At 47.0% G+C, this 71,832-nt stretch overlaps 2 protein-coding genes and 1 long non-coding RNA gene across 4 annotated transcripts in view; all 3 read left to right on the top strand.

The window, feature by feature from the left end:
* LOC129856819 (uncharacterized) overlaps positions 1-14,104 on the top strand; it is a 42,702-nt gene extending 28,598 nt beyond the window's left edge. Inside the window, exons 17-20 of the mRNA XM_055924527.1 lie at positions 1-105; positions 10,894-11,105; positions 11,370-11,587; positions 13,610-14,104. The exon at positions 1-105 is cut by the window's left edge and continues 257 nt beyond it. Coding sequence (XP_055780502.1) covers positions 1-105; positions 10,894-11,105; positions 11,370-11,587; positions 13,610-13,964 — 890 coding nt within the window. The 3' untranslated portion in view covers positions 13,965-14,104. The remainder of the gene's footprint in view (positions 106-10,893; positions 11,106-11,369; positions 11,588-13,609) is intronic.
* Positions 14,105-35,028: 20,924 nt separating this feature from the next.
* LOC129857219 (complement C1r-A subcomponent-like) lies at positions 35,029-54,053 on the top strand. 2 transcript variants are annotated; one of them, XM_055925256.1, is made up of 13 exons: positions 35,029-35,210; positions 35,674-35,887; positions 35,975-36,158; positions 48,050-48,190; positions 48,308-48,513; positions 51,137-51,284; positions 51,474-51,592; positions 51,938-52,016; positions 52,146-52,280; positions 52,366-52,440; positions 52,538-52,743; positions 52,991-53,208; positions 53,577-54,053. In XM_055925256.1, exons 1-13 carry the CDS (start codon positions 35,185-35,187, stop codon positions 53,947-53,949), a joined length of 2,124 nt encoding a protein of 707 aa, XP_055781231.1. In that variant the 5' UTR covers positions 35,029-35,184; the 3' UTR covers positions 53,950-54,053. The 2 variants fall into 2 exon arrangements, with proteins under 2 accessions (XP_055781231.1, XP_055781230.1); XM_055925255.1 differs by lacking the exons at positions 35,029-35,210; positions 35,674-35,887; positions 35,975-36,158 and having other exon boundaries at positions 42,835-48,190.
* A 6,203-nt stretch (positions 54,054-60,256) lies between these two features.
* On the top strand, positions 60,257-68,325 carry LOC129857218 (uncharacterized). Its single transcript, XR_008759883.1, has 2 exons — positions 60,257-66,143; positions 67,503-68,325. It is a non-coding gene; the product is annotated as an uncharacterized LOC129857218 (long non-coding RNA).
* The last annotated feature ends 3,507 nt before the right edge of the window (positions 68,326-71,832 follow it).

Raw genomic sequence — 71,832 nt, 5'->3', positions numbered from 1 at the left:
GGGGGATTAAATGTGGAGAGCCTGGTAAATATGGGGTCTACACCCGTGTGGCTAACTACGTAGACTGGATCAAGAAGACCATAGAGGAGGAAGAGCAAAAAACAAGTGAGAAACATTCTAAAATATAACTATTATGGATGTGTTTGTGTGTTTTGTTGTTTTGTGCATGTGCATGTGCTCAACCCAAGATGGCGTAGCAGTGCAGACGTGGTTTGTCGTCCTCTCGTTTACTTTTTGTATTTTTCGTCTTTTTTGTATATATTTCAATTTATTTTTCAATCTCTTTTCCATTTTTTTAATTAAATATACCTTCCGGTGACCCGCCTCACTCAATGTGACACGGATCCGCAATAAAAAAAACAACAACCTTATAGCCAAAACTTTCATCAGAAGCTAACTAGCTATTTAATCATTGTTAGCCACTGCTAGCGGCCTTTACCCTCTGCACAGGCACCAGACGTTTTTTAGCCTGGATAAAACCTGCCAGCCTTGGACTGTTTTTCTCCAACGCCGGATTCCTGCCGTAAACCCTGGACCATTTCTCCTGGTCATCACAGCTAGCTAGCTGCCACCGAGTGACCCAGCCCCAAAGCTAGCCCTGAGCCAGGCACATCTCCCGGCTAGAAAACGAAATAACTACAACTACAATACCTCTTTCGCCATCTGGCCCGATCCCTTCGTCGACACGGCGCCCCGCCGTACCACCACGACTGGTCCGCAGACATAATTCCATCCGCTGTACCCTCAATCGGTCTTTGCCGGACTACTTACCCCGGCCTGCTAACTTTAAAGGCCGTGTCTCCCACGTACCAGCGTAGTAACGACTACGAATTCCCTGCTCCATCTATTGCAGTTCACTGGACCCTATGATCACTTGGCTACATAGCTGATGCCAGTTGGACCGTTCATTTGTCACGGTACTCCATTTTGTATATTTTTTGTTTGTTTATCTGTCGGCCCTAGCCCCGAATTCAGGCCTTGTGTGTAGTTAACCGACCCTCTGCCCATTCATCGCCATTTTACCTTTTGTTGTTGTCTTAGCTGATTAGCTGTTGTTGTCTTACCCGTTGTTGTCTTAGCTAGCTCTCCCAATCAACACATGTGATTGCTTTATGCCTCGCTTTATGTCTCTTTCAAATGTCAATATGCCTTGTATATTGTTGTTTAGGATAGTTATCATTGTTTTAGTTCACAGTGGAGCCACTAGCCCCAATCTACATGCCTCAGATTCTGCCTCCTTTGTCCCACCTCCCACACATGCGGTAAACTCACCCAGTATAACCAGCACGTCCAAAGATGTAACCTCTCTTATCACCACTCAGTGCCTGGGATTACCTCCACTGTACCCGCACCCCACCATAGCCCTGTCTGCACATTATGCCCTGAATCTATCTACCACGCCCAGAAATCTGCTCCTTTTATTCTCTGTCCCCAACGCACTAGACGACCAGTTTTGATAGCCTTTAGCCGTACCCTCATCCTACTCCTCCTCTGTTCCTCTGGTGATGTGGAGGTTAACCCAGGGCCTTCGTGTCCCCAGGCACTCTCATTTGTTCTCTTCTGTAATTGAAAAAGCCTTGGTTTCATGCATGTTAACATCAGAAGCCTCCTCCCTAAGTTTGTTTTACTCACTGCTTTAGCACACTCCGCCAACCCTGATGTCCTTGCCGTGTCTGAATCCTGGCTTAGGAAGGCCACCAAAAATGCTGAAATTTCCATACCCAGCTACAACATTTTCCATCAAGATAGAACTGCCATAGGGGAGGAGTTTCAATCTACTGCAGAGATAGCCTGCAAAGTTCTGTCATACTTTCCAGGTCTATGCCCAAACAGTTCGAACTTCTAATTTTAAAAATTAATCTCTCCAGAAACAAGTCTCTCACTGTTGCCGCCTGTTATAGACCCCCCTCAGCTCCCAGCTGTGCCCTGGACACCATATGTGAAGTGATTGCCCCTCATCTATCTTCAGAGTTCGTTTTGTAGGCGACCTAAACTGGGATATGCTTAACACCCCAGCAATCCTACAATCTAAGCTAGATGCCCTCAATCTCACACAAATCATAAAGGAACCCACCAGGTACAACCCTAAATCCGTAAACATGGGCACCCTCATAGATATTATCCTGACCAACTTGCCCTCCAAATACACCTCTGCTGTTTTCAATCAGGATCTCAGCGATCACTGCCTCCTTGCCTGCATCCGCCATGGGTCCGCGGTCAAACGACCACCCCTCATCACTGTCAAACGCTCCCTAAAACACTTCTGTGAGCAGGCCTTTCTAATCAACCTGGCCCGGGTATCCTTGAAGGATATTGACCTCATTCCGTAGAACTAAGAACAGATATAGCCCTTGGTTCACTCCAGACCTGACTGCCCTTGACCAGCACAAAAACATCCTGTGGCGGACTACAATAGCATCGAATAGTCCCCACGACCTGCAACTGTTCAGGGAAGTCAGGAACCAATACACGCAGTCAGTCAGGAAGGCAAAGGCTAGCTTTTTCTAACAGAAATTTGCATCCTGTAGCTCTAACTCCAAAAAGTTTAGGGACACTGTAAAGTCCATGGAGAACAAGAGCACCTCCTCCCAGCTGCCCACTGCACTGAGGCTAGGAAACACTGTCACCACCGATAAGTCCATGATAATCGAAAATGTCAATAAGCATTTCTCTACGGCTGGCCATGCTTTCCTCCTGGCTACCACAACCCCGGCCAACAGCTCTGCCCCGCCCCCCCCCTCCACGCAAGTACTTGCCCGAGCCTCCCCAGCTTCTCCTTCACCCAAATCCAGATAGCAGATGTTCTGAAAGAGCTGCAAAACCTGGACCCGTACAAATCAGCTGGGCTAGACAATTGTGGACTCTCTCTTTCTAAAACTATCCGCCGCCATTGTTGCAACCCCTATTACCAGTCTGTTCAACCTCTCTTACGTATCGTCCGAGATCCTTAAAGATTGGAAAGCTTCCGCGGTCATCCAAATCTTCAAAGGAGGTGACACTCTAGACTCAAACTGTTATAGACCTATATCCATCCTGCCCTGCCATTCTAAAGTCTTCGAAAGCCAAGTTAATGTTAGTGATCCCTTTAGCGGGATCGATTTGACAACATCCGGTGAAATTGCAGAGCACCAAATTCAAACTAGAGAAATATCATTATTCAAGATTCACAAAAATATAAGTGTAATACATCAAAATGAAGCTTAAACTTCTTTGGAATAGGGGGGCGCTGTTTTCACTTTGTAAAAAATCGTTCCCAAATTAAACTGCCTCGTACTCAATTCTTGCTCGTACAATATGCATATTATTATTACTATTGGATAGAAAACACTCTCAAGTTTCTAAAACCGTTTGACTGATATCTGTGAGTAAAACAGAACTCATTTTGCAGCAAACTTCCTGTCAGGAAGTGAAAAATCTGAAATCGAGGCTCTGTTCTAGGGCCTTCCTATTCATTTGCTTGAAATCTATGGATATACATGCACTTCATATGCCTTCCACTAGATATCAACAGGCAGTGAGAGGTGAAATGGGGTGTATAGCTTGATCTGAGGTCAAACGAGAGCTCTTGGAATGACATGACCCCAAATTTCCTTTGTTCAGCAAGGCGTGGGAAGGACATCAGCATTGGCTTCTGAAAAGCTTTCGTTATAGACGGCTAATATCTCCAGCTTTGATTTTATTTGATAAATGTGATAATATCATCGTAAAGTATGTTTTTTCAATACAGTTTTATCAGATTATTGAAAGTTTATCGGGAGTTTGGGCTTTTTCCGTTCTCTGCGTTTGGTGACGATGGACAGCTTCGCGCCACTTGGCTAGCTTTGGTTGCTAAATCGACAGGATAAGAGGACATTCTAAAACCAAACAACGATTGTTCTGGACAAAGGACCCCTTGTACAAGATTCTGATGGAAGCTCAGCAAAAGTAGGAACCATTTATGACGTTATTTCGTATTTCTGTTGAAAATGTTTAGTAATATTTTCCGCCCTGAATTTGGGCGCTCTTTTGGGCGCTATAACGTAAGCTGTATGTCGTACTAAAGTTATTTTAAAAAATCTAACACAGCGGTTGCATTAACTTCTTGCGACTATAGGGGGTGCTGTTTCGCATTAGCATAATTTGCTCTACAGATTAAACTGCCTAGTACTCAATTCTTGCTCGTACAATATGCATATTATTATAATTATTGGATAGAAAACACTCTCTAGTTTCTATAGCCGTTGGAATTTTGTCTCTGAGTGAAACAGAACTCATTCTACAGCACTTTTCATGACAGGGAGTCAGATTTCAGACATCTTGGCACCTGATCTGGAGTCAGTTTAAAGGTCCGTGTAAATGCTATGGAGAAACAGACACTTCTTACGTCTTCCCCTGGTGTCAGTACGTGATGACGCTTTGAATGGAGTCGATTGCGCAATCAGTGCCTCTATAAGACACCAAATAGCGGAAGTAGGTTCCTTTCCATGTCTGCGCCTGGCGCACGAAGGATGTCGGACTCGCCTCCTTCCAAGCTTTGGTTTAGCCAGTAATATTTCCCCGGTCATATTTTTACTCGTTCTAGGTGTTAAAAACATCATAAGGTAGTTAATTTGAACCGTTTTATAGCAATTTATATCCGTTTAGTGCGATTTTGAGGCATTTCTTTCTGAGACACTTTGAACCGCTGGGCACGTTTCCAGTTCATGCCGAACGTTAGTGGGCATTTTCACATGGCAAGAGGACAGCTTTCGACCAAAAGACGATTAGACCCAAGAAAGGATTCATTGCCCAAGATTCTGATGGAAGAACAGCTCAAAGTAGGAACAATTTATTATGATAAATCGTGTTTCTGTCGAAAAATGTGAAACGCTTATGCCGCCATTTTGTTTGCTATAGCTTCGCTTGGCGCAACCTGTATTGAAAAGTAAGGATAATTAAAAAAATGTAATTCCGCGATTGTATTAAGAATTAAATTGTCTATCAATCGCTGTCCACCCTATATTTTTTAGTCAAGTTTATGAGTATTTATGTATAAGACTAGATCACTGTCTAATATGGTGCACGACATTTTCTGACCAGCTGGGCTACTTTTGTCATTGTCTAACCATGATTTTGGTGGCTAAATATGCACATTTTCGAACAAACTCTATATGTATGTTGTAATATGATGTTACAGGAGTGTCATCTGAAGAATTCTGAGAAGGTTAGTGAAAAAATTAATATATTTTGGCGATGATAACGATATCGCTCTCTTTGGCTTGAATCAGTGCTCGGGTAACGTTTGCATATGTGGTATGCTAATATAACGATTTATTGTGTTTTCGCCGTAAAACACTTAGAAAATCTGAAATGTTGTCTGAATTCACAAGATCTGTGTCTTTCCATTGCTATGTGCTGTGTATTTTTAAGAAATGTTTTATGATGAGTAAATTGGTAATACAAGTTGCTCTCTGTAGTAATTCTAGTTGCTTGGTGAGATTTGTGATTTTTTTCGCTTTTTTCGCTATCGCTACCTTTGCGTTGAATGCGGTTGTATGGTTGGCTATTGTAGTAAGCTAATATAATGCTATATTGTGTTTTCGCTGTAAAACACTTAAAAAATCGGAAATATTGTCTGGATTCACAAGATGTTTGTCTCATTTGCTGTACACCATGTATTTTTCATAAATGTTTTATGATGAGTATTTAGGTATTTCACGTTGGTCTCTGTAATTGTTCTAGCTGCTTCGGTGCTATTTGTGATTGTAGCTGCAATGTAAAACTATGATTTATACCTGAAATATGCACATTTTCTGAACAAAACATAGATTTATTGTATAACATGTTATAAGACTGTCATCTGATGAAGTTGTGTCTTGGTTAGTGACTAACTCGATCTCTATTTGGTCGGTTTTGTGCAAGCTACCTGTGCTGTGAAAGAAATGTCTGTGGTTTTTGTATTTGGTGGTGAGCTAACATAAATATACGTGGTGTTTTCGCTGTAAAACATTTAAAAAATCGGACATGTTGGCTGGATTCACAAGATGTTTATCTTTCATTTGCTGTATTGGACTTGTTAATGTGTGAAAGTTAAATATATATATTTATTTTTTTTATTGAATTTCGCGCGCTGCCTTTTCAGTGGAATGTGGGGGGGGTTCTGCTAGGGGCTAGACAGGTTAACTTCTTGTTATTCCAGCCGCAGTGTCATATTTCAAAAAGTCTTTACGGCGAAAGCAGACCATGTGATTATCTGAGGACAGCGCCACGCATACAAACACGTGAAAATCGTTTTCAACCAGGCAGGTGGTAACACAAAAGTCAGAAATAACGATATAATAAATGCCTTACCTTTGAAGATCTTCTTCTGTTGGCACTCCAAAATGTCCCAGAAACATCACAAATGGTCCTGTTGTTCTATAATGTCCTTCTTTATATCCCCAAAATGTTCATTTATTTGGCGCGTTTGGTTCAGAAATACACCGGTTCCAACTCGCCCAACATGACTAGAAAGTATCTAATAAGTTACCTGTAAACTTGGTCCAAACATTTCAAACAACGTGTCACGTTCTGACTTTTATTTCCTTTGTTTTGCCTTTATTTAGTATGGTCAGGGCGTGAGTTGGGGTGGGCAGTCTATGTGTGTTTTTCTATGTTGGGGTTTTGTGTTCTGCCTGGTATGATTCTCAATCAGAGGCAGCTGTCAATCGTTGTCCCTGATTGAGAATCATACTTAGGCAGCCTGAGTTTCACTGTTGGTTTGTGGGTGTTTGTTTCCTGTGTCTTTGTGTATGTCACCAGACAGGACTGTTTCGTTTCGGTTTATTCTCGTTTATCATTGTTTTGTTCGAGTATTTCGGTTTTCATTAAAAGGAATATGAATACTCACCACGCTGCAGTTTGGTCCCCCTCTCTTTCTCCTAACGACGAGCGTTACAGAAACACCCACCACAAAAGGACCAAGCACCGTGGTAGCAAGCAGCAGCAGCGATGTCAGGACTCCTGGGCATGGGAAGACGTTTTGGACGGCAAGGGTTGCTACACATGGGAGGAGATCCTGGCTGGAAGGGATCGCCTCCCATGGAAACAGGTGGAGGCAGCTAGGAGAGCAGAAGCAGCCGGAGAGAGGAGCCAGCGATATGAGGAGGAAGCACGGCAGTGCGACAGGTACGAGGGGCACACGGGGAGTGTGGCTAAGCCAGGTAGCAGACCTGAGCTCACTCCTCGTGCTTATTATAAGTAGCGTGTTACTGGTCAGGCACCGTGTTATGCGGTTAAGCGCACGGTGTCGCCAGTACGTGCCCATAGCCTGGTGCGCTATAGGGCAGCCCCCCGAAAGTGTCATGCGAGTGTGAGCATCCAGCCAGGGCGTATTGTGCCTGCTCAGCGTGTCTGGTCTCCGGTACGCCGTTTCGGTCCAGGGTATCCTGCGCCGGCTCTGCGTGCTGTGTCTCCGGGACACTGGGAGGGTGCAGTGCGTCCTATGTCTGCGCTCCGCTCGTACCAGGCAAATGTGGGAGTGGAGCCTAAGGGAGAGGTGCGCGTAGTAGGCACTAGATCTCCAGTGCTTACCCACAGCCTGGTTCAACCTGTGCCTGCACTCTGGAGGGTCCGGGCTAGAGTAGTTATCCAGCCTGGGGGAGTGGTGCCAAGGCTGCGCACCAGAGCTCCAGTGCTCCCCCACAGCCCGGTCCTTCAGGTGCCTCCTCCTAACACCAAGCCTCCTGTAGGTCTCCCCAGCCTGGTGGTTCCTGTGGCAGCCCCACGCACCAGGCTGTCTCTCCGTCTCCTCCCTACAGAGCTACCCGTCTGTCCAGCGCCGCCTGAACTGCCCGTCTGTCCAGCGCCGCCTGAGCTGCCAAAAACTATGGTGAAGTGGGGTCCACGTCACGCGCCAGAGCCGCCACCGCGGACAGGCGCCCTCCCAGACCCTCCTCTATAGGTTCAGGTTTTGCGGCCGGAGTCCGCACCTTTGTGGGGGGGGGGGGGGGGGGGGGGGTACTGTGACGTTCTGACCTTTATTTCCTTTGTTTTGCCTTTATTTAGTATGGTCAGGGTGTGAGTTGGGGTGGGCAGTCTATGTGTGTTTTTCTATGTTGGGGTTTTGTGTTCGGCCTGGTATGATTCTCAATCAGAGGCAGCTGTCAATCGTTGTCCCTGATTGAGAATCATACTTAGGTAGCCTGAGTTTCACTGTTGGTTTGTGGGTGTTTGTTTCCTGTGTCTTTGTGTATGTCACCAGACAGGACTGTTTCGGATTATTCTCGCTTATCGTTGTTTTGTTAGAGTATTTCGGTTTTCATTAAAAGGAATATGAATACTCACCACGCTGCAGTTTGGTCCCCCTCTCTTTCTCCTAACAATGAGTGTTACACAATGTTCCTAATCCAACCTCAGATATCCTAAAATGTAAATAATCGATAAAAGTTAAGACAGGATAAACTGTTTCCAATACCGGATAAAAACAACGTGAAGCGCGTTCCAGTTCACGCGCACCAAACAGTAAAATCCATCTGGAGTGACACTTACAAAGAACAGCCGTACTTCTTCATTTCTCAAAAGAAAAACATCAACCAATTTCTAAGACTGTTGACATCTAGTGGAAGCCATAGGAACTGCAACCAGGTTCCTATTAAATAGGGCTTTCAATAGAAACTAATGGGAAATACTATGACCTAATTTCCCCCCCGTGGATGGTTTGTCCTTGGGGTTTCGCCTGCCAAATCAGTTTTGTTATACTCACAGACATTATTTTAACAGTTTTAGAAGAGTGTTTTCTATCCAAGTCTATTATATGCATATCCTGGCTTCTGGGCCTGAGTAACAGGCAGTTTACTTTGGGCACACTTTTCATCCGGACGTGAAAATACCGCCCCCTATCCCTAAGAAGTTAATTACATTTACATGATTAGCTCAATCAGGTAATATTAATTACAGAGAAAGGATTTTATAGAATAGCATGTCATATCGCTTAATCCGGCATAGCCAAAGACACGACAATACAGTGTGCAAATGGCGTGAGGAGGTAGGCAATAAATAGGCCATAGTAGCGAAGTAATTACAGTTTAGCAGATTAACACTGGAGTGATAAATGAGCAGATGATGATGTGCAAGTAGAGATACTGGTGTGCAAAAGAGCAGAAAAGTAAATAAAAACAATATGGCGATGAGGTAGGTAGATTGGGTGGGCTATTTACAGATAGACTATGTACAGCTGCAGCGATCGGTTAGCTGCTCAGATAGCTGATGTTTAAATTTACTGAGGGAAATAAGAGTCTCCTGCTTCAGCGATTTTTGCAATTCGTTCCGGTCACTGGCAGCAGAGAACTGGAAGGAAAGGCGGCCAAAGCAGGTGTTGGCTTTGGGGCTGGCCAGTGAGATATACCTGTTGGAGCGCGTGCTACGGGTGGGTGTTGTTATCGTGACCAGTGAGCTGAGATAAGGTGGAGCTTTACCTAGCTTAGGTTTATAGATGACCTGGAGCCAGTGGGTCTGGCGACGAATATGTAGCGAGGGCCAGCCAACGACAGCCTACAGGTCGCAGTTGTGGGTGGTATAAGGCGCTTTGGTAACAAAACGGATGGCACTGTGATAGACTGCATCCAGTTTTCTGAGTAGAGTGTTGGAAGCTATTTGGTAGATGACATCGCCGAAGTCGAGGATCGGTAGGATAGTCAGTTTTACTAGGGTAAGTTTGGCGGCGTGAGTGAAGGAGGCTTTGTTGCGAATTAGAAAGCCGATTCTAGATGTAATTTTGGATTGGAGATGTTTAATATGAGTCTGGAAGGAGAGTTTACAGTCTAGCCAGACACCTAGGTATTTGTAGTTGTCCACATATTCTAGGTCAGAACCGTCCAAGGTAGTGATGCTAGTCGGGAGGGCGTGTGCCGGCAGCGAAATGTTGAAAAGCATACATTTGGTTTAATTAACGTTTAAGAGCAGTTGGAGGCCACGGAAGGAGTGTTGTATGGCATTGACGCTCGTTTGGAGGTTAGTTAACTAGAAAGTCGGGGCACCACGAAAGAGTGTTTATAGAGCTGTTATCTTCCGAATAAACTCTTAAAAACCTAGTAATATTTTACATCAATAGCAGTCAATATTAATCGTCACCTTGTTTCAGTCTCATCTGAAAGTGGATACGTCGTCCGTTCTTTCCTAGCCCACGTTTACAGCGGCCGCTGCTAACTCAACGGCTAGGAGGTATCACTTCTGTAGTGAATAAGAGTTCAAAGTTCATACCATTCGCAACCAGGTTGGATTAGTTCTGTAGTTATTATCTGAATCCTTCTGACATCGGACCGTCACCCTAATTTCATATTTAAACATTTAAATTGCACAATTCCATGTGAATCTGATAACTACAATGTGTAGACCTTCCCAGATACAGTTTATGTCGTCCTGTCATCAGTCATAATGTCTCAGATGACACCCGAACTGACATCATATTCATTAAGTACCAACGCATATTTTCAACTGGTTCTATTACCGAAATATGGTTCCTTTCCCCCCCACTTGTTTGATGTTCCCAGACTCTCTATGTTTAACAAAGGCTATTCAAGAGTCCTTCAGTAGAGTCAGAGAGAGAGGGAAGGGAGAAAGGTATTTATGGGGGGGGGTCATAAACCTTACCCACAGGCCAACGTCATGACAGTATATAGACTTTTTTTTCTATTGTGTTATTGACTGTACGCCTGTTTATTCCATGTGTAACTCTGTGTTGTTGTTTTTGTCACACTGCTTTGCTTTATCTTGGCCAGGTCGCAGATGTAAATGAGAACTTGTTCTCAACTGGCCTACCTGGTTAAATAAAGGTGAAATAAAAAAATAAAAACAAAAACGTGCTTTGGCTTTTCTACCGTAATAATGGGCTCAATGTGGAATATGAACTACTGCTGAGAGGAGAAGTGACATTTTGTTCTTTTCCTGATCCACCAGTCTGTGGAAGACCCTTGGTGTCTTTAGAAATACACCAGAGGATTCTGGGAGGAGAGGTAGCTCCAAAAGGAACATTTCCCTGGCAGATGCTTCTCAGTGTGGAAGGAGGACGATCAGGAGGGATGGTCATCGGGGACAGGTGGATCTTGACTGCTGCTCATGGCGTGGTGCATCAACATAACAACCAAGTCATTAAGAAGAGTGAAGTTATGGTAGTGCAATAATGATTATGGCAGTGTTTACATAATGACTAGGGCTTGGAGTTTTTTCTGATTAACTCTGGTTGAGAATTATAGGGTTATCATAGAAAAACTCCTGGCCCTACATCTGAGATGATGACAAAGATTGATGAAGGAGTGGAGAGACAATAAACATGCTTCTGAGTGCTCATAGTTGAGGAAGCTACTATTTCCACCCAGCAGTTAAATGCAGTAACTGACTGAAATTCACACCCATTTTCCTTCACTTCATAACAGGCATACGTTGGCGACAACAATGTGGAAAACCTCCTTCAGTCTCCACCTCTTGAAGTGGCCTCTCTCCATCCTCACCCTGGGTACAACAACACAGACGGGTTATCCTTCAACCACGACATTGCCTTGATCAAGCTCCAACACCCACTCACATTCAGTAGTTCCATCATGCGAGTGTGTCTGCCTGAAAAGGGTGCTGAATACTCCACTGGAAGAGTTGGGTAAGAGTTGGCTCTCCTGTACAGTAAATGTTTGATCTTTGACAGTATAGTTATTGGGCGTTCTCTATTTCTGTTTCCATTGTATTTTTTAAAAATCCTAAAACTACCTCAATGCAATGGAAATGGAAGCTATGATACTGCATTTGTCATTTCTCTCTCTCTAACCCTGTTTATACTTGGTTCTAACTTGCATCCTTTGTCCACATTCTGATTTTGCCCAAATTAGTACACAAGTGTAGACAATCAAAAGACACATTGTGATCTGATTGTGATCAGATCATCCTGCCCACTTCCGGGGGTAGTCAGACATACATTGTATCTGGATATCTTACATTTGTAGACAGATCTGGACAGAGAAATCATTTAAATCATCATCATTATTCCGCCTTCTAAAATCATTGACAAACATTGACCGATTACATCACAATGTGTCTTAGAATAAATAAATATTATTTTGGAAGAATATCTGTGTAATAATTTGAATAAAAGAAGGGACCAGGAAATGTGGTCACAATGCAGACACAGTGGATGGATAACAGACACATTTTAATAGCATGTGTAACACAGGAGGTTGGCGGCACCTTAATCACTAAGTTAAGGACCCTGGGACTAAACACCTCCCTCTGCAACTGGATCCTGGACTTTCTGATGGGCCGCCCCCAGGTGGTAAGGGTAGGTAACAACACATCCGCCACGCTGATCCTCAACACGGGGGCTCCTCAGGGGTGCATGCTCAGTCCCCTCCTGTGCTCCCAGGTCACTCATGACTGTATGGCCAGGCACGACTCCAACACCATCATTAAGTTTGCCGATGACACAGAGAACGACGAGACAGCCTATAGGGAGTAGGTCAGAGACCTAGCCGTGTGGTGCCAGGATAACAACCTCTCCCTCAACGTGATCAAGACAAACAAGATGATTGTGGACTACAGGAAAAGGAGCGCCAAGCACGTCCCCATTCCCATCGACGGGGCTGTAGTGGAGCAGGTTGAGAGCTTCAAGTTCCTTGGTGTCCATATCCCCAACAAAGTATCATGGTCCAAGCACACCAAGACAGTAGTGAAGAGGGCACGACAAAACCTATTCCCCCTCAGGAGACTGAAAAGATTTGGCATGGGTCCACAGATCCTCAAAAGGTTCTACAGCTGCACCATCGAGAGCATCCGGACGGGTTGCATCACTGCCTGGTATGGCAGCTGCTCAGCCTCCAACTGCAAGGCACTACAGAGGGTAGTGCGTACGGCCCAGATAAACTTGGATTAGCTAACATAACGTGCCATTGGAACAAAGGAGTGATGGTTGCTGGTAATGGGCCTCTGTACGCCTATGTAGATATTCAATAAAGAATCTGCCGTTTCCAGCTACAATAGTCATTTACAACATTAACAATGTCTACACTGTATTTCTGATCAATTTTATGTTCTTTTAATGGACAAAAAATGTGCCTTCTTTTCAAAAACAAGGACATTTCTAAGTGACCCCAAACTTTTGAATGGTAGTGTGCATGTACATATTACCTCAATTACCTCGATTAACTGGTGCCCCCGCACATTAACTCTGTACCGGTACCCCCTGTATATAGCCTTGTTATTGTTCTTTTACTGTGCTCTTTAATTATTTGTTACTTTTATTATAATTTTTGGGGGGGGGGGGGGTATTTTTCTTAAAACTGCATTGTTGTTTAAGGGCTTGTAAGTAAGCATTTCACTGTATTTCACTTGTATTCAGGGCATGTGACAAATAAAATGTGATTTTGATTTGATTTGGGGAGGACGGGCACGTGGTAATGGCTGGAGCGGAATCAGTGGAAAGGTATCAACAACATCAAACACATGGTTTCCATATGTTTGATGTCATTCCCTTCGCTACGTTCCAGCCATTATTATGAGCCGTCCTCCCCTCAGCAGCCTCTGGAAATGTGGGCACAATCTGAATGTAGACAAGATCAGGACAAAGGACCCATGTTAGCATCAGGTATAAACAGGGCTTCTCTCCCTTTCTCTCTCTCCCTCCCTCTCTCAGCTGGGTTTCAGGTTTTGGTCTCAAAGATGATGATGAAATGCCCAGTAACCTCAGATATGTCCGGATTCCCCTGGTGGACCAGGTGAAGTGCAGAAGCTCTATTGATGAGGCGAGGAAGAAGAAGAGAGAAGCCCCTGATTTGACAGACGGCATGTTCTGTGCCGGGTTACCAGAGGGTGGAAAGGACACCTGTGCAGGGGATGGTGGAGGGCCGTATGTCCTGAAGTATGGGGGAGTTTTCTGGGCAGCAGGGATCGCCAGCTGGGGAATTGACTGTGGAGAGCCAGGCCAATATGGGGTCTACACCCGCGTAGCTAACTACGTAGACTGGATCAAGAAGACCATGGAGAATTGAAATTATGGCTGAAAAATTATGCAAGAAATGTTTGAGTTTGTTGAGGATAGCAGCAAATATAAAAAATAAACATTAGATATGTTTTTTATTGAATTAAGGGTTTTCTGTAACTGGAGCATATTAAATACATTTTAAGTCTGTTTTTTTTTTAATTGCATAATTGTTATTATCAACTGTATAGCTCATTTTAATACACTGAGTGTACAAAACATTAGGACACCTGCTCTTTCCATGACATACAGTGCATTTGGAAAGTATTTAGACCCCTTGACTTTTTCAAAATGTTGTTACGTTACAGCCTTATTCTAAAATGCATAAAATATAATACAATTGAAGTGGGAGGTTTACATACACCTTAGCCAAATACATATAAACTCAGTTTTTCCACAAATCCTGACATTTAATCCTAGTAAAAATTCCATGTCTTAGGTCAGTTAGGATCACCACCTTATTTTAAGAATGTGAAATGTCAGAATAATAGTAGAGAGAATGATTTATTTCAGCTTTTATTTCTTTCAACACATTCCCAGTGGGTCAGAAGTTTACATACACTCAATTAGTATTTGGTAGCATTGCCTTTAAATTGTTTAACTTGGGTCAAACATTTCGGGTAAACTTCCACAAGCTTCCCACAATAAGTTGGGGGGATTTTGGCCCATTCCTCCTGACAGAGCTGGTGTAACCGCATCAGGTTTGTAGGCCTCCTTGCTCGCACACACTTTTTCAGATCTGCCTGCAAATTTTCTATAGAATTGAGGTCAGGACTTTGTGATGGCCACTCCAATACCTTGACTTTGTTGTCCTTGAGCCATTTTTCCACAACTTTGGTAGTATGCTTGGGGTCAATGTCCATTTGGAGGACCCATTTGCAACCAAGCTTTAACATCCCGACTGATGTCTTGAGATGTTGCTTCAAAATATCCAAATAATTTTCTTTCCTCATGATGCCGTCTATTTTCTGAAGTGCGCCAGTCCCTCCTGCAGCAAAACACCCTCACAACATGATGCTGCCACCCCCGTGCTTCACGGTTGGGATGGTGTTCTTCGGCTTGCAAGCATCCTCCTTTTTCCTCCAAACATAACAATGGTCATTATGGCCAAACGGTTCTGTTTTTGTTTCATCAGACCAGAGGACATTTCTCCAAAAAGTACGATCTTTGTCCCCATGTGCAGTTGCAAACCGTAGTCTGGCTTTTTTATGGCGGTTTTGGAGCAGTGGCTTCTTCCTTGCTGAGCGGTCTTTCAGGTTATGTCGATATAGGACTCGATTTACTGTGGATATAGATACTTTTGTACCTGTTTCCTCCAGAATCTTCACAAGATCCTTTGCTGTTGTTCTGGGATTGATTTGCACTTTTCGCACCAGAGTACGTTCATCTCTAGGAGAAAGAACGTGTCTCCTTCCACAGCGGTATGACGGCTGCATGGTACCATGGTGTTTATACTTGCGTACTATTGTTTGTACAGATGAACGTGGTACCTTCAGGCATTCGGAAATTGCTCCCAAGGATGAACCAGTCTGCAATGTTTTTTCTGAGCTCTTAGCTGATTTCTTTTGATTTTCCCATGATTTAAAGTAAAGAGACACTGAGTTTGAAGGTAAGCCTTGAAATAAATCCACAGGTACACCTCCAATTGACTCAAATTATGTCAATTAGCCTATCAGAAGCTTCTAAAGCCATGACATAATTTTCTGGAATTTTCCAAGATGTTTAAAGGCACAGTCAACTTAGTGTATGTAAACTTTTGACCACTGGAATTGTGATACAGTGAATTATAAGTGAAATAATTTGTCTCTCAACAATTGTTGGAATAATTACTTGTGTCATGCACAAAGTAGATGTTCTAACCGACTTGTCAAAACTATAGTTTGTTAACAAGAAATTTGTGAAGTGGTTGAAAAACGAGATTTAATGACTCCAACATAAGTGTATGTCAACTTCCGACTTCAACTGTATATAACTACTGCTGTATACACCTTTTCTATTAATATACTGTCCACAATGTCTACACACACCATCATACCAGACTCTGACAATGCTCCTTATAATATTTCTATATTTATTAATTATTTTTTAGGGGTGAGGGGGATTTGGGTGTATTGTTAGGTATTGCTTCCCTGTTGGAGCTAGGAACATACGCATTTCGCTACACCTGTGATACTATCTGCAAAATATATGTACTCAACCAATATATTTTTTTCTCGATTTGTCCATTCATCTAATTGCACTGTTACTATCCTGGAGTTATTTTGGAGTGTACGAACACGCACAGGTAGCCTACTTTTTGAAGTGATTTGTCTTTTGACAATAAGATGAAAACATCATGACTGGTTGTGCTCATGCCAAATTAATAGGTAATAAAAAAGTGTTAAATGACTGTTAGGCCCATTAAAAAATGTGTGCAGGTCCTGTGAAAAGAATTGAGAGCCCCTGAAAGTATAATTCGCTGTTTGGAAAAGAAGGAGAAGAAAGGGTGTCACGGTAACAGAAGAGTAAAAGAGGAGGGGAGGAGCTAAGGCGCTTAGGGCCATATTGACTTCACTTCATGTATCCCTTTCAGAAGACCTCGTCTGATTAACAGAAAATCCTAGATTCCTACTAGCTCCAGTAAGAAGATGCAATCCTGTTGTTTTCCTGTCTCTTATTAAGAGGCAGAGTATATGCAGGAGGCAACCACCTCCTCCGTTCCCCTCATTTTGAAATGGCCTATTTCATCATCACCACAGCATTGCCTCCAACACCCACTCAAATTCAGTAGTTCCATCATGCGAGAGTGTCTGCCTGAAAAGGGTGCTGAATAATCCTTTGGACGAGTTGGTTAAGAATAACATAATACAGTATATCAAATTTAGCAGATGCTTTTATCCAAAGCGACTTACAGTCATGCGTGCATCAATTTTTCCTATGGGTGGCCCAAGCTGGAACCGAACCCACTATCCTTGGCATTGTAAGCACCATGCTCTACCAACTGAGCCCCACAGTGTCCTGTGAGAAGGATCTTCAGACGATATTTGACAGAATGTGTCTGTATATCTTGTTATGGAAGGACTTTCTCTCACTCTCTCCTTCTCGGTTTCCATCCCAGCTGGGTTTTGGGGTTTAGTTATTCTAGTGGCAGTTATTCAGATGAGCTCAGGTATGTTCGATTCTCCCTAGTGGACCAGGAGAAGTGCAGCAACACCATTGAGGAGGCGAAAGCAAAGGGACCATCAGACCATTACTCCACATGTAGACCATACATGCTCATATTGTACAGTAGAACTCAGACATAGAGAAGATCTAACTCTTCAGCACAGGTGAATTGCTTTAGACACCCTTGACTATCAGACATGGGGCTCTATTTTAACAAACCCAAATGGTCAGGGCAGGCTCCAGGCAAAACTTCATAAGCGGTCGCTTAGGGCCCCTGGCCGCAAGGGGGCCCCTAACCCAAAGGACTTCAAGTTACTGTTGAGAGTTAGAATAGTAGAATACACAAGGTGCAAGTTCGAATGTGGTTGTGCATCAGCAGTTTTCCTCTAGTTTTGTCAGTCACTGACACTCACTCAATAAGCCATGACAGATTTAAAGAATTTGAATGGTAAATTAGTCTAGCCCATTATCTAAACGTGTAGTTATCAAGGTCAAATACCGACCGGGCACACAGGGCACGTGCCAAGGGGCCTTGACCTCCAAGGGGCACCCATTGATTTTGTTAGTCACACTCACTCAGATATCATTAACATTGCATAAGTCATGGCAAAATGTGTACAATTGAAGGAAATGAACTTTAAAACATTTTGCCCGCTTGGTTCTCCAAATCTTGCTTATGGCCCCCAAAAGGCTAGAGCCGGGCCTGGCAATGGTAAATTAAGTGCTGTGGTAGCACTATAGGTTCAGGGGTGTGTTAGAAATATTTTGGCTATTTCCAACACCACAATTATGGGTGCATTTGCTAGCGGTGGCACGAAAGGGCTGGGTTTTGATGAATCAACAAGTTGTGGGTGAGTTGAGGCTTGGCCCCTCACTGCAGTCCACATTGTTCTAGTTGCATTTCTTCAATATGGAAATACGTTGTTAAGCATAGGCTATAGTACTCACACTGATATAGGGGCTATGCCTACTCAAATCTGCAGTCTGCACATGGACATTCCAGACAATCAAAAAGCAAGATTAAATTCACTAGGCTATTGATAAGGCCTAAAAAGACAGTGTATAATTCTAATCAAATTCTAATAAAAATTAAACAACAACTTGCTTTAAGAAGGATATGTCTAAATATAGTTACAGGCATCATAATTCCTCCCTGTGGGTGTATAATACAGGCAAGACAACTGAGAATATGAGGGCTTTACGCACATTCAAACTTCTCACCAGAGCTGGATGAAGATCCAGTACAAAGGAACGGGGAAATGTCCACTCCTTTATAGTGCTTGCAAATGTAACATTTTATAAACGTCATGGAACCATCTTAGATATCATATATGTATTTCTCCAGAAATAGCAGACAAAATTGCATTGCGCCATGTAGCCTATGTCATCCGGTTATCCGGTTTATATTTTCCAAGATGGCGTAGCAGTGTAGACGTCTTTGTCCTGTCGTGTCCCGTGTCCCTTGTATATATCTTTTTACATCTTTTTCTTCGCATATCTTTTAAAAATACTTTCTTAAACCTCAACTTCTAAATACTCTCCTGCAACCCGCCTCACCCAATGTGGCGTGGATCTGCTTTTTTCTAAAGTATTTCTATTTACTTCTGATCTGGAATCCATCTACTGAAGATAGCCAGCTAACTGCCTACCAGCTATCAGTTAGCAAACCATTGCTAGCGGTCATCAGCTAACCTTTAGCTCGGAAAGCTCTCGCTAGTTCGAACAACGTGACTAAAACCAGAGCATAACGGACCTATTTCTCTCCATATCCCCGGATTCCTACCGCAAACTCTGAACATTTTCATCTGGATCTTCGCAACTAGCTAACCACAATCCCGGGTGACCACTCCTGGCTAGCGTTTACATCCCGGAGCAAGCACCAATTAGCCTGAAGCTAGCCCGGCTAGGGCTCCTGTGCTACCACTGAAGCCCACTCCTGGGCTACAATATCCGGACCCCTTTACTGCCGGTACGGAGCACGGAACCCCGCCGATCCTCTACGACTGGAATACCGACATAATCTGCCCGAGGACTCCAACAGGCCCCTCAGGCGTGACGCCCGCTGAAGGCCCATTCTGCTAATCTACTAGGCCTGTTAGCTACCTAGAGCTACCTGGAACCCTGCTAATTCCACGACTGGTCTATCGACGTTACCGCACGAAGAGGCAAAAACAGACTCCCCCCCCCATCGTGACGTCCCCCAAAGGCTAACTTGCCTGCCCCGGTCTGCTAACTGCTAGATAATCTTGCAGCTAGCGCAGCCAGGAAGCTAGCACCAGTTAGCAAACACAATTCTACAATTCACAACCTCTCTTTTGCCATCGCTATCCGGCTTGGATTCTCTGTCGACACGACCACGTCTGGTCTGCAGACGTGCCCTCAACCGGTGCCCTCAACCGGCCTCCGTCTGAGCAGACCCCCTCCGTCTGAGCAGACCACCCGCCGGGCTACTAACTTTAAACGCGTGCTAGCTTAGTGGAGGCCTCACTGCTCCATCTACGGCTGCCCCCTGGACACTATGATCACTTGGCTACATAGCTGATGCCTGCTTGACTGTCCATTAATTCATGGTACTCCATTCTGTTTATTTGTGTTTTATCTGTCGGCTCTGTGCCTTAACTCAGGATCTGTGTGTAGTTAATCCGACCCTCTCTGCCCAGTCGTCGCCATTTTTACCTTCTGTTGCTGTGTTAGCTGACTAGCTGCTGTTATCTCACCTGTTGTTTTAGCTAGCTCTCCCAATCATGACCTGCAATCACTTTATGCCTTATTGTATGTCTCTCTCAAATATCAATATGCCTTGCATACTGTTGTTCAGGCTAGTTATCATTGTTTTGGTTTGCAATGGACCCCGTAGTTCCACTCTCCGTACCTCTGATACCTCCTTTGTCCCACCCCCCACACATGCGGCGACCTCACCCATTGAGACCAGCATGTCCAGAGATACAACCTCTCTTATCATCACCCAGTGCCTGGGCTTGCCTCCGCTGTACCCGTGCCCCACCATACCCTGGTCTGCACATTATGCCCAGAATCTATTCTACCACGCCCATAAATCTGCTCCTTTTATTCCTTGTCCCCAACGCTCTAGGCGACCAATTTTGATAGCCTTTAGCCGCACCCTCATCCTACTACTCCTCTGTTCCTCGGGTGATGTGGAGGTAAACCCAGGCCCTGCATGTCCCCAGTCACCCTCATTTGTTGACTTCTGTGATCGAAAAAGCCTTGGCCTCATGCATGTCAACATCAGAAGCCTCCTCCCTAAGTTTGCCTTATTCACCGCTTTAGCACACTCTGCCAACCCTGATGTCCTTGCCGTGTCTGAATCCTGGTTTAGGAAGGCCACCAAAAACTCAGAGATTTCCATACCCAACTATAACACTTTCCGTCAAGATAGAACTGCCAAAGGGGGAGGAGTTGCAATCTACTGCAGAGATAGCCTGCAAAGTTCTGTCATACTTTCCAAGTCTATGCCCAAACAGTTCGAACTTCTAATTTTAAAAATTAATCTCTCCAGAAATAAGTCTCTCACTGTTGCCGCCTGCTACCGACCCCCCTCAGCTCCCAGCTGTGCCCTGGACACCATCTGTGAATTGATCGCTCCCCATCTAGCTTCAGAGTTTGTTCTGTTAGGTGACCTAAACTGGGATATGCTTAACACCCCGGCAGTCCTACAATCTAAGCTTGATGCCCTCAATCTCACACAAATCATCAAGGAACCCACCAGGTACAACCCTAAATCCGTAAACATGGGCACCCTAATAGACATTATCCTGACCAACTTGCCCTCCAAATACACCTCTGCTGTCTTCAATCAAGATCTCAGCGATCACTGCCTCATTGCCTGTATCCGCCACGGGTCCACGGTCAAACGACCACCCCTCATCACTGTCAAACGCTCCCTAAAACACTTCTGCGAGCAGGCCTTTCTAATCGACCTGGCCCGGGTACCCTGGAAGGATATTGACCTCATCCCGTCAGTTGAGGATGCCTGGTCATTCTTTAAAAGTTACTTCCTCACCATATTAGACAAGCATGCTCCGTTCAAAAAATGCAGAACCAAGAACAGATATAGCCCTTGGTTCACTCCAGACCTGACTGCCCTCGACCAGCACAAAAACATCCTGTGGTGAACTGCAATAGCATCGAAGAGCCCCCGCGATATGCAACTGTTCAGGGAAGTCAGGAACCAATACACGCAGTCAGTCAGGAAAGCAAAGGCCAGCTTTTTCAAGCAGAAATTTGCATCCTGTAGCTCTAACTCCAAAAAGTTCTGGGATACTGTAAAGTCCATGGAAAACAAGAGCACCTCCTCCCAGCTGCTCACTGCACTGAGGCTAGATAACACGGTCACCACTGATAAGTCCGTGATAATCGAAAACTTCAACAAACATTTCTCAATGGCTGGCCATGCCTTCCACCTGGCGACTCCAACCTTGGCCAACAGCCCCGCCCCCCCCCCCCCGCTGCTACTCGCCCAAGCCTCCCCAGCTTCTCCTTTACCCATATCCAGATAGCAGATGTTCTGAAAGAGCTGGAAAACCTGGACCCATACAAATCAGCTGGGCTTGACAATCTGGACCCCCTATTTCTGAAACTGTCCGCCGCCATTGTCGCACCCCCTATTACCAGCCTGTTCAACCTCTCCTTCGTATCATCTGAGATCCCCAAGGATTGGAAAGCTGCCGCTGTCATCCCCCTCTTCAAAGGGGGAGACACCCTGGACCCAAACTGTTACAGACCTATATCCATCCTGCCTTGCCTAGCTAAGGTCTTCGAAAGCCAAGTCAACAAACAGATCACTGACCATCTCGAATCCCACCGTACCTTCTCCGCTGTGCAATCCGGTTTCCGAGCCGGTCACGGGTGCACCTCAGCCACGCTCAAGGTACTAAACGATATCATAACCGCCATCGATAAAAGACATTACTGTGCAGCCGTCTTCATCGACCTGGCCAAGGCTTTCGACTCTGTCAATCACCATATTCTTATCGGCAGACTCAATAGCCTCGGTATTTCTAATGACTGCCTTGCCTGGTTCACCAACTACTTTGCAGACAGAGTTCAGTGTGTCAAATCGGAGGGCATGTTGTCCGGTCCTCTGGCAGTCTCTATGGGGGTACCACAGGGTTCAATTCTCGGGCCGACTCTTTTCTCTGTATACATCAATGATGTTGCTCTTGCTGCGGGCGATTCCCTGATCCACCTCTACGCAGACGACACCATTCTGTATACTTCCGGCCCTTCCCTGGACACTGTGCTATCTAACCTCCAAACGAGCTTCAATGCCATACAACACTCTTTCCGTGGCCTCCAACTGCTCTTAAACGCTAGTAAAACCAAATGCATGCTTTTCAACCGTTCGCTGCCTGCACCCGCACGCCCGACTAGCATCACCAGCCTGGACGGTTCCGACCTAGAATATGTGGACATCTATAAGTACCTAGGTGTCTGGCTAGACTGCAAACTCTCCTTCCAGACTCATATCAAACATCTCCAATCCAAAATCAAATCTAGAGTCGGCTTTCTATTCCGGAACAAAGCCTCCTTCACTCACGCCGCCAAACTTACCCTAGTAAAACTGACTATCCTACCGATCCTCGACTTCGGCGATGTCATCTACAAAATAGCTTCCAATACTCTACTCAGCAAACTGGATGCAGTTTATCACAGTGCCATCCGTTTTATTACTAAAGCACCTTATACGACCCACCACTGCGACCTGTATGCCCTAGTCGGCTGGCCCTCGCTACATGTTCATCGTCAGACCCACTGGCTCCAGGTCATCTACAAGGCTATGCTAGGTAAAGTGACGCCTTATCTCAGTTCACTGGTCACGATGGCTACACCCACCCGTAGCACGCGCTCCAGCAGGTGTATCTCACTGATCATCCCTAAAGCCAAAACCTAATTTGGACGCCTTTCCTTCCAGTTCTCTGCTGCCTGCGACTGGAAAAAATTGCAAAAATCTCTGAAGTTGGAGACTTTTATCTCCCTCAACAACTTTAAAAATCTGCTATCCGAGCAGCTAACCGATCGCTGCAGCTGTACATAGTCCATCTGTAAACTACCCACCCAATTTACCTACCTCACCCCCATACTGCTTTTATTTATTTACTTTTCTGCTCTTTTGCACACCAGTACCTCTTCTTGCACATGATCATCTGATGATTTATCACTCCAGTGTTAATCTGCTAAATTGTAATTATTCGATTTATTGCCTACCTCATGCCTTTTGCACACATTGTATATAGATTCTCTTTTTTCTACCATGTTATTGACTTGTTTATTGTTTACTCCATGTGTAACTCTGTGTTGTTGTCTGTTCACACTGCTATGCTTTATCTTGGCCAGGTCGCAGTTGCAAATGAGAACTTGTTCTCAACTAGCCTACCTGGTTAAATAAAGGTGAAATAAAATAAAATAAAAATAAAAATATTTCTAATAAGTTTGGTTCTTAATCAAATTAAACAAAAAACAATCAATCTGATTTTTAAACCAACAACAATATTTGTAAATAGGATCGGGTAATAAGCATTAGATCATAAATCTGAAAAGGCTAACGGTGAGGCTTTCATTAAAGATCAGGAAGGGTGCAGGAAAGTAGTGAATTCTAAGCAAACTATTGCTACTGTCTTGTAAACTACCAATACCGTGTGGAAGAATGTTAATAGAGGGTCGTCCCACCAATTGGGTGCCTTTTGAGTGCTGTAACTTTAGAAAAGAGTAAAACTAATTTGAACATTCTGTCATAATCCTTAAGAGTCAATTGACGCACCCCATCAAAAACTGTCTGTTTAAACTAGAGATATCAGTTTATTTCTATGGGCTGCGTCTCAATCCATCACATCTGCCTAGGACAAACGGCCTTCCATATCTGAGGTGGAAAGTGTCAGAGCTACTGCACTGTTTGTCAGACAAGGAGACCAAAAATGTGTCTTCCCCCATAACCGTCTGTAGCATCCGAACGGTTTGACTTACATTTTCATGAACACGGTGGTGGTCTCTGCTTTGTCTATGATCCCCACAAGCCCCACGGGACTCGTCTGAAGTCAGTACTGCCAATGTGCCAACTTCTGTATGTAGCATCCAAACCGTTTGGGCTACAAACTAATATGACCTAACTATAGAAATGGGAGAGTCTCAGGAACACGACGAGGTTCTCTGTTTTTCTCCCTTACAAGTGTCACGTGACTCGTCTGAAGGTAACCCAGTACCATTTTTAAAAATGAATGGAAGTATGGAAGTAGTTTTTGTGCCAACAAAAAAAGGGGTTATATATCTGTAAGAAATATACATATTGGCCTCCTGGGTGGCGCAGTGGTCTAGGGCACTGCATCGCGGTGCTAGCTGTGCCACCAGAGACTCTGAGTTCACGCTCTGTCGCAGCCAGCAGTGACCGGGAGTTCCGTGGGGCAACGCACAATTGGCCTAGCGTCGTCCGGGTTAGGGAGGGTTTGACCAGTAGGGATATCCTTGTCTCATCGTGCTCCTGTGGTGGGCCGGGAGCAGTGCACGCTAACCAGGTCGCCAGGTGTACGGTGTTTCCTCTGACACATTTGTGCGGCTGGCTTCCAGGTTGGATGCGCGCTGTGTTAAGAAGCAGTGTGTCTATGACTTAGTGTTTCGGAGGACGCTTGGCCTTTGTCTCTCCCGAGCCCGTGCGGGAGTTGTAGTGATGAGGCAAGATAGTAACTACTAACAATTGGATACCATGAAATTGGGGGGGAAAAAGTGGGTAAAAATTCAACAACAAAAAAATACATATTATTGCTATTTTAAACTGGTCACAAACGTAATTAGAACAGTATAAATACATGTTTTGTCATACCCGTGGAATATGGAATGCGGTTTTGAAGTGTCAAATCTGTCCTATATTCTAGGAGATATAAGAAAGTACAGGAAATATACATATAATGCTGATTGGCTGAAAGCCGTGGCATAAGAACGCATTCCATATGATACATTTTTTGACCGTCTTTTTTCCATTTCTTAATGTGTTATTGAATGTATTTCTTTGGGCTATAGTAGTAAAGATCAAATACACCACGTCTAAGGGCTGAATCCAGGCACTGTGTTGGTTCTTGCAAAATAACAGCTCTTAGCCATGGGTGCATAAGAAAAGCCCTTAGCCATTGTATATTGGCCATATATCACGCCCCCTTGGGCCTTATTGCTTAAATATAACACAGTTAAAAGAGACCCTCCTCTTCTCCTCTCCTGGTGTGCGGTCATCCAGCGGTGTCTCTGGAAAGTTAGCAGAGGGTTCTGGGTGGGGATGTTGCTCCTAACGCAAACTTGGTATTCCCTGGTATTCTCAGTTCAGAGTCAAAGAGAGAGTAATGAGCGGGCCGCAGTGATCAGAGACTCGTGGGTCATGACTGCAGCTGGCCACCTCTGAACTGACCAAGGAAGACATTAAGGCAATGCTCATACTATGACAATGGTCCAGTCATTGTGAAATGTACCCCAGGCTCCAGGTTTAACCTGCTGGGTCATTCCTACAGTGGCTCCAGGTTTAACCTGCTGGGTCATTCCTACACTGGCTCCAGGTTTAACCTGCTGGGTCATTCCTACACTGGCTCCAGGTTTAACCTGCTGGGTCATTCCTACACTGGCTCCAGGTTTAACCTGCTGGGTCATTCCTACACTGGCTCCAGGTTTAACCTGCTGGGTCATTCCTACACTGGCTCCAGGTTTAACCTGCTGGGTCATTCCTACACTGGCTCCAGGTTTAACCTGCTGGGTCATTCCTACACTGCTGTGCAATTTGGAGCTCAAAACTTTTTGAAATGTTAAAATATATACAGCGGGGAGAACAACTATTTGATGCACTGCCAATTTTGCAGGTTTTCCTACTTACAAAGCATGTAGAGGTTTGTAATTTTTTATCATAGGTACACTTCAACTGTGAGAGACGGAATCTAAAATAAAAATCCAGAAAATCACATTGTATGATTCATAAGTAATTAATTTGCATTTTATTGCATGACATAAGTATTTGATACATCAGAAAAGCAGAACTGAATATTTGGTACAGAAACCTTTGTTTGCAATTACAGAGATCTGTAGTTTCCTGTAGTTCTTGACCAGGTTTGCACACACTGCAGCAGGGATTTTGGCCCACTCCTCCATACAGACCTTCTCCAGATCCTTCAGGTTTCGGGGCTGTCGCTGGGCAATACGGACTTTCAGCTCCCTCCAAAGATTTTCTATTGGGTTCAGGTCTGGAGACTGGCTAGGCCACTCCAGGACCTTGAGATGCTTCTTACGGAGCCACTCCTTAGTTGCCCTGGCTGTGTCTTTCGGGTCGTTGTCATGCTGGAAGACCCAGCCACGACCCATCTTCAATGCTCTTACTGAGGGAAGAAGGTTGTTGGCCAAGATCTCGCGATACATGGCCCCATCCATCCTCCCCTCAATACGGTGCAGTCGTCCTGTCCCCTTTGCAGAAAAGCATCCCCAAAGAATGATGTTTCCACCTCCATGCTTCACGGTTGGGATGGTGTTCTTGGGGTTGTACTCATCCTTCTTCTTCCTCCAAACACAGCGAGTGGAGTTTAGACCAAAAAGCTCTATTTTTGTCTCATCAGACCACATGACCTTCTCCCATTCCTCCTCTGGATCATCCAGATGGTCATTGGCAAACTTCAGACGGGCTTGGACATGCGCTGGCTTGAGCAGGGGGACCTTGCGTGCGCTGCAGGATTTTAATCCATGACGGCGTAGTGTGTTACTAATGGTTTTCTTTGAGACTGTGGTCCCAGCTCTCCTCAGGTCATTGACCAGGTCCTGCCGTGTAGTTCTGGGCTGATCCCTCACCTTCCTCATGATCATTGATGCCCCACGAGGTGAGATCTTGCATAGAGCCCCAGACCGAGGGTGATTGACCGTCATCTTGAACTTCTTCCATTTCCTAGTAATTGCGCCAACAGTTGTTGCCTTCTCACCAAGCTGCTTGCCTATTGTCCTGTAGCCCATCCCAGCCTTGTGCAGGTCTACAATTTTATCCCTGATGTCCTTACACGGCTCTCTGGTCATGGCCATTGTGGAGAGGTTGGAGTCTGTTTGATTGAGTGTGTGTGGACAGGTGTCTTTTATACAGGCAACGAGTTCAAACAGGTGCAGTTAATACAGGTAATGAGTGGAGAACAGGAGGGCTTCTTAAAGAAAAACTAACAGGTCTGTGAGAGCCGGAATTCTTACTGGTTGGTAGGTGATCTAATACTTATGTCATGCAATAAAATGCAAATTAATTACTTAAAAATCATACAATGTGATTTTCTGGATTTTTGTTTTAGATTCCGTCTCTCACAGTTGAAGTGTACCTATGATAAAAATTACAGACCTCTACATGCTTTGTAAGTAGGAAAACCTGCAAAATCGGCAGTGTATCAAATACTTGTTCTCCCCACTGTATATATATTTTTGTATTCTATCAGAAAAAGGACATGTTTGACTTTCAGAAAAACATATTGATCAAGCTCAGGGACTTACAAAATTTTGGGGCGCATTTTCCAATTTGTTAGGTGCACAATCCTAACAGGGTGGAACCTAACAGAACAGAAATGTTGTGCTAACATGAGCCATAGCTCTGAGTGAGAAAGATTGAGCTAGCATAATGGTGGACACGAACTTGATTTTAACTTCCCTATCAAACATATGAACATTTTGATCTTTATATTTTTTTCTATATAATTTAGTCAGGGTGGACATTTAAGTGGAACATACAGACTAACAAGAAACATGGATAAATAGATACACCTGAGTGTTGTTGTTTTCTTAGCTTTGCACCATTGTTTTACTACCAAAGAAATTGACACTTCCAGAATGTGGTGCCATTGTAGGAAGGGGATGTTTTCTTAAATGGAGAATTACAACACACAGGGTGGGAAGGGATATCAGGGACACGGGAAATCTTAAATAAAATAACCATGAAAAAAAAACAGTGTTTATGAAAGAGACTAACTAGGACTAAAATTAAGAGGTATTATTTTATGGCTTATATTTCTTGTGGAAGTTGATAAATAAGACCTGGGGACATGGCAAAAATGCCTACATCCACTGACAAAGTGTTTAAAATGCATAGAAATTCACTTTCAGGACCCATATTTTGGTGTTAAGGTACAGGACACCTGATCTTATATTTAAAGCCTTTTGGAATCCACATTTTACACTAAATAACTTGTTTTTCCTGGGGACAGAAAGGCACCGCACAATATGAATGACCCTGCTAGTTCCATAATGATTCAAACGTCCTAAATTATTGCACAGTGTTAGCATAATATTATCAATGAATGCTAGCAACCCTCAGGAACAATTGACAAGAATGTGATCGAGAGAAGAAAGTTAAACTAATGATGTGCGCTGAGTCGGGAAGCAAGTTCAGGGAGTGAGTGTTAAGAAATAAACACAACATAATACAAAAATAAGAACCACGAACAACGCTCAGAAGTGACACAGGAACAGAAACACCTGGGGAAGGAACCAAAGGAAGTGACATATACAGGGAAGGTAAATCAGGGAGGTGATGGAGTCCAGGTGAGTCTGATGACGCGCAGGTGCGTGTGATGATGGTGACAGGTGTGCTCCATAACGAGCAGCTGGAGACCTACAGGCTGGAGAGGGAGAACATGTGACATAAATGAAATGGAATGATGCAAAAATAAATGTATGGGTATTACTGACGGTGGCTGAAAAAAATATAATAAACGTGGAAAAGCCCGGTGTAACGTTCCTGACCTGTTATGTTGTTTTTGTATGTGTGTATGGTCAGGGCGTGTGTTTTGGGTGGGCAGTCTATGTTTTCTGTTTCTATGTTGGTTTTGGGTTGCCTGGTATGGCTCTTAATTAGAGGCAGGTGGTTTGCATTTTCCTCTAATTAAGAGTCATATTTAGGTAGGGTGTTCTCACTGTTTGTTTGTGGGTGATTGTCTTCCGTATCTGTGTTATGTCTTGCACCATACAGGACTGTTCGGTTGTTCGTTTCGTTTCGATGTAGTCTGTTCCTGTCCGTGAGTTTTACGTTTTAGTTAAGTAAGTTCATGTTCAGGTTTTTCGTCTACGTCGTTTTTCTTGTTTTGTAATTTTGAAAGTGTTTTGTTTTTCGTGTTGCCATCGTCGTGTTTAAATAAAAGATGGCTTATTTCCCGAATGCTGCATTTTGGTCTGATGATCCTTCTCTCCTCTCCTCGTCCGAGGAAGAGGAGAACGACAGCCCTTACAGAATCACCCACCACGCTAGGACCAAGCGGCAAGGGAAAACTCAACGGAGTAAGGGACAGGAAAAGAAGGAGCAATGGACTTGGGACGATATCTTGGACGGAAAAGGTTGCTACACATGGGAGGAGATCCTGGCTGGTAGGGATCGCCTCCCATGGGAGCAGCTGGAGGCACTGAGGAGAGCAGAGGCTACCGGAGAGAGGAACCGGAGTTATGAGGGAACGCATCTGGCACGGAAGCCCAAAAAGCCCGTAAGTAACACCCAAAAATTTCTTGGGGGGAGGCTAAGAGGTAGTGGGCCAAGGGCAGGTAGGAGACCTGCGCCCACTTCCCAGGCTTACCGTGGAGAGCGGGACTACGGGCAGGCGCCGTGTTACGCAGTAGAGCGCACGGTGTCTCCTGTACGAGTGCATAGCCCAGTGTTATTCCACCTCCCCGCACTGGCAGGGCTAGATTGGGTATTGAGCCAGGTGTCATGAGGCCGGCTCAACGCGTCTGGTCTCCAGTGCGTCTCCTCGGGCCGGCATACATGGCACCTGCCTTACGCATGGTTTCCCCGGTTCGCCTACATAGGCCGGTGCGGGTTATTCCACCTCCCCGCACTGGTCGGGTGACCGGGAGCATTCAACCAGGTAGGGTTGGGCAGGCTCAATGCTCAAGAGTGCCAGTACGCCTCCATGGTCCGGTATTTCCGGCGCCACCTCCCCGCCCCAGCCTAGTACCTACAGTGCCTACACTACGCACTAGGCTACCAGTGCGTCTCCTGAGCCCAGTTCCTCCTCCCCGCACTCTCCCTGTAGTGCGTGTATCTAGCCCGGTGCCTCCAGTTCCGGCACCACGCACAAAGCCTCCTGTGCGTCTCCAGAGCCCTGTACACACTGTATCTTCTCCCCTTACTAATCCTGATGTGCTTGTCCTCAGCCCGGTGTCACCAGTGCCGGTACCTCGCATCAGTTATAGAGTGGGCTTTGAGAGTACAGTGTGCCCTGTCCCTGCTCCCCGCACTAGTAGGAAGGTGCTTATCCTTAGCCCGGTGCCTCCAGTTCCGGCACCACGCACCAGGTCTACAGTGCGCCGTATCCGGCCAGAGCCATCCGTCTCCCCAGCGCCATCTGAGCCATCCGTCTCCCCAGCGCCATCTGAGCCATCCGTCTCCCCAGCGCCATCTGAGCCATCCGTCTCCCCAGCGCCATCTGAGCCATCCGTCTCCCCAGCGCCATCTGAGCCATCCGTCTCCCCAGCGCCATCTGAGCCATCCGTCTCCCCAGCGCCGTCTGAGCCATCCGTCTGCAATGAGCCTGCAAAGCCGCCCGTCTGCCATGAGCCTGCTAAGCCGCCCGTCTGCCATGAGCCTACAGAGCCGTCTGCCAGACAGGAGCCGCTAGAGCCGCCCGCCAGACAGGAGCCGCTAGAGCCGCCCGCCAGACAGGATCTGCCAGAGCCGCCCGCCAGACAGGATCTGCCAGAGCCGCCCGCCAGACAGGATCTGCCAGAGCCGCCCGCCAGACAGGATCTGCCAGAGCCGCCAACCAGACAGGATCTGCCAGAGCCGCCAACCAGACAGGATCTGCCAGAGCCGCCAACCAGACAGGATCTGCCAGAGCCGCCAACCAGACAGGATCTGCCAGAGCCGCCAACCAGACAGGATCTGCCAGAGCCGCCAGCGAGCCATGAGCAGCGAGAGCCGCCAGCCTGCCATGAGCGTCGAGAGCCGTCAGCCTGCCATGAGCGTCGAGAGCCGTCAGCCTGCCATGAGCGTCGAGAGCCGTCAGCCTGCCATGAGCGTCGAGAGCCGTCAGCCTGCCATGAGCGTCGAGAGCCGTCAGCCTGCCATGAGCGTCGAGAGCCGTCAGCCTGCCATGAGCGTCGAGAGCCGTCAGCCTGCCATGAGCGTCGAGAGCCGTCAGCCAGCCATGAGCGTCGAGAGCCGTCAGCCAGCCATGAGCGTCGAGAGCCGTCAGCCAGCCATGAGCGTCGAGAGCCGTCAGCCAGCCATGAGCGTCGAGAGCCGTCAGCCAGCCATGAGCGTCGAGAGCCGTTCAGTCAGGATCTGCCTGAGTATATCAGCCGGGACCTGCCCCTTGTCCCGGTGCTGCCCCTTGTCCCGGTGCTGCCCCTTGTCCCGGTGCTGCCCCTTGTCCCGGTGCTGCCCCTTGTCCCGGTGCTGCCCCTTGTCCCGGTGCTGCCCCTTGTCCCGGTGCTGCCCCTTGTCCCGGTGCTGCCCCTTGTCCCGGTGCTGGCCGTTCATTTAGGGGATGTTAGTTTTAGGGTGGTCATTGGGAGGGGAAGACAGAAGCGGGGAGTGACTATGGTGGTGTGGGGACAGCGTCCAGAGCCTGAGCCACCACCGTGGTCAACTGCCCACCCAGACCCTCCCCTGGACTTTGTGCTGGTGCGCCCGGCGTTCGCACCTTGAGGGGGGGGTTCTGTAACGTTCCTGACCTGTTATGTTGTTTTTGTATGTGTGTATGGTCAGGGCGTGTGTTTTGGGTGGGCAGTCTATGTTTTCTGTTTCTATGTTGGTTTTGGGTTGCCTGGTATGGCTCTTAATTAGAGGCAGGTGGTTTGCATTTTCCTCTAATTAAGAGTCATATTTAGGTAGGGTGTTCTCACTGTTTGTTTGTGGGTGATTGTCTTCCGTATCTGTGTTATGTCTTGCACCATACGGGACTGTTCGGTTGTTCGTTTCGTTTCGATGTAGTCTGTTCCTGTCCGTGAGTTTTACGTTTTAGTTAAGTAAGTTCATGTTCAGGTTTTTTCGTCTACGTCGTTTTTCTTGTTTTGTAATTTTGAAAGTGTTTTGTTTTTCGTGTTGCCATCGTCGTGTTTAAATAAAAGATGGCTTATTTCCCGAATGCTGCATTTTGGTCTGATGATCCTTCTCTCCTCTCCTCGTCCGAGGAAGAGGAGAACGACAGCCCTTACACCCGGGCCTATAATCATAACATTGCAAAGCGCATACCTCAACTCGGCAGGTCCAATCCTACAGAAGCCTAGAAACTTGGGTCTCCAAATTTCCTCTACACAAATTGAGGGCACACAAATGGTATCATGTTAATATCAACATGTGGGCTGATCTGTTTTGTGTTTAGCTTACCCACCCCGTCAAACAACCTGAGGCATTGCTGTTTAATCTGAGGCTCGCTAGATGAGTATGCATATAGCTTTTTATCATTCAGTGATGAACGGCACCTTATTTTCTTGGCTTTAAACATTTCCCATGTGCTCTCATCTACTATATTACTCGCAGCCCCAGAGTCAATTAACATTAATAAACTGACCCCTCCCACAATAAACTGACCCCTCCCACTGAGAACGTGATCCTGTCTGAGTTACAGTTCTCATTTACCACAAACGCATAGTCTCTGTTTTGTTCCTCTGAATTAACATATTTCACAGTCTGTTTTGAGTATCCTTTACTCTTGCACATGTTAGCAAAATGGTGCTTAGCATTACATTTCTTGCAGGTCTGCCCATGTGCTGGACAAGCAGGATCCTTTGCAAAATGATCTGCATGTCCACAACGATAGCACACCTTCTCTGATTGGTCTTTCCCTTCTGCATTCTGTCTCAGCCCATTTTTGTGATATTTCCTCTCCTTTTTGAAAACATGATGCACGGTCTCGTCTTTAGCATCTGTACTCACATGCATGGAGACCATTTGCACTTAAATTCTTTCCCATTGTGCGGCTAGCTCAAGTGATCCCGCTAATGTTGGACCAGGGCCCTCCTCCAATAGTTTTTGGCGCACATATTCAGTACTACACTTGCTGTATGGCATCACTAATCTGATTGTCCTTATCTCCAGCAAAGTCACAGTCTTTAGCTGCTTGTCTAAGACGAGTAACAAATTGCTGAACTGTCTCACCAGTTTTCTGTGTCAGTTGATAACATTCCTGTCTTGTGAACGCTGTGTTCACCTGTTTCACCCGTAGTCCGTTGGTTCTCCGGTGTCTGCGAGTGTGGAGAAAATGTCCTGCACATCTGTCCCAGCATGATGTAGAAACAAAGCTCTCCTCCGTTGTTTTGTAACCGCATCAACGTCACCGGGCAGTATTAATCCTTTACCATCCGCGCACAGCTCAACCACCTGGTCCAGCATGGACCTAGCGTAGCAGGCTCACTGTAGTAGTCAAACTTTGGCACAGTGTTTTCCATCTCGACGACACTAACTCACTTTACAGATTTAACTATCGTTTTCAGACGTTACCCTCGTCGCCATTGTTCAATCTTATACTTCCAACTCGTGCTAAGTTAAGATATTATACTGAGTTAAACCAACCAGACTCAGAGGTCAACTTCAACACGTCTTTACTCCATCACTGTCGCTGTAACCCCTCACATTCCTTTACTGACGTGGTGACGTCCTATCTCAGTATGTCACATCGATACACGACACTTACATCCTGATGATGTAGCAAGAGCATGATATACCGACCACCAACCACTGGTTTAGAGGTTCAATTCATTCAGCGGATGTTCATTTCATTCAGAATTCATCTCTCTCTCTCTCTCTCTCTCTCTCTCTCTCTAGGGATTGGTGTAGGAGTCGTGACGATCTCCAATAAGCTCCAATATGTCCAGCTTCCTCTGGAGGATCAGCAAACGTGCAGAGCTGTCGTTGCCCTGAACAACAGACTAATATGAGTTGTAGTGGCAATCAATGACATCTGTTCTCTCAACGTCTGTCTTTCCGTGTCATTGAACATGAAATCTCAATTTATTTTGCACACTTTCAAATGAATCTCACAATATATTAATAATATCTCATTTATGATGTCAACACACTGTAGTCTTAGAAAAGGAAAGCTGGACACATTTCTGAGGCTCCGATGCAACGAATGCACTAAATACCAACGTTTCCACAGCTAAGCTGCCTTCATCAGGGTCTCATCTATCTAACACACTGTAGGCTGTCATATCCCATAACTACACATGACCAGGGATGGAGTTTAAAAAAGGTAGATCATCTGAATGCCATAGTGGATAGTATTGAGTGTACAGTGTGTTCTTCATGAAAAGGTCAACAGGGTAGCAACACTACAGTACATCCCTGCATCATGTGACCTGAACTGACATACCCAGGCCAGCATCGAGTTTGTCCCTATGTGTAAACAAAACAAACTATTCAAACAGAATTTACGGGAAGAGCACTGAACACACAACACTTTCCTCCCATTCTCTCGCTCTCCTCCCTCCTCTTTTCTGCCCCTTCCTCCCCCTCTACCCCCCTTTCCCCTGCGCCCCATCCCCCCCCCAACCTCTGGTAGATATGCATTCTGTCTTTTATCGGTTAACATTTTCAACATTAACGTAAAAAATGTTTTGCCTTTTAAGAACTGGTCAATTGTAGTCTTTTAACTCCACCACCACCAATACTCTGTCTCTCTCTCTCTCTGTCTCTCGGTCTCTTTCACTCTCTCCCTCTCTGTCTCTCTCCCTCTCTGTCTCTCTCCCTCTCTGTCTCTCTCTCTCTCTGTCTCTCGGTCTCTTTCACTCTCTCCCTCTCTGTCTCTCTCTCTCTCTGTCTCTCGGTCTCTTTCCCTCTCTCCCTCTCTGTCTCTCTCTCTCTCTGTCTCTCGGTCTCTTTCACTCTCTCCCTCTCTGTCTCTCTCCCTCTCTGTCTCTCGGAATCTTTCACTCTCTCCCTCTCTCTCTTCCCCCCTTCTCATGCGTCTATTTCAGCCAAGTCAAACAGAGCAGGTTTTAACATGACTTTTAGACTCGTAGTCTAGCATAATACCTCACCACAGGTCTCTATTGGGACACACAGACTGCAGGGAATTCAAGTCTATGCATGTGAGCAATAGCCACACAACAGTAAAACAATAACAACAGAAATATTTGTAGCCAGGACCTTCAACATGGACTGGACCCCTCCGTTCATCTGGTGAGTTTGTTTGGTTACACTGTACTTGAACCCATTGGCTATAGCTAAGTGAACGTAAACAACAACTGTTTAAGTGAGTGTGTAAAGTCAGTTGTCATAATCAGACCAGCTGCCGTGAAGGTGTATGCCATTTATTCCATACTATTACATTGTGTCATGTGACTAGCACGTGTGAGAAAGAGTTCAAATGAAGTATAACCTGTTTGTTTATACTACGCAGCATCGCCAGTGGTTTTAACCTTTATTGAGCCTTCATCTTGAAGGATGACAAGAACATATGATTCCTACAGCATCATTAGGTTCTGTTTTCTTCTGCTTCCTGGTCACAGATCAGAAAACAGCTCTCTTTCTGATCAGTCATCATACAGACATTTTTCAAGGGCCTGTATTTACCTCGTTGTGACACACAAATCCTCCTATACCTCCCATCTCAGCCCTCTCTCCCTGTGTTGCTCTGCTCCAGGCTGCTGTGTGTGTCTGTGTGTGAGTGTTGGCGGTTGGCCCGGTCCCTGCCAGCCCTACATGGGGTGGTCCAGTCCCCCCAGTTCCCCCAGCCGTACCCTGCTGCCCTGTCACAACAGTGGGACCTCAGTGTACCTGAGGGCTACCAGCTCCAGCTCAGCTTCACTCATCTGGACATCGAGCCGTCAGCCGACTGCTACTACGACTCACTCACGGTCAGTGGACTTCAAAATAACACTTCAATACCTTATTATAAAATGTATTAGGGTGTATTAAATGTTTCTTTCACTCCGTCATTCCAGGTTTTATATGACAAGAAGGTCCTTGCAAAGTTCTGTGGCCAGGAAAATTCTGCTGATGGACATCACCCAGGCAACCAGCCACTCTTGTCTCCAGGCAACAGGCTCACCCTGGTCCTTCAGACAAACGACACGAACCCTGAGCCACACAAGCACTTCGGCTTCTCCGCCCATTATCAGGCCAAAGGTAGTGCAGCCCATACCAACCTGACTGGAGGATCAGATACCCTGCTCACAACGGCACTACGTACATAATCCAAGGCAACCGTACAACACTGTTAAACTAGAAACACCAGGCAAATCTCAGGGAAGGTGACATCACGGTGAAATGTTAAGCTACACCCTCTACCTCTTTCCTCCAAACTTCTCTACATCCCTTTACCTCTCTTCTCCATCCCTCTCTCCATCCCTCCACCTCTCTTCTCCATCCCTCTCTACATCCCTCCACCTCTCTTCTCCATCCCTCTCTCCATCCCTGCACCTCTCTTCTCTATCCCTCGCTCCTTCCCTCCACCTCTCCATCCCTTTCTCCAACCCTCCACCTCTCTTCTCCATCCCTCTCTCCATCCCTGCACCTCTCTTCTCCATCCCTCTCTACATCCCTCCACCTCTCTTCTCCATCCCTCTCTCCATCCCTGCACCTCTCTTCTCTATCCCTCGCTCCTTCCCTCCACCTCTCATCTCCATCCCTCTCTCCTTCCCTCCACCTCTCTTCTCCATCCCTCTCTCCAACCCTCCACCTCTCTTCTCCATCCTTCTCTACATCCCTCCACCTCTCTTCTCCATCCCTCTATCCATCCCTGAACCTCTCTTATCCATCCTTCTCTCCATCCCTGCACCTCTCTTCTCTATCCCTCGCTCCTTCCCTCCACCTCTCTTCTCCATCCCTCTCTACATCCCTCCACCTCTCTTCTCCATGCCTCTCTCCAACCCTCCATCTCTCTTCTCCATCCTTCTCTCCATCCCTCCACCTCTCTTCTCCATCCCTCTATCCATCCCTGAACCTCTCTTCTCCATTCTTCTCTCCATCCCTGCACCTCTCTTCTCTATCCCTCGCTCCATCCCTCCACCTCTCTTTTCCATCCCTCTCTACATCCCTCCACCTCTCTTCTCCATCCCTCTCTCCAATCCTCCACCTCTCTTCTCCATCCCTCTCTACATCCTTCCACCTCTCTTCTCCATCCCACTCTCCATGCATCCACCTCTCTTCTCCATCCCACTCTCCATCCCTTCACATCTCTTCTCCATCCCTCTCTCCATCACTCCACCTCTCTTCTCCATCCCTACACCTCTCTTCTCCATCCCTCTCTCCATCCCTCCACCTCTCGTCTCCATCCCTCTCTCCATCCCTCCACCTCTCTTCTCCATCCCTTCACCTCTCTTCTCCATTCCTCTCTCCATCCCTCCATCTCTCTTCTCCATTCCTCTCTCCATCCCTCCATCTCTCTTATCCATCTCTCTCTTCTCCATCCCTCTCTCCATCCCTCCATCCCTCTCTCCATCCCTCTCACCATCCCTCCACCTCTCTTCTCCATCCCTTCACCTCTCTTCTCCATTCCTCTCTCCATCCCTCCATCTCTCTTCTCCATCCCTCTTTCCATCCCTCCATCTCTCTTATCCATCTCTCTCTTCTCCATCCCTCTCTCCATCCCTCCATCCCTCTCTCCATCCCTCTCTCCATCCCTCCACCTCTCTTCTCCATCCCTCTCTTCATCCCTCCATCTCTCTTCTCCATCACTCTCTCCATCCCTCCATGTCTCTTCTCCATCCCTCTCTCCATCCCTCCATCTCTCTTCTCCATCCCTCTCTCCATCCCTCCATCTCTCTTCTCCATCCCTCTCTCCATCCCTCCATCTCTCTTCTCCATCCCTCCATCTCTCTCTTCTCCATCCCTCTCTCCATCCCTCCATCTCTCTTCTCCATTCCTCTCTCCATCCCTCCATCTCTCTTCTCCATCCCTCTCTCCATCCCTCCATCTCTCTTCTCCATCCCTCTCTCCAATCCTCCACCTCTCTTCTCCATCCCTCTCTACATACTTCCACCTCTCTTCTCCATCCCACTCTCCATCCTTTCACCTCTCTTCTCCATCCCTCTCTCCATCCCTCCACCTCTCTTCTCCATCCCTCTCTCCAATCCTCCACCTCTCTTCTCCATCCCTCTCTCCAATCCTCCACCTCTCTTCTCCATCCCTCTCTCCATCCCTCTCTCCATCCCTCCATCTCTCTTCTCCATCCCTCTCTCCACCTCTCTTCTCCATCCCTCCATCCCACTCTCCATCCCTCTCTACATCCCTCTACCTCTCTTCTCTATCCCTCGCTCCTTCCCTCCACCTCTCTTCTCCATCCCTCTCCCTCTCCCTCCACCTCTGTTCTCCATCCCTCTCTACATCCCTCCACCTCTCTTCTCCATCCCTCTCTCCAATCCTCCACCTCTCTTCTCCATCCCTCTCTACATCCTTCCACCTCTCTTCTCCATCCCTCTCTCCATCCCTCCACCTCTCTTCTCCATCCCTCTCTCCAATCCTCCACCTCTCTTCTCCATCCCTCTCTACATCCTTCCACCTCTCTTCTCCATCCCACTCTCCATCCCTTCACCTCTCTTCTCCATCCCTCTCTCCATCCCTCCACCTCTCTTCTCCATCCCTCTCTCCAATCCTCCACCTCTCTTCTCCATCCCTCTCTACATCCTTCCACCTCTCTTCTCCATCCCTCTCTCCATCCCTCCACCTCTCTTCTCCATCCCTCTCTCCAATCCCACATCTCTCTTCTCCATCCCTCTCTCCATCCCTCTCTCCATCCCTCCATCTCTCTTCTCCATCCCTCTCTCCACCTCTCTTCTCCATCCCTCCATCCCACTCTCCATCCCTCTCTACATCCCTCTACCTCTCTTCTCTATCCCTCGCTCCTTCCCTCCACCTCTCTTCTCCATCCCTCTCCCTATCCCTCCACCTCTCTTCTCCATCCCTCTCTACATCCCTCCACCTCTCTTCTCCATCCCTCTCTCCAATCCTCCACCTCTCTTCTCCATCCCTCTCTACATCCTTCCACCTCTCTTCTCCATCCCTCTCTCCATCCCTCCACCTCTCTTCTCCATCCCTCTCTCCAATCCTCCACCTCTCTTCTCCATCCCTCTCTCCATCCTTCCACCTCTCTTCTCCATCCCTCTCTCCATCCCTCCACCTCTCTTCTCCATCCCTCTCTCCAATCCTCCACCTCTCTTCTCCATCCCTCTCTACATCCTTCCACCTCTCTTCTCCATCCCTCTCTCCATCCCTCCACCTCTCTTCTCCATCCCTCTCTCCAATCCTCCACCTCTCTTCTCCATCCCTCTCTACATCCTTCCACCTCTCTTCTCCATCCCACTCTCCATCCCTTCACCTCTCTTCTCCATCCCTCTCTCCATCCCTCCACCTCTCTTCTCCATCCCTCTCTCCAATCCTCCACCTCTCTTCTCCATCCCTCTCTCCAATCCCCCACCTCTCTTCTCCATCCCTCTCTACATCCTTCCATGTCTCTTCTCCATCCCTCTCTCCATCCCTCCACCTCTCTTCTCCATCCCTCTCTCCATCCCTCCATCTCTCTTCTCCGTCCCTCTTTCCATCCCTCCCTCTCTCTTATCCATCTCTCTCTTCTCCGTCCCTATCTCCATCCCTCCATCCCTCCATCCCTCTTTCCATCACTCCATCTCTCTTCTCCATCCCTCTCGCCATCCCTCCATCTTTCTTCTCCATCCGTCTCTCCATCCCTCCATCCCTCTCTCCATCCCTCCATCTCTCTTCTCCATCCCTCCACCTCTCTTCTCCATCCCTCTCTCCATCCCTCCATCTCTCTTCTCCGTCCTTCCATCTCTCTTCTCCATCCCTCCACCTCTCTTCTCCATCCCTCTCTCCATCCCTCCACCTATTTTCTCCATCCCTCTCTCCATCCTTCCACCTCTCTTCTCCATCCCTCTCTCCATCCCTCCACCTCTCTTCTCCATCCCTCTCTCCATCCCTCCACCTCTCTTCTCCATCACTTCACCTCTCTTCTCCATCCCTCTCTCCATCCCTCCATCTCTCTTCTCCATCCCTCTTTCCATCCCTCCATCTCTCTTATCCATCTCTCTCTTCTCCATCCCTCTCTCCATCCCTATCTCCATCCCTCCATCTCTCTTCTCCATCCCTCTCTCCATCCGTCTCTCCATCCCTCCATCTCTTTTCTCGATCCCTCTCGCCATTCCTCCACCTTTCTTCTCCATCCCTCTCTCCATCCGTCTCTCCATCCCTCTCTACATCCCTCTCCTCATCCCTCCACCTCTCTTCTCCATCCCTCCACCTCACTTCTCCATCCTCTCTCCATCCCTCCATCTCTCTTCTCCATCCCTCTCTCCATCCCTCCATGTCTCTACTCCATCCCTCTCTCCATCCCTCCACCTCTCTTCTCCATCCCTCTCTCCATCCCTCCATCTCTCTTCTCCATCCCTCCATCTCGCTCTTCTCCATCCCTCTTTCCATCCATCCATCTCTCTTATCCATCTCTCTCTTCTCCATCCCTCTCTCCATCCCTCCATCCATCCCTCCATCTCTCTTCTCCATCCCTCTCGCCATCCCTCCATCTTTCTTCTCCATCCGTCTCTCCATCCCTCCATCCCTCTCTCCACCTCTCTTCTCCATCCCTCTCTCCATCCCTCCATCTCTCTTCTCCACCTCTCTTCTCCATCCCTCTCTCCATCCCTCCACCTCTTTTCTCCATCCTTCTCTAAATCCCTTCACCTCTCTTCTCCATCCCTCTCTACATCCCTCCACCTCTCTTCTCCATCCCTCTCTCCAATCCTCCACCTCTCTTCTCCATCCCTCTCTCCATCCTTCCACCTCTCTTCTCCATCCCACTCTCCATCCCTTCACCTCTCTTCTCCATCCCTCTCTCCATCCCTCCACCTCTCTTCTCCATCCCTCTCTCCAATCCTCCACCTCTTTCTCCATCCCTCTCTACATCCTTCCACCTCTCTTCTCCATCCCTCTCTCCATCCCTCCACCTCTCTTCTCCATCCCTCTCTCCAATCCTCCACCTCACTTCTCCATCCCTCTCTCCAATCCCCCACCTCTCTTCTCCATCCCTCTCTACATCCTTCCATGTCTCTTCTCCATCCCTCTCTCCATCCCTCCACCTCTCTTCTCCATCCCTCTCTCCATCCCTCCATCTCTCTTCTCCGTCCCTCTTTCCATCCCTCCCTCTCTCTTATCCATCTCTCTCTTCTCCATCCCTCCATCCCTCCATCCCTCTTTCCATCACTCCATCTCTCTTCTCCATCCCTCTCGCCATCCCTCCATCTTTCTTCTCCATCCGTCTCTCCATCCCTCCATCCATCCCTCCATCTCTCTTCTCCATCCCTCTCTCCATCCCTCCATCTCTCTTCTCCATCCCTCCACCTCTCTTCTCCATCCCTCTCTCCATCCCTCCATCTCTCTTCTCCATCCTTCCATCTCTCTTCTCCATCCCTCCACCTCTCTTCTCCATCCCTCTCTCCATCCCTCCACCTATTTTCTCCATCCCTCTCTCCATCCTTCCACCTCTCTTCTCCATCCCTCTCTCCATCCCTCCACCTCTCTTCTCCATCCCTCTCTCCATCCCTCCACCTCTCTTCTCCATCACTTCACCTCTCTTCTCCATCCCTCTCTCCATCCCTCCATCTCTCTTCTCCATCCCTCTTTCCATCCCTCCATCTCTCTTATCCATCTCTCTCTTCTCCATCCCTCTCTCCATCCCTATCTCCATCCCTCCATCTCTCTTCTCCATCCCTCTCTCCATCCGTCTCTCCATCCCTCCATCTCTTTTCTCGATCCCTCTCGCCATTCCTCCACCTTTCTTCTCCATCCCTCTCTCCATCCGTCTCTCCATCCCTCTCTACATCCCTCTCCTCATCCCTCCACCTCTCTTCTCCATCCCTCCACCTCACTTCTCCATCCTCTCTCCATCCCTCCATCTCTCTTCTCCATCCCTCTCTCCATCCCTCCATGTCTCTACTCCATCCCTCTCTCCATCCCTCCACCTCTCTTCTCCATCCCTCTCTCCATCCCTCCATCTCTCTTCTCCATCCCTCCATCTCGCTCTTCTCCATCCCTCTTTCCATCCCTAAATCTCTCTTATCCATCTCTCTCTTCTCCATCCCTCTCTCCATCCCTCCATCCATCCCTCCATCTCTCTTCTCCATCCCTCTCGCCATCCCTCCATCTTTCTTCTCCATCCGTCTCTCCATCCCTCCATCACTCTCTCCACCTCTCTTCTCCATCCCTCTCTCCATCCCTCCATCTCTCTTCTCCATCCCTCTCTCCACCTCTCTTCTCCATCCCTCCATCCCTCTCTCCATCTCTCTTCTCCACCTCTCTTCTCCATCCCTCTCTCCATCCCTCCACCTCTTTTCTCCATCCTTCTCTACATCCCTTCACCTCTCTTCTCCATCCCTTTCTCCAACCCTCCACCTCTCTACTCCATCCCTCTCTCCTTCCCTCCACCTCTCCTCTCCATCCCTCTCTCCTTCCCTCCACCTCTCTTCTCCATCCCTCTCTCCAACCCTCCACCTCTCTTCTCCATCCTTCTCTACATCCCTCCAACTCTCTTCTCCATCCCTCTATCCATCCCTGAACCTCTCTTATCCATCCTTCTCTCCATCCCTGCACCTCTCTTCTCTATCCCTCGCTCCTTCCCTCCACCTCTCTTCTCCATCCCTCTCTCCATCCCTCCATCTCTCTTCTCCATCCCTCCATCTCTCTCTTCTCCATCCATCTTTCCATCCCTCCATCTCTCTTATCCATCTCTCTCTTCTCCATCCCTCTCTCCATCATTTACATTTACATTTACATTTAAGTCATTTAGCAGACGCTCTTATCCAGAGCGACTTACAAGTACATACATTCATACTTTTTTGTACTGGCCCCCCGTGGGAATCGAACCCACAACCCTGGCGTTGCAAGTGCCATGCTCTACCAACTGAGCCACACGGGATCCCTCTTTCCACCCCTCCATCTCTCTTATCCATCTCTCTCTTCTCCATCCCTCTCTCCATCCCTCCATCTCTCTTCTCCATCCCTCTCTCCATCCCTCCATCTCTCTTCTCCATCCCTCCATCTCTCTCTTCTCCATCCCTCTTTCTATCCCTCCATCTCTCTTATCCATCTCTCTCTTCTCCATCCCTCTCTCCATCCCTCCATCCCTCTCTCCATCCCTCCATCTCTCTTCTCCATCCCTCTCTCCATCCCTCCATCTCTCTTCTCCATCCCTCTCTACATCCCTCCACCTCTCTTCTCCATCCCTCTCTACATCCCTCCACCTCTCTTCTCCATCCCTCTCTCCATCCCTCCACCTCTCTTCTCCATCCCTCTCTCCATCCCTCCACCTCTCTTCTCCATCCCTCTCTCCAATCCTCCACCTCTCTTCTCCATCCCTCTCTACATCCTTCCACCTCTCTTCTCCATCCCACTCTCCATCCCTTCACCTCTCTTCTCCATCCCTCTCTCCATCCATCCACCTCTCTTCTCCATCCCTCTCTCCAATCCTCCACCTCTCTTCTCCATCCCTCTCTACATCCTTCCACCTCTCTTCTCCATCCCTCTCTCCATCCCTCCACCTCTCTTCTCCATCCCTCTCTCCAATCCTCCACCTCTCTTCTCCATCCCTCTCTCCATCCCTCTCTCCATCCCTCCATCTCTCTTCTCCATCCCTCTCTCCACCTCTCTTCTCCATCCCTCCATCCCTCTCTCCATCCCTCCATCCCTCTCTCCATCCCTCCATCTCTCTGCTCCATCCCTCGCTCCATCCCTCCATCTCTCTTCTCCATCCCTCTCTACATCCTTCCACCTCTCTTCTCCATCGCTCTCTACATCCCTCCACCTCTCTTCTCCATCCCTCTCTCCAATCCTCCACCTCTCTTCTCCATCCCTCTCTACATCCTTCCACCTCTCTTCTCCATCCCTCTCTCCATCCCTCCACCTCTCTTCTCCATCCCTCTCTCCAATCCTCCACCTCTCTTCTCCATCCCTCTCTACATCCTTCCACCTCTCTTCTCCATCCCACTCTCCATCCCTTCACCTCTCTTCTCCATCCCTCTCTCCATCCCTCCACCTCTCTTCTCCATCCCTCTCTCCAATCCTCCACCTCTCTTCTCCATCCCTCTCTCCATCCCTCTCTCCATCCCTCCATCTCTCTTCTCCATCCCTCTCTCCACCTCTCTTCTCCATCCCTCCATCACTCTCTCCATCCCTCCACCTCTCTTGTCCATCCCTCTCTACATCCCTCTACCTCTCTTCTCTATCCCTCGCTCCTTCCCTCCACCTCTCTTCTCCATCCCTCTCCCTATCCCTCCACCTCTCTTCTCCATCCCTCTCTACATCCCTCCACCTCTCTTCTCCATCCCTCTCTCCAATCCTCCACCTCTCTTCTCCATCCCTCTCTACATCCTTCCACCTCTCTTCTCCATCCCTCTATCCATCCTTCCACCTCTCTTCTCCATCCCTCTCTCCAATCCTCCACCTCTCTTCTCCATCCCTCTCTCCATCCTTCCACCTCTCTTCTCCATCCCACTCTCCATCCCTTCACCTCTCTTCTCCATCCCTCTCTCCATCCCTCCACCTCTCTTCTCCATCCCTCTCTCCAATCCTCCACCTCTCTTCTCCATCCCTCTCTACATCCTTCCACCTCTCTTCGCCATCCCTCTCTCCATCCCTCCACCTCTCTTCTCCATCCCTCTCTCCAATCCCCCACCTCTCTTCTCCATCCCTCTCTACATCCTTCCACCTCTCTTCTCCATCCCTCTCTCCATCCCTCCATGTCTCTTCTCCATCCCTCTCTCCATCCCTCCACCTCTCTTCTCCATCCCTCTCTCCATCCCTCCATCTCTCTTCTCCGTCCCTCTTTCCATCCCTCCCTCTCTCTTATCCATCTCTCTCTTCTCCATCCCTCTCTCCATCCCTCCATCCCTCCATCCCTCTTTCCATCACTCCATCTCTCTTCTCCATCCCTCTCGCCATCCCTCCATCTTTCTTCTCCATCCGTCTCTCCATCCCTCCATCCCTCTCTCCATCCCTCCATCTCTCTTCTCCATCCCTCTCTCCATCCCTCCATCTCTCTTCTCCATCCATCCACCTCTCTTCTCCACCTCTCTTCTCCATCCCTCCATCTCTCTTCTCCATCCCTCCATCTCTCTTCTCCATCCCTCCACCTCTCTTCTCCACCCCTCTCTCCATCCCTCCACCTATTTTCTCCATCCCTCTCTCCATCCTTCCACCTCTCTTCTCCATCCCTCTCTCCATCCCTCCACCTCTCTTCTCCATCCCTCTCTCCATCCCTCCACCTCTCTTCTCCATCCCTTCACCGCTCTTCTCCATCCCTCTCTCCATCCCTCCATCTCTCTTCTCCATCCCTCTTTCCATCCCTCCATCTCTCTTATCCATCTCTCTCTTCTCCATCCCTATCTCCATCCCTCCATCTCTCTTCTCCATCCCTCTCTCCATCCGTCTCTCCATCCCTCCATCTCTTTTCTCGATCCCTCTCGCCATTCCTCCACCTTTCTTCTCCATCCCTCTCTCCATCCGTCTCTCCATCCCTCTCTCCATCCCTCTCCTCATCCCTCCACCTCTCTTCTCCATCCCTCCACCTCACTTCTCCATCCTCTCTCCATCCCTCCATCTCTCTTCTCCATCCCTCTCTCCATCCCTCCATGTCTCTACTCCATCCCTCTCTCCATCCCTCCACCTCTCTTCTCCATCCCTCTCTCCATCCCTCCATCTCTCTTCTCCATCCCTCCATCTCGCTCTTCTCCATCCCTCTTTCCATCCCTCCATCTCTCTTATCCATCTCTCTCTTCTCCATCCCTCTCTCCATCCCTCCATCCATCCCTCCATCTCTCTTCTCCATCCCTCTCGCCATCCCTCCATCTTTCTTCTCCATCCGTCTCTCCATCCCTCCATCCCTCTCTCCACCTCTCTTCTCCATCCCTCTCTCCATCCCTCCATCTCTCTTCTCCATCACTCTCTCCACCTCTCTTCTCCATCCCTCCATCCCTCTCTCCATCCCTCCATCTCTCTTCTCCATCCCTCCACCTACCTCTCTTCTCCATCCCTCTCTCCATCCCTCCACTTTTCTTCTCCACCTCTCTTCTCCATCCCTCTCTCCATCCCTCCATCTCTCTTCTCCATCCCTCCACCTCTCTTCTCCATCCCTCTCTCCATCCCTCCACCTCTCTTCTCCATCCCTCTCTCCATCCCTCCATCTATCTTCTCCATCCCTCCACCTCTCTTCTCCATCCCTCTCTCCATCCCTCTCTCCATCCCTCCATCTCTCTTCTCCACCTCTCTTCTCCATCCCTCTCTCCATCCCTCCACCTCTCTTCTCCATCCCTCTCTCCATCCCTCCATCTCTCTTCTCCATCTCTCTTCTCCATCCCTCCATCTCTCTTCTCCATCCCTCTCTCCATCACTCCATCTCTCTTCTCCATCCCTCCATCTCTCTTCTCCATCCCTCTTCTCCATCCCTCCACCTCTGTTTTCCATCCCTCTCTCCATCTCTCTTCTCCATCCCTCTCTCCATCCCTCCACCTCTCTTCTCCATCCCTCTCCCCATCCATCCATCTCTCTTCTCCATCCCTCTCGCCATCCCTCCATCTTTCTTCTCCATCCGTCTCTCCATCCCTCCATCCCTCTCTCCACCTCTCTTCTCCATCCCTCTCTCCATCCCTCCATCTCTCTTCTCCATCACTCTCTCCACCTCTCTTCTCCATCCCTCTCTCCATCCCTCCATCTCTCTTCTCCATCCCTCCACCTACCTCTCTTCTCCATCCCTCCACTTTTCTTCTCCACCTCTCTTCTCCATCCCTCTCTCCATCCCTCCATCTCTCTTCTCCATCCCTCCACCTCTCTTCTCCATCCCTCTCTCCATCCCTCCACCTCTCTTCTCCATCCCTCTCTCCATCCCTCCATCTATCTTCTCCATCCCTCCACCTCTCTTCTCCATCCCTCTCTCCATCCCTCTCTCCATCCCTCCATCTCTCTTCTCCACCTCTCTTCTCCATCCCTCTCTCCATCCCTCCACCTCTCTTCTCCATCCCTCTCTCCATCCCTCCATCTCTCTTCTCCATCTCTCTTCTCCATCCCTCCATCTCTCTTCTCCATCCCTCTCTCCATCACTCCATCTCTCTTCTCCATCCCTCCATCTCTCTTCTCCATCCCTCTTCTCCATCCCTCCACCTCTGTTTTCCATCCCTCTCTCCATCTCTCTTCTCCATCCCTCTCTCCATCCCTCCACCTCTCTTCTCCATCCCTCTCCCCATCCATCCATCTCTCTTCTCCATCCCTCTCTCCATCCCTCCACCTCTCTTCTCCATCCCTCTCTCCATCTCTCTTCTCCATCCCTCCATCTCTCTTCTCCATCCCTCTCTCCATCTCTTTTCTCCATCCCTCTCTCCATCCCTCCATCTCTCTTCTCCATCCCTCCACCTCTCTTCTCCATCCCTCTCTCCATCCCTCTCTCCATCCCTCTCTCCATCCCTCCATCTCTCTTCTCCACCTCTCTTCTCCATCCCTCTCTCCATCCCTCCACCTCTCTTCTCCATCCCTCTCTCCATCCTTCCATCTCTCTTCTCCATCCCTCCATCTCTCTTCTCCATCCCTCTCTCCATCACTCCATCTCTCTTCTCCATCCCTCCGTCTCTCTTCTCCATCCCTCTTCTCCATCCCTCCACCTCTGTTTTCCATCCCTCTCTCCATCTCTCTTCTCCATCCCTCTCTCCATCCCTCCACCTCTCTTCTCCATCCCTCTCCCCATCCATCCATCTCTCTTCTCCATCCCTCTCTCCATCCCTCCACCTCTCTTCTCCATCCCTCTCTCCATCTCTCTTCTCCATCCCTCCATCTCTCTTCTCCATCCCTCTCTCCATCTCTTTTCTCCATCCCTCTCTCCATCCCTCCACCTCTCTTCTCCATCCCTCTCTCCATCCCTCCATCTCTTTTCTCCATCCCTCTCTCCATTCCTCCACCTCTCTTCTCCATCCCTCCATCTCTCTTCTCCATCCATCTCTCTTCTCCACCTCTCTTCTCCATCCCTCTCCCAGACATAGATGAGTGTTCAGCTCCAGACCCTGAGGATGGTTCTGGTCCACTCTGCTCCCAGCTCTGCCACAACACCCTGGGCTCCTACATGTGCTCCTGTCGCCATGGCTACGAGCTCCGCCCTGACCAGCACACCTGTGTCTGTGAGTACACCTACTCTCTATTTATCTATCTGTGTGTGTGCGTGTGCGTGTGTGTGTGTGTGTGTGTGTGTACTGTAGTTCTATTCATCTTGTGGACATCTCTCTCTCCCTGGCCAGTGTCCTGTGGTAGGGGTATATTTGATGAACCAGGGGGGACTCTGTCCAGCCCAGGGTACCCTGACCCATCACCCCACGGCCTGGCCTGTCAGTACGTCATCTCTGTGGAGCCTGGGTTCATCGTCAACCTCAACTTCACTGACAGCTTCCACATAGAGCACATAGGCACCCAGAATGGACCCAGCTGCCTCTACCACTGGTTACAGGTAACACTGTACACTGCCCTGACCACTGGTTACAGGTAACACTGTACAATGCCCTGACCACTGGCTACAGGTAACACTGTACAATGCCCTGACCACTGGTTACAGGTCACACTGTACACTGCCCTGACCACTGGCTACAGGTCACACTGTACAATGCCCTGACCACTGGTTACAGGTAACACTGTACACTGCCCTGACCACTGGCTACAGGTAACACTGTACACTGCCCTGGCCACTGGCTACAGGTAACACTCTACACTGCCCTGACCACTAGCTACAGGTAACACTGTATAATGCCCTGACCACTGGCAACAGGTAACACTCTACACTGCCCTGGCCACTGGCTACAGGTCACACTGTACACTGCCCTGACCACTGGCAACAGGTAATACTCTACACTGCCCTGGCCACTGGCTACAGGTCACACTGTACAATGCCCTGACCACTGGTTACAGGTAACACTGTACACTGCCCTGACCACTGGCTACAGGTAACACTGTACACTGCCCTGGCCACTGGCTACAGGTAACACTCTACACTGCCCTGACCACTAGCTACAGGTAACACTGTATAATGCCCTGACCACTGGCAACAGGTAACACTCTACACTGCCCTGGCCACTGGCTACAGGTCACACTGTACACTGCCCTGACCACTGGCAACAGGTAATACTCTACACTGCCCTGGCCACTGGCTACAGGTAACACTCTACACTGCCCTGGCCACTGGCTACAGGTAACACTGTACACTGCCCTGACCACTGGCTACAGGTAACACTGTATAATGCCCTGACCACTGGCTACAGGTAACACTGTACACTGCCCTGACCACTGGTTACAGGTAACACTGTATAATGCCCTGACCACTGGCTACAGGTAACACTGTACAATGCCCTGACCACTGGCTACAGGTAACACTGTATAATGCCCTGACCACTGGTTACAGGTAACACTGTATAATGCCCTGACCACTGGCTACAGGTCACACTGTACACTGCCCTGACCACTGGTTACAGGTAACACTGTATAATGCCCTGACCACTGGCTACGGGTAGCACTGTATAATGCCCTGACCACTGGCTACAGGTAACACTGTATAATGCCCTGACCACTGGCTACAGGTAACACTGTACACTGCCCTGGCCACTGGCTACAGGTAACACTCTACACTGCCCTGACCACTAGCTACAGGTAACACTGTATAATGCCCTGACCACTGGCAACAGGTAACACTCTACACTGCCCTGGCCACTGGCTACAGGTCACACTGTACACTGCCCTGACCACTGGCAACAGGTAATACTCTACACTGCCCTGGCCACTGGCTACAGGTAACACTCTACACTGCCCTGGCCACTGGCTACAGGTAACACTGTACACTGCCCTGACCACTGGCTACATGTAACACTGTACACTGCCCTGACCACTGGCTACAGGTAACACTGTATAATGCCCTGACCACTGGTTACAGGTAACACTGTATAATGCCCTGACCACTGGCTACAAGTCACACTGTACACTGCCCTGACCACTGGTTACAGGTAACACTGTATAATGCCCTGACCACTGGCTACAGGTAGCACTGTATAATGCCCTGACCACTGGCTACAGGTAACACTGTATAATGCCCTGACCACTGGCTACAGGTAACACTGTATAATGCCCTGACCACTGGTTACAGGTAACACTGTATAATGCCCTGACCACTGGCTACAGGTCACACTGTACACTGCCCTGACCACTGGTTACAGGTAACACTGTATAATGCCCTGACCACTGGCTACGGGTAGCACTGTATAATGCCCTGACCACTGGCTACAGGTAACACTGTATAATGCCCTGACCACTGGCTACAGGTAACACTGTACAATGCCCTGACCACTGGCTACAGGTAACACTGTACAATGCCCTGACCACTGGTTACAGGTAACACTATATAATGCCCTGACCACTGGCTACAGGTAACACTATATAATGCCCTGACCACTGGCTACAGGTAACACTGTATAATGCCCTGACCACTGGCTACAGGTAACACTGTACAATGCCCTGACCACTGGCTACAGGTAACACTGTATAATGCCCTGACCACTGGTTACAGGTAACACTGTATAATGCCCTGACCACTGGCTACAGGTAACACTGTATAATGCCCTGACCACTGGCTACAGGTAACACTGTACAATGCCCTGACCACTGGCTACAGGTAACACTGTATAATGCCCTGACCACTGGCTACAGGTAACACTGTACACTGCCCTGACCACTGGCTACAGGTAACACTGTATAATGCCCTGACCACTGGCTACAGGTAACACTATTCAATGCCCTGACCACTGGCTACAGGTAACACTGTATAATGCCCTGACCACTGGCTACAGGTAACACTGTGTAATGCCCTGACCACTGGCTACAGGTAACACTGTATAATTCCCTGACCACTAGTTACATGTGTTAAATGTCCTCACCACTGAACAGCGTACATGAATGAAGTATTGAATGTGTGTGCTCATGCATATGTGTGTGTGTGTGTGTTCATGTGTGTGTTCATGCATGTGTGTGTGTTCAGGACAGCATGCTTTGTGTTTGTTTACAGTATTTGATCTCTCCTCTGTCTCGCCCAGGTGTCCATCCCCGACAAGGAACCCCAGAAGCTGTGTGGAGTGAAGAGTCCTGGACTAATGGCCACTAACTCTTACACTGTCCAGCTAGACTACCACACTGACTGGGCTGGTCTGAGCCAGGGCTGGAGCCTGCACTACACTACTCAGAGTGAGAGAGAGAGGGGGAAATGCATAGAGAGGGAGAACAGAGGTAGAGGGAAATAATGAAAGCGGAGAGGGAGAAAGACAGAGCAAGGGAGAGTATGAAGGGAAGTAAAGCAGAGAATACAGGTCAAAGTTGAAGCCTAACTAAAAAAGCCCTGGTCTGAAATCCTGATATGTGTGTTGTTGTTCATAGGGGTGCAGTGTGCTTCACCCAGTTCTATCACCAATGGAAGAGTCACCCCAAACTTTCCCCAGTACTATTACAGAGACTACATCCAAGTCAGCTGTGACCCTGGCTACAAACTAATGATGGTGAGATTAAACAATCCCTTTTTACCCTGCCTCTTATCATTCCCTCCTACCTCATACTTCCTTCTTTCTCTTGTTTATATTCACAGTCTTTCATTTTCTACAAGGGCTCTTTTCCTGGAAATAGCCCCTGTGAAGAGCAACTAAACTATCAGTGTATCGCTTCTCTCTCTCTCTCTCTCTCTCTCTCTCTCTCTCTCTCTCTCTCTCTCTCTCTCTCTCTCTCTCTCTGTGTGTGTCTCTCCCTCTCTCTCTCGCTCTCTCTCTCGCTCTCGCTCTCGCTCTCGCTCTCTCTCTCTCTCTCCCTCTGTCTCTCTCTCTCTCTCTCTCTGTCGCTCTCTCTCTCAGGATGGCAGAGAGATCAAGAGCTATGCCTCCATGTGTCAAAAGAATGGACAGTGGCACCTTTCCCTCCCTGAGTGCCACAGTGAGTCACAACCATAGAAATGGATTCTATTTCTATGATCACAACCTAATACATTCCCATGAGTCAAGTTCCATATTAAACACAGATGTATTTTTGGTTTCTCTGTCTCTCTCTCGCTCTCCTGTGCAGTAATTGACTGTGGGGAACCTGAAGCATTGTTAAATGGAGGGGTAAGGTTCATATCTGGCTCTCAGAACCAGCACCTCTCTGTCATTCAGTACCACTGCAATGAACCTTTCTACTCACTCCTTGGAGGAGCAACTGGTGAGATGTTTATCTATCCTTCATCAGTCACACACATTTGCTCACTAAACAATAATATATTTTTATTTAATTTGACATCCTTCAGTGAGCTACACTTGTGCAGCAGATAGAACATGGAGAGACAACCTTGACACCCCTGTCATTCCCTCATGTATCCCAGGTAACTCCTTAAGTACCATTTTCTTTATCATATCCCTCAAATACCATCCTGTATCTATTTGTGTGACCCTCGTCACTACTTTACCCCCCACCCCCAGTCTGTGGTCAGCCCACAGTGTCCTTCTCAGGCTTTCAGAGGATCATGGGGGGAGACAAAGCCCCAGACAAAACCATCCCCTGGCAGGTGATGCTCAGTGTGGACGGAGGCAGAGCAGGGGCCATGGTGATCGGGGACCGCTGGATCATGACTACAGCTCATAACCTTGTGCATCAGGGCAAACTTGTGCTAAAGGAGAAACTTCTGGTAGGTAGATTGTGACACACCCATCAATTCATTGGACACTGGAGAACAAAAGTATTTCCTGCTTATGTTTTAAAGGTATAGACCACTTAAATATCTGGAGTAACAACAGGCAAAGAGAAGTCTTCAGTACTTTGGTAAAGCCACCACAGGCTAACGTTCAAATTACGTCTGCAGAAGTCCTTCAGTGATGTCAGATTTGAAGAAGTTGAAGATCTATTCTGAAGTTGAATTATGTTTTGTTTTCAAGGTTTTTGTGGGAGACAATGATGCAGAAAAACTAGCAAAGCTCACTCCTCTTGGTGTCGCCTCTCTCCACCCCCACCCTGAATACAAAAACCCAGACAAAGCAAGCTACAATCATGACATCGCCCTGATAAAACTCCAACAACCACTCACATTCCACGCTGCCATCATGCCATTGTGTCTGCCACCAGAGAACGCTGCATACAAAAGTGGCCAGATTGGGTGAGAGCCAGACTTATCCAGTTCTTTATTAAAATTGAGAAAGCTGAAAATCAATATCAACATTTATATTATTAAAGACATCAATAAGAACACAAAGAGGAAGTGCATTTTGAAGGGATAGATAGACCCACATTTCATAATGTGTTCATTATTATCATGAAGTAGTCAATGCGCCAGGAGTGCAACCTACAATTTTCATGACTTCTTTTTGGCATCGTTGAATTAACTTGTAAAATCTAAAGTAGCCTAACTGCACAACGAGTCCTTAGCAGTCCACAGTTCAATGCTCTTTGGTCAGCTAATGAATGTAAGGCAATAGTTTTCTGAGTAACTCCTTGACCTCTTTCCTGACCTCTATCCCTTATCAGTATGGTGTCAGGCTTTGGCATCAAAGAAGATGATATCATTGCCAACGATCTCAGGTACATACTTCTACCAGTAGTGGATGGGGATGCGTGCCAAGACTCTGTCAACAAAGCAAAAGCAGCAATGCCAACAGAGACGATCCCTGTTCTGACAGACAACATGTTCTGTGCCGGAGTACCTGAGGGGGGCAAGGACTCCTGTATGGGGGATGCTGGAGGGGCGTACGTCTTGAGGGATGGTAGTACTAAACGGTTTTGGGCTGCAGGTATTGTCAGTTGGGGTGTGGGTTGTGGGCAGACTGGTAGATATGGAGTGTACACCCGTGTGGCTAAATACATTAGCTGGATTAACAAAACCATGGAGGACAATAAGTAAAATATATAGGCGAAGGTAACGAGGGAAAGAGAACAGAAATACAAAAGTATTTTCAATTCAAGTCATGATTTATGAATCCAAATAAAGCCCAAACGTTTCATTTCTGCTTTTCTCATGTGCATTTGTGTGAGTGTATGTGTATGCGTGCCTGTATGTGTGTTTGTGTGTGAGAAGAAAGGTAGAACGAAAGAAAAGAGCTTCGACTTGGGTTGACTATTTTGTGCTTATGTGTAACGATCTTCTTCGTCTGATGAACAGGAAGGATCGGACCAAAACGCAGCGTGGTAAGTGTTCATGCTTTATTGAAAAAACTGAACACTAAATAACAAAGTGAATAAACGAAAATCGAAACAGTCCTGTAAGGTGCTACAACACAAAACAACTACCCACAAAACCAACATGGAAAATGGCAACCTAAATAGGCTCCCCAATCAGAGACAACGAGAAACAGCTGTCTCTGATTGGGAACCAATTCAGGCCACCATAAACCTACAATCCCCTAGACCATACCAAATCCCCATAGATAGACAAAACCCCTAGACAAATACAAAAACTAAACAAACCACCCTTGTCACACCCTGACCAAACCAAAAAATAAAGAAAACAAACAGGGCACACTGAGTTCTTGAGGCGCACTATAGAACTGGTGCGTGGTACCGGGACTGGTGGTACCGGGCTGAGGGCACGCACCTCAGGGCGAGTGCGGGGAGAATGATCAGTGCGTACAGGGCTCTGGAGACGCACAGGAGGCTTGATGCGTGGTGCCGGAACTGGAGGCACTGGGCTGGAGACACGCACCACAGTGAGAGTGCATGGAGGAGAAACAAGGCTCTGAAGACGCACAGGAGGCTTGGTGCGTGGTGCCAGCACTGGTGGTATTGGGCTGGGAACACGTATCTCAGGGCTAGTGCGGGGGGCAGTAACAGGACGCACAGGACTCTGGAGACGCACAGGAGGCTTGGTGCGTGGTGTAGGCACTGTCTTAACCAGACGGCTAGCACGCACCTCAGGACGAGTATGGAGAGCTGTTCCCAGTGACATTAACTCACCAACACGTTCATTCGGACGGATGCCGTGCCTCATGCACCAAACCAGTACATCCCTCATATTTTTCTCCTCCAATTTCTCCATTAACTTCTTTACTGTCTCTGCGTCACTCACCTCCAAATCCGCCCTCACCGGCTCCTTATGTAAAGCAGGAGGAGCTGGCTCAAGTCTCCTGACTGACCCAACTACATTCCCCGAGAGTCCCCCCCCCCAAGAAATTTTTGGGTTTGACTTGCGGGCTTCCAGCCTTGTTTCCGTGCTGCCTCATATTGCCGCCTCTCCGCTTTCGCTGCCTCCAGCTCCGCTTTGGGGCGGCGACACTCCTCTGGTTCTGCCCAGGGTCCTTCTCCGTCTAGGATTTCCTCCCATGTCCATTCCTCCTTGTACACCTGCTGCTGTCTCTGCTGCCCGTTAACCCGCTGCTTGATCCTTCGTTGGTGGGTGGTTCTGTAACGGTTTCTCTCCTCCTCTTCGTCTGAAGAGGCGGAGTAGGGATCAGACCAAAATGCAGCAGGTTTTGAAAACATAATGATTTATTAAACGACGAAGACGCACACGAAAAAACACTTGGAAAGATTACAAAATAACAAAACGAACGTAGACAGACCTGAACTAGAGAACTTACATAATAACACGAAGAATGCACGAACAGGTACAGACTACAAACAAAACGCTACAGTCCCGTGTGGTACGAACAGACATACAGACACGGAAGACAACCACCCACAAACAAACAGTGTGAACAGCCTACCTTTATATGGTTCTCAATCAGAGGAAACGTCAAACACCTGTCCCTGATTGAGAACCATATAAGGCTAATTACCAATGACCTAAACATAGAAACACAAAACATAGAATGCCCACCCCAACTCACGCCCTGACCAACTAAACACATACAAAAATAACAGACAACAGGTCAGGAAGGTGACAGTGTGTTAGGAATTTTGTTAATAAATAGTTAAAACAAATTCTAGCTTTAGATAAAACTATAACTAATTGAACTCTGCATGTCTGGGGAAAAGAGATTTGTGTTGTGGGTCTGTAACGGCAGTCCTCCTCCTCTTCATCTGAAGAGGAGGAGTATTGAGGGAACCAAGGCGCAGCGTAGTGAAATGACATAATTTTATTAACCCTCCCGTTGTCTCGGCGGGTCAGAGCGACCCCGGGCAGTTCCGAGTTGATTGCCCGTGTCTGTGTGTGGGTCGGAGTGACCCCGGCAGCGTTAGCAAGGTGTATGTTGTAACCCTCCTGCCCCTGTGTGGGCGGGGTCATAGTGACGTCAGAGGGGTCAGAGTGACCCCGGCGGCGTTAGCAAGGTGTATGTTGTAACCCTCCTGCCCCTGCCCCTGTGTGGGCGGGGTCATAGTGACGTCAGAGGGGTCAGAGTGACCCTCGGCAGCGTTACCAGTCGCTTCCCCCGTGTCTGTGTGGGTCAGAGAGACCCTGGCAGGCCGGGGTCACAGTGACCCAACACCACCACCTGCTGGATACTAGTAAAAGGTCCTGCCCCAAAATTGACACTCTCAACATTCCGGGCAAGGGCCTGTGTCGAATACGGCGTGTCTGCCCCAACGGGCCCTTGGGCCCCGTGTGAGTTTGGATATCGAATCTAAAAACGCCCCCCTACAAACTACTTTCCCTTGGTTGTGGAAATTGTGCCTTTCGGGTATGGCTGTTGTTAGACAACCTTCCCCTTGCCTCGGCGGGACAGAGTGACCACCGGCCAGCGTTACGAGTCGATTCCCAGTGTCTGTGTGGGTTAGAGAGACCCCGGCAGCGTTTAGCAAGGTGTATGTTGTAACCCTCCTACCCCTGTCTGGGCCGGGTCACAGTGACCCGAGCCCTGTTGTAAGCCCTGCGTTATGAGTTGTTCCCCTCTGTTCCGGGGGCCTGGGGTCAGAGTGACCCCGGCGGCGTTAGCAAGGTGTATGTTGTAAACCCTCCCCTCCTACCCCTGTCTGAGCTGGGTCGGAGTGACCCGGGGCCTGTGTTAGGAGTTGTTCCCCTCTGTCTGGGCCGGGTCGGAGTGACCCCGGCAGGGACCAGTTGTCCCCACCAACTCTGTGCACGACCTCGGTGCTATCACGCGGTTAGTCCTGCCGAGCGTCCCGGATGGGACCGAAGGGGCCAAGGGGCTGAAGGGCCGAAGGGCCGAAGGAGCAGGCATGGCCGACCACGCACCTCGTCCATTCGCGTGCCTCGTCCCATTCACGTGGCCACCGTAAGCAGGGCGTAGAGAGGCTACTAATATTGTCAGGAAGAAGAAGAAGAAGAAGAGGACGACGACGAGGACGACGACGAGGAGGAATACGACCCCGCCGAGCGTGAGCCCTCCGCCTACGACAGTAAGCAGGGCGTAGAGAGCCTACTAATATTGTCAGGAAGAAGAAGAAGAAGAAGAAGAACAACAACAAGAACAAGAACAACAACAAGAACAAGATGAGGACGATGATGAGGACGACGACGAGGACGAGGACGACGAGGAATACGACCCCGCCGAGCGTGTTGCCTCCGCCTACGACGCCTCGCAGTCCCGGTTTCAGCGCGGCTCAGGTCCTGGAACAGATATCCTCCAGCGTCGACCAAGAAGACGAAGAAGACTACTGCGATTCCGAAGAGGAGGACGTTTCGGAAGATGAAGACGGTGAGGAATACAACCCCGAGCGCGACGCGGACGACTACGGAGACGACTCGGCCTCGAGGTCGTGCTCCTCTTCGGAGGAAGAGCCGGAGGAAGAGCCGGAGGAAGAGCCGGAGGGAGACGCGGCCGCTGCCCGAGAGCGAGACAGAGAGCGAGAGCCAGACAGAGCCCGAGCCAGAGAGCCAGAGCGAGAAAGGGAGACGTTGCTGTCGAAAAACGGCAAAATCAAATGGTCCTCCGCGGCCTATCGCGGCCCGGACCGGCCCCGCGCCATCCGCCCGCCCTGCCCCGCCGTGACGCCGGGCCCCACGGCCTACGCCGCGTCGCGAGCGCTCGACATCGAGTCCGCCTTCCGGCTGTTTGTCACACCGGCGATAGAAAGGATCATCGTGGACATGACCAATCTGCAGGGGGTGAGAAAATACGGAGACGGCTGGCGACCCATGGACTCCACCGACCTGCGCGCCTACGTAGGGCTGCTGATCCTAGCCGGCGTCTACAGGTCCCGAGGCGAGGCCGCGGCCAGCCTGTGGGACGCCGAGAGCGGCAGGACTGTGTTCCGCGCCACCATGCCGCTCAAGGCGTTTCACAAGTACTCGAGGCTGCTGCGATTCGACGACCGCCAGTCGAGACCCGCGAGACTCGCCACCGACAGACTGGCGGCCGTGAGAGAGGTGTGGGACCTGTGGGAGGAGCGGCTGCAGGCCCTCTACAACCCGGGGCCTGAAGTGACGGTGGACGAACAACTGGTCCCGTTCAGAGGTACCGTCTATGCATCTGTGTACGTACGCGTAGCGTAGAGAGCACGGGCAGTCTATGTATCTGTGTTTGTACGCGTGGCGTAGAGAGCACGGGCAGTCTATGTATCTGTGCATAGAGAGCGGTAGCAGTCAATGTATCTGTGTTTGTACGCGTAGCGTAGAGAGCACGGGCAGTCTATGTATCTGTGTTTGTACGCGTGGCGTAGAGAGCACGGGCAGTCTATGTATCTGTGCATAGAGAGCGGTAGTAGTCAATGTATCTGTGTATGTACGTGTAGCGTAGAGAGCACGGGCAGTAGTAGCACGGGCAGCGGTAGCAATCGGCAGTAGTAGCAATGGGCAGCAGTAGCAATGGGCAGTGGCACGGGCGGCGGCTGCGGCTGCGTGTAACGTAAACGCAGTGCGCCCCGATGGTGAGCCGGTAACTCATGACGCTGCTAATCTCCTGCTAATCTCCTCTCCCTCTCCTCTCCCTCTCCTCTCCCTCTCCTCTCCCTCCCCTCAAGGACGCTGTCCTTTCCGACAGTACATTCCCAGCAAGCCGGCCAAATACGGCATCAAGTCGTGGGTGGCCTGCGACGCCAAGTCCAGCTACGCTTGGAAGATGCAAGTGTACACCGGCAAGGCGGCCGGCGGATGCCCCGAGAAGAACCAGGGCGCGCGCGTCGTCCTCAATCTGACCGAGGGACTGCCGGCCGGTCACAACGTCACGTGTGACAATTTCTTCACCTCCTACGAACTCGGGCAGCGGCTCCTCGAGAGGAACCTCACCATGGTGGGCACGGTGCGAAAGAACAAGCCCGAGCTCCCTCCCGCGCTGCTCCAGTCCAAGGGCAGACAGGTCTCGTCCTCCAGGTTCGCCTTCACGCCCACCGCCACTCTAGTGTCCTACCTGGCAAAGAGAAATAAGAACGTGCTGCTTCTGAGCACGCGGCACGCGGAGCCCGACGTCAGCGATCGCCGAGACCGGAAGCCGGCCCTCATCCTAGACTACAACTGCAACAAGGGCGGCGTGGACAACCTAGACAAGGTGGTCGGGACCTACAGCTGCAGACGGATGACCGCCCGCTGGCCCCTGGTCATCTTCCACAACATCCTCGACGTGTCCTCCTACAACGCCTTTGTCATATGGCGAGAGATCAACCCCGACTGGATGCCCGGGAAGCGGAACAAGAGGAGGGTGTTCCTGGAGCAGCTCGGAAAGGCGCTCGTGAAGCCCTTGATCCAAAGAAGGCAGCGTCTCCCCCGCACCGAAGCCGCGTCCGCACTTGTCAAAGTCATACGGGGCGAGCGTGTATCCGCCGAGGCTCGTCCGCAGGCCCGCGAGCGAGCCGCCGGCCCGGCCGCCCCGCTGGGGGCGAGTAAGAGGAAGAGGTGTCAGGTCTGCCCACCCAAGAAGGACGCCAAGACACACACAGCGTGCTGCAGGTGTAAGAAATACATCTGCAAAGGCTGTTCACACCCATACTGTCACACTTGTGCCCACTGGGCCTTTAGCCAAGACGGGACAGAGTGACCCGGGGGGGGGGGGGGGGGGGGGGGGGCACTGTGTGCTAGGCATAATAGAAGGACAACGGGAGGGTTAACGAAAACACGAACTTGACTAAACTAACAAAACAACAAACGGGGTAGACAGACCTAGATGACGAACTTACATAAAACAAGAAGAACGCACGAATAGGAAACATAGGCTACACAAACCGAACAAACCGTACACAGTCCCGTATGGTGCAAACATATACACAGACACGGAAGACAATCACCCACAACGAACACTGTGAAAACGCCTACCTAAATATGACTCTTAATTAGAGGAAGGCCAAACACCTGCCTCTAATTAAGAGCCATACCAGGCAACCCAAAAAACCAACACAGAAACAGAAAACATAGAATGCCCACCCAAACTCACGTCCTGACCAACTAACACATATAACAAACTAACAGAAATAGGTCAGGAACGTGACAGGGTCATAAAATAAGCAGAAAGGGTCGTTAAACTATGGTTGAACTGACCCAACTTAGCTCTGAGGTGTTTAGATAACTTTTTAGGTCTTCTATTATCTTGAGTTGTCTGCTAAAGTGGTAATCAATTATAGTGAGCCTTCAGGATAAATGATTATATGGTGTTTCATGTGAGTGCCCTGTGAGGTTAGAATGAACTTTTGAACCTGTTTTCTATTTGTCAGGACAATGAGACTTAATTCTGTAATCTATGACATCATATCTTGTATATAAATCTGTGTTTATGATCAAATGGCAGCGTGCTCCGAGAATAAACACTATTATCTACTTTTAATATGACTGTATCCTGTCTATTTTATGTTAATAAGTATCTTACAAATTCTTATAAATAGACAGATTGAATTTAATTAATTAGCATATTGTAGGAATCATTTAATTCCACTAACAATTGGTCCTTCGAGTGGATTTCCAAACTTTGCCTCTGTCATCCGAAGATACTAGCCGAAAACAGTGCACGGGCGGGTCAAGACCCGTTATTTAAAGTCCTGGCCTCTGATTTGAGGTTAAACAACAGGCCGGTATATATATATATCTGAGGTAGACAGAGACGGTGACGGAATCAAACCAGCATTGCTTTTCCCAGTCTGCAAGACGAAGGTAAATAGTCTTTATTCTCGAAATGTGGGGGGTATGATGTAAGTTATCTTTGATTTTAAGTTCTAAACGTGTTTAGCATTTATCAATAATAGTAGCTTCTCTATTCCAAACATATTGTGGGTTACTTGTATGACCGAAATACAAGGAAGTTGTTATAGGTCCGAAAAGACCTATGGTGGGTGCATGACCGAAAAAAAAATATTGCTTTAAATGATCCTGGCCTTGCAAGCCGTAAGGATTATTTAGGGAGGATATAGTAAGTGTTGTTAGATAGGACGGTCGTTTTGTACAAATAGGACAGCCATTAATTCAAAAGACATACCCAAATAAAGTTTTAACCTAAATAGTCTATCTGTCTGGGAGACGTAGGCTGACCATGAAAGATAGCAGAAAGATATTAAAACAGGTGAGGATAAATTCGGTTTGGTGAGAAGGCAGGGTAATCCTAGGCGAACGGAATAACTGATCCTATTCAATACTGAAAGGGAATATCCAAAAGAGTGGGAGGGAAACTTAATATAGCGAAGTGAGATTTGGATAAATACAACCAGAGTTTGACCAGGGAAGTAAGTCCCCTGGCTAATAACTGATAGTTAAAAGTAAGATCTAATGTTCGATCGATAACAACGCTATAGATAAAGTTTCCAAGGAAGAGATTCATATAAAGTCATACACATAGATTATAACTTGGGTAAAAGTGGAACGCACATAAAATAGAAATCTATTCACCTAAATTGTGAGAGCGGTAAAAGTAGTAACACACACATAGAGAAATAAATAAATAAATAAAAAGACATAGATAGGTGATAATACCATAACTACTAGTAAAGGCCAGGATTTATCAAACATGGGTAGTAAATCCTCCAAGGAGGTCCCGGTATTAACGGGAGACCAGCGTTTTATGGAACTGAAAGATAAGAGTAATTTAGAATTCTGTCCAAAATGGAGTAAACATTATGGATTTGATGGTAGGCTAAATGTTGAAAAACTAGAATTGCTTATCAAACAGATACATAAGAAGTGTGGTGAGGATGAGAAGAAGCAGAATAAACAGGGGTTATACACAGCTAGAGTCTGGCTTTCGGAAGCTAGGAAAAGAGTAGAGGGTGGTAACAGAAAGAAATCTAAAGAGAGACAAAATACACTGCACTCCGCTCCCACAGATGAAAAAGTTAGCCGAATGGAGGGGGGTGGGAGTCAAATACTATGTCCTTCTCTAGTAGACCAGATATACAGAGGTAATACTGTTGATGAGATAGTAGTGGTGAGAATACGGCTGCAGGAGATAACGGTACTACCACCCAAAATTGTGGAGTCTGCTGAAGCCGAAGGAGGAATAGTCGGAGTAGAGAAAGAAAATAAGTCGAGAAAAGTGGGAAATGCGAGTCCAAAGAAAAAGAGAAAATGTTTTAATTGTAATGAAACTGGACATTTCGCCCGGGAATGTAACACTCCCTGCAAACATTGTGACAGGATTGGACACAATCACCGAGATTGTAATATAACTAAGGGAAAGGTCAGGCGCGACTATCGGGAGAAAAAACAGTTGCGTTCTTGATGGTGGTGCTGGAAGAAATATGTTACATGAGTAAACATAATCTACATTTATTAAAAGGCACGAGATCTGTTTCCTAGTCTATAAATGTTGATTTTATTGTTTGACTGCTAATCTATTAATTTGGCATGGGGGAAATATAGCCGGAATAAGGCTTGTAGCTTTTAAATGAGGGCTATTTTTGTAGTTTCTGTGTTGTCACCAAGAATACAGATAAAGGTAAAGTGGGTTTAAATAAGGATAATGTGTTATTGTCTACAAGGCTTTGGTGGATCAGTGGTAGAATTCTCGTCTGGAACGCGAGAGTCTCGGGTTCGGTTCCCGGTAAATGCTTTGACTAGAATCAGAGTTTTTGATTCTAATTAAACTATTTGTATGTTTTGCTTAGAAAGTTATAGTTGCTAGTGTTTGTATAAGATATAAACTGAACGTTTTAATAGATTGTATAGGTTAAATTAATAGACTAATTCGTTCCACTTAAAATAATAACGAAGCGAATTTCGATGCAAGACGATGTCTGTTGCCTAAATTATATGTTTGAATAATGTATTGGGAATATAGTCGTAATTAAAATGCTGAATCAAGGAAGAGATAGTTACTAAATCTGATGAATTCTAAAGAATAACGGAGAAATACGATAAAGTTGTGCCCATCGGAATATTATAATTATTTGGCCATTGTTCAGGTACACTATTTTCTATAATTCTGGCAGTATAGTTTTGATTGAGAGATGTTGATTGACGTTGTAAATTCTATTCAAGATCCAACCTTTGTGATAAATTGGGTTTGGTTTATCGAACCCGTACTACTGTTGCTGCAGACAGCCAACAATTATTTACAATTCATTTAAAGTCGTTGCGGCTTGGGTCTGGGTTGAGCGCCTGTTGATGACATCACTCACAAGGCACTTTTGTCGCCACGGCAATGATGTTGTGACTGGGGTGTGGCAGAGAAAAGTGTTTGTGTCACTTAGAAGGAAAATGCATCCATTATGGTTTTGAGTCACTTTTCAGAAGTTGATAAACATTTCCAGATACATTTTTAAAAGTAGCTGTAAATCGTCAGGGTAGTTAGGAAAGATGCTAAAAACTAGCAACAGATTCGCTAGGTAGGCATCATTGATTTATGGTGTTTATTGGACTATATTCACCTGTGTGAAGGGAGATCTGAATGTCTGAATCGTAAAACATAGTAATAATGGATTCTGATGGTTATTGATTATAAACATTGTATTCTGGTGTGTTTAAGTAGGATTCCTTCTTCCGGGACGGATGGAAGTTATCTAAAATATGTAAGTTGAAGGAGCCATGGGAAAATACGTTTACATTTTTATTAAATACCTGGGATTAAATTACTGATTTCTTACACTGAGAAATGTAAGAAATTTGCGACAGAGGAAAAAAGTAATACGGTTAGATGATAAATATCAGGTTAATTGCATCTAAGGCTAGCATGTTCACTTAAGTAGGAATATACATGGACGTTGTTTAAAATTTATGATTAATGATTTGAGGTAAATTGGAAATTATCTTTAGGTTGGGTTAATGGTTCACTTTTCAGTTTCTGAATCGATGTAGCAGAGTGAATGCTAGTTAGGCGTTTTGTGTTTTTCCTGGGAAAGTGGGAGTTTTATGGTCTCTTGAATGTTTCCTGGGACTATTATCTTGGGGAGAGATTGAGGAGTGAGATTGAGGCCATAAACGACCAAATTGGAAAGGGCCTGAAAGGTCTTTGTTTTTTCATTAAGGTTTGCAAATATACACACATTAAACATTTGTTAGGACTGTTTTGTTTTAGTGCAAAGGTATTTTAAAGAGGCATGCTCACATATGGAGTTTTATGAGTTTTTATCTTCTGAGTTTTAATTACACAAGTGAATTTTTTGATTTTAAGGATAAAGGGTTCTTTAAAATGTCTAGGAACATGACTATACAGGGGGGGTATAGCCTTTGACCTTTATCATGGCTGTCTCTTGAAGTCTGATCAGCTTCAGGGGAGGGCCATGTAGATAATGCATTTGTTGTCATTTGGGATACTAGTTTTGAGGTAAATTAATTGACTATTATTGATTTGGTATTACAACTGGAAAAATCCCCTTTGTCATCAATAATAAATTAGGGAAGATATGATACATTGAGGTTTGGACAAGAGACATTTTAAGCTAATAGGGCAGGAAAATACATAAGATTTCAAATTATTTATGAGAAGAAATAAGTTTTAGTTCTTAGGAGTGGTAATTTACTGTGGATAAGGTATCCACACTGTAAAACATATGTTAATTATTTGTGAGACTGAGTTTAAGTTTAACCAATATTATTATTTAATAAAAAACAGTGGACTCCTGGGGGAGAGAGCTTATTAGTAAAGAAAGGATTTGATATGGTTACCATTTGTTTTGGCCATTAGAATATTTTTATTTAAATAGTATTAAAATTGACAGGGGTATATGACATGTGTGATGATTTGGGATTATTGATAGGTTGATTAAAGTTATGTAAGGATTTTAGAGATTGACACTATACGACATGTTTTTTTAAATCCATGATTTTAGATAAAGCCAAAACAGTGAGACACTTAGTTAATATTTGGATGGAACACATAGTTGTTATTGACTATTATGAGAAAAAGGCATACAGAGGGGTCTGCCATGCACTGTTGAGATCTTGAAGGTTTGAGAGCAGAGTGGAGAGGGGGGACCAGGACAGGAGCAAGATAGGCTGTGAAATAAGTTAGGTGAGGAAAAGGATACGGTTTAAATCAATAAATATATATATTTAAGAACATATATAAGCAGCACAGATACCTTTGAAAGTAGATAAGTCACTTGACAGAGAATTGGAAAAGGATAGATATGAATGGACGCCCAAGGGAGAATTGGACATGCGGCGAATGAAAGGGGCGTTCCTACATGATAATGTCAAACATAAGGATAATTTACACTAATTTTACCTAAGTCATTGGTTAGGTTAGGCAAGGTTGTTACCTGGCAGAGACAGGTAACAAAGGGGGATGGGTAAGTGTTGGTCTAGGATAGGATGTGGCCTATTGGATGATAAACTAATAAATAAAAAAAATCTAGCTAAACAAGCAGATATAGAAATAGAAAGAAGTATTGTTAATTACATGAAAAGGTTGTTTGTTTAACCAAACCTGTATGTCCAAGATTTTATGCACTACAGGTGAATTACAGGTGAAGTCACTCAATCCAGTCCCTGAGGCCTGTTGAGGGGACCATACCAGGGACTCCTGTTAACAGCTAGCTGAAAGAGCTACCAGGATTCATATCACACTGAGGGAGGGGTAAGACACATTGACACTGTCGAACAAGCACAGTGTCCGAGAGGAGAACTGGAATTAACAGAATTCTGGGGGCCATCTCTCGGATGAAAATTTCCTTTTCCCGTCATTTCATCCCTGTGTTTGTTCATAGAAGTGAAAGTGTGTCTGGCTTCTTGCTGATGATGTTTTCTCTGGGAGAGGGTGGGGCTTTATAGGTGGGCGGTCCATCCTGAGCTGTCTGGTTGTGGGAGCCATATTCCTGATACACCATGAACCCCAAGAAGGCCAGAGGGTAATATTGACACATAGTTAGACAATGAGGATTTTGTATTAACCAAGCATAAGAGATCACTTGATCTGGATAAACAGGAAGTGAGAGTGGGATTGGGAAGGAAGTCTCAGTGGAGTTTTATGTAGACCAAATGGGGCCTCTGACTCCTTGGAAGTTTAGGACTAAGAGCAGCCATTGTGGAAGACATCTATGCAAGTCCTTGTGTAGTTCATGGAAACAGGTTATAGCTCACATCATGAGAGAGGGATACATAAATCTACATACCCAGTATGGACGATGGAGAGTAGTGAAAGTAAGGGTTTCAGTTGACAACCTAGTGCCATTCCGAGTACGAGAAGTTAGAGCAGATGATAGTCAGCCAGAATACAAGCAGAGCCCCAGACAAAGCAGATACTGACCGTAGAGTTGTCCAGAGCCAAGGCCGATGTGGATGGTTCAGATGAAAGATTTTAAGGAAGTGATTGAGGTGGAAACTGTTATGGGATTCTAACCTATGGTTAGGCATGCCTCAGCAAAACCTCAGTTCATAACCATTTCCTTTCCATTTGATGGAATTGCTACACCCATGAAATGGCCTGTATGATAAAGCGGTTCAAGAGGGCAGGAAGCTGAACTATGACAGTTGCATTGATCTGTGATATGTGTCACCAGGTGACGATTACATCCAGATTTTCTCTTTCACGGTGACAGGATTTTATGGATCACTACATAACACACGGATGGGAAGTAGGGGGAGTCAGTACATGCAATAGGACTGAGAATGTTACAACTGAGAAGACAATGAGGACCTGACTGGCAGATGAAAAGGTTTAGAGTGTGGAGGTATGAAGCTGTGACCTAACCTGCCTACCAATTGGAACGGTAGTTGTGCACTAGTGCAGTTAGGCATGCTCTTTACCCTTACTCAGATCCAATTCAAAGCGAGGAATTAGATCTTAGCAGGATTAGAGTCAAGTATTTTCTAGTGGTCCACTCTCAATAAGAATGTGGACTAGATCAATTATACCAGATATGTAATGAATGGCTTGGCAGAATAGAATAGAATCGAGATAGATCTGTTATTGGCAGAAAGGGTGGGGTTTGTGTGTTATTCGGGTCGATGTGCTGTACGTTTATCCCAAGTAACACAGCGCCGAATGGATCAGTGACCAAGTCCTTGGCAGGTTTAACCACCCTAGCTCACGAGTTGGCAGTGAACTCAGGGGTGGATACTTCTCTGACTAATTGGTTTGACAGTATGTTTGGGAAATGGAAAAATGTCATGATTACTGTGTTATGGGCTACCTTCACCTGTGTGACTGTGTTAGTTTTGTGCGGATGTGGTTTGATTCCGTGTGTGAAAGTTCTCATTTCCACCAGGATTCTGGAGAAATCGATGACACAACAGATGATGAAGTACGGACCAATTCTAGGCTCTGACCAGTTGAAGGATGAATGTATGGGCCCGGATCTAGTGGAACATGACTCCGGATCTTTTAATTATGAGGAACCGAGATTGGACGAGACTGTATTTGACGTTTAGAGAATTTAGACGGTTACATGTTTCAATGGATAGATTGTTTCTTTAATGAAGACTGTAACGAAAAATCCTAAATATGGAGTTATGTTTCTGATATAGGTTAGAACAGTCATTGATGTTGATGGAGTGTAAATACATGTATTGATGTGGTTTTATTCTTGTATAAACATTTATGTTTTTATATGATATTTGATATGTAGCTATGAATTGTTTTGTTATTTAGGGTGGATTGTTAGGAATTTTGTTAATAAATAGTTAAAACAAATTCTAGCTTTAGATAAAACTATAACTAATTGAACTCTGCATGTCTGGGGAAAAGAGATTTGTGTTGTGGGTCATAAAATAAGCAGAAAGGGTCGTTAAACTATGGTTGAACTGACCCAACTTAGCCCTGAGGTGTTTAGATAACTTTTTAGGTCTTCTATTATCTTGAGTTGTCTGCTAAAGTGGTAATCAATTATAGTGAGCCTTCAGGATAAATGATTATATGGTGTTTCATGTGAGTGCCCTGTGAGGTTAGAATGAACTTTTGAACCTGTTTTCTATTTGTCAGGACAATGAGACTTAATTCTGTAATCTATGACATCATATCTTGTATATAAATCTGTGTTTATGATCAAATGGGAGCGTGCTCCGAGAATAAACACTATTATCTACTTTTAATATGACTGTATCCTGTCTATTTTATGTTAATAAGTATCTTACAAATTCTTATAAATAGACAGATTGAATTTAATTAATTAGTATATTGTAGGAATCATTTAATTCCACTAACACAGTGACATTATGTACCAGAGTATGTGAGTGGAGCAGAACTGGAGCGGAGCGTGCCCAATTTGACTGGAGCATGGAGCGAGATTCCCAAAAGCTGGAGCGTTGGCCATCTCGCCCACTCCAATTTCGCTCCAAGTAGCGCTCACTTCACCAGCTCAGGGCATGCTCGGCCCAGCATGCATTTGTAGTCTACTTGTGTGCTGCTACCTACAGCCCCTTGCTTCAGCTATTGTCTAAATATTTTCATAAAGAAACTGATAAAACACACAGGTGCTAAATCAAGGTGACAAAGATGAGGACCAAGAGCAAGAGAGGGAGTGTGGTGATGTAATGTCCACAACAAAGAAGAGAGGGAGTGTGGTGATGTAATGTCCACAACTAAGAAGAGAGGGAGTGTGGTGATGTAATGTCCACAACTAAGAAGAGAGGGAGTGTGGTGATGTAATGTCCACAACAAAGAAGAGAGGGAGTGTGGTGATGTAATGTCCACAACAAAGACGAGAGGGAGTGTGGTGATGTAATGTCCACAACAAAGAAGAGAGGGAGTGTGGTGATGTAATGTCCACAACAAAGAAGAGAGGGAGTGTGGTGATGTAATGTCCACAACTAAGAAGAGAGGGAGTGTGGTGATGTAATGTCCACAACAAAGAAGAGAGGGAGTGTGGTGATGTAATGTCCACAACAAAGACGAGAGGGAGTGTGGTGATGTAATGTCCACAACTAAGAAGAGAGGGAGTGTGGTGATGTAATGTCCACAACTAAGAAGAGAGGGAGTGTGGTGATGTAATGTCCACAACAAAGAAGAGAGGGAGTGTGGAGATGTAATGCCCACAACAAAGACGAGAGGGAGTGTGGAGATGTAATGTCCATAACAAAGAAGAGAGGGAGTGTGGTGATGTAATGTCCACAACAAAGAAGAGAGGGAGTGTGGTGATGTAATGTCCACAACAAAGAAGAGAGGGAGTGTGGTGATGTAATGTCCACAACTAAGAAGAGAGGGAGTGTGGTGATGTAATGTCCACAACAAAGACGAGAGGGAGTGTAGTGATCTAATGTCCACAACAAAGACGAGAGGGAGTGTAGTGATCTAATGTCCACAACAAAGACGAGAGGGAGTGTGGTGATGTAATGTCCACAGCTAAGAAGAGAGGGAGTGTGGTGATGTAATGTCCACAACTAAGAAGAGAGGGAGTGTGGTGATGTAATGTCCACAACAAAGACGAGAGGGAGTGTGGTGATGTAATGTCCACAACAAAGACGAGAGGGAGTGTGGTGATGTAATGTCCACAACAAAGAAGAGAGGGAGTGTGGTGATGTAATGTCCACAACTAAGAAGAGAGGGAGTGTGGTGATGTAATGTCCACAACTAAGAAGAGAGGGAGTGTGGTGATGTAATGTCCACAACTAAGAAGAGAGGGAGTGTGGTGATGTAATGTCCACAACTAAGAAGAGAGGGAGTGTGGTGATGTAATGTCCACAACTAAGAAGAGAGGGAGTGTGGTGATGTAATGTCCACAACAAAGAAGAGAGGGAGTGTGGTGATGTAATGTCCACAACAAAGAAGAGAGGGAGTGTGGTGATGTAATGTCCACAACTAAGAAGAGAGGGAGTGTGGTGATGTAATGTCCACAACAAAGAAGAGAGGGAGTGTGGTGATGTAATGTCCACAACAAAGACGAGAGGGAGTGTGGTGATGTAATGTCCACAACAAAGACGAGAGGGAGTGTGGTGATGTAATGTCCACAACAAAGACGAGAGGGAGTGTAGTGATGTAATGTCCACAACTAAAGAATCATTGTGGAATCTGAAAAGACACATATCCCAAAAGCATGATGGTGTACTTACTACGTGCGCATGCTAAAAGAAAGGAACAAGGTGGGTACATTACTAAGTGTGTCATTGTATCAAACTATTTATAAACAAAAAATCGGATATCTTAAACGTTTTCGTAAATGTTTGTTCTATTATCACTACAATGGGCCATAATTGATTTTGGCCCAGTAGGCCTGGCATATTTTGCCTAAAAATCTTTAGGCCTACCTATAGAAAACATTTCAAAAACTCTGCATCTCTGCCCAGTCTGGCAAGAGTGGCCAAAAGGGTGTTTAGCATCCCCAGTGGCTCTGCTCTCCAGGCACCATCGCATGAGACAGAAGCCACAGACTGGCCAAACTCGTGTTTCTAAAAATGAACTCAAAGGCACTAATAAGTAATTTTTCATTTAATTTGTATTTAATTCTAAGTCACATAATACAATTTTATTTGTCACATGCGTCGAATACAACAGTGAAATGCTACTTACAAGCCCTTAATAACCAACAATGCAGTTTTAAGAAAAATACCTACAAAAATCACTGCCTATTTGCACGGAGAGAGAGAGAGAGAGAGAGAGAGAGAGAGAGAGAGAGAGAGAGAGAGAGAGAGAGAGAGAGAGATGGCTGTCTGTCGTAAATTATGTGTAACCTGCTTAATTCTGGCCATCTGTCTACAGCAACCATCATGTCTCATCGCTCCTTGGAGCTAATGTAGCCTACTTAACACACTGACTGATGCTAGGAGACTGTGTGTCAGACTTGGGTTCAAATAGTAGTTTAAATATTTTAAATACTTTGTGCGTATGCTTGAGTCAGCCTTTAGTGTATAAAGCGGGATGTGCACTTTTGGGACTATTTCATTGGTTCCATTGCACCAGGGAAGCTCACTCAAGCCCAGCTAAAGTATTTTAAATTATTTAAAATTCCATTTGAACTGAGGTCTGGTGTGTGTATGGAGTAAATTGGCGTAATTAACTTATGCAAAGAGTGCCTATGTCTAAAATGGCACCCTATTCCCTATGTAGTGCACTACTTTTGACCAAGGCCCATAGTTACCCACACACTTTTAGAAAAAAAAGTTCCCAAAGGAGTTCCCAAAGGGTTCTTTGGCTGTCCCCATAGGAGAACCATTTTTGGTTATAGGTAAAATTCATTTTTGGTTCTAGGTAGAATGCTTTTGGGTTCCATGTAGAACCCTCTGTACAAATATTTAAAATAACATAGCCTAAATAATTCATTTTCGTTCCTTCTTAAATTCTCTGTCTGGCCCCTGACCTGTTTAGAGTGTTTCTATGCTGTTTAATCTGACATGGAGCCTATTTGAAATTACGTGTAAATGCAATCACATTTTCATGTTTATTCAAATAATTTTCGTTCAAATCCATATAGTTTGATTTCAATACTTCAAAACCAAATGGTAGGTCCAGGTAGTCACAAAATAAATCGATGGGTGTTGGTTAAAAATGGTATTTTAATGAATGGAGCGAATTTGGAGGAGCAGTTTTTTTTCCCCTGTGAGCGCGTTGCGGTTTTTAGCACATAGTTGGAAAGGACATGAGCGCCGAGTTTTGTATTTTGTTTG

The sequence above is a fragment of the Salvelinus fontinalis genome, chromosome 6 (assembly GCF_029448725.1).
Source record: "Salvelinus fontinalis isolate EN_2023a chromosome 6, ASM2944872v1, whole genome shotgun sequence".
NCBI classification, from domain to species: domain Eukaryota; kingdom Metazoa; phylum Chordata; class Actinopteri; order Salmoniformes; family Salmonidae; genus Salvelinus; species Salvelinus fontinalis.
The sequence above is the reverse complement of the archived record's forward strand: the minus strand, read 5'-3'. Positions and strand labels throughout refer to the sequence as shown.

What these genes read in the sequence shown, in the direction of transcription:
- LOC129857219 (XM_055925255.1), top strand. Translation starts at nt 42,925, where the DNA reads ATGCTCTACCAACTGAGCCACACGGGATCCCTCTTTCCACCCCTCCAT. An exon ending in TGACCAGCACACCTGTGTCT is followed by an intron (nt 48,191 to 48,307) that starts GTGAGTACACCT and finishes CTCCCTGGCCAG; the next exon opens with TGTCCTGTGGTAGGGGTATA. An exon ending in GCCTCTACCACTGGTTACAG is followed by an intron (nt 48,514 to 51,136) that starts GTAACACTGTAC and finishes TGTCTCGCCCAG; the next exon opens with GTGTCCATCCCCGACAAGGA.